At 34.1% G+C, this 72089-nt stretch overlaps 3 protein-coding genes across 3 annotated transcripts in view; 1 reads left to right on the top strand and 2 right to left on the bottom strand.

Annotated features, from left to right (window-relative positions):
- The window catches only part of LOC110457096 (neurogenic locus notch homolog protein 2-like), a 6640-nt gene extending 470 nt beyond the window's left edge, over positions 1–6170 (bottom strand). The window contains exons 1-5 of the mRNA XM_021508196.1: positions 6094–6170; positions 4206–4430; positions 3436–3540; positions 991–1095; positions 1–38 (exon numbers count right to left, since the gene is read on the bottom strand). The exon at positions 1–38 is cut by the window's left edge and continues 195 nt beyond it. Of these exons, the coding sequence (XP_021363871.1) occupies positions 1–38; positions 991–1095; positions 3436–3540; positions 4206–4430; positions 6094–6157 (537 nt within the window). The 5' untranslated portion in view covers positions 6158–6170. The remainder of the gene's footprint in view (positions 39–990; positions 1096–3435; positions 3541–4205; positions 4431–6093) is intronic.
- Positions 6171–17704: 11534 nt separating this feature from the next.
- On the bottom strand, positions 17705–55834 carry LOC110457095. Its single transcript, XM_021508195.1, has 51 exons — positions 55753–55834; positions 53270–53701; positions 52495–52599; positions 50352–50456; positions 49498–49730; positions 48904–49009; positions 48471–48575; positions 48047–48154; positions 47650–47754; positions 46924–47028; positions 46460–46564; positions 46036–46137; positions 44761–44865; positions 44120–44352; positions 43452–43557; positions 43218–43319; positions 42546–42647; positions 42287–42388; positions 42065–42166; positions 41674–41775; positions 40768–40869; positions 39335–39442; positions 38889–39121; positions 38606–38720; positions 38209–38313; positions 37411–37512; positions 35955–36056; positions 34530–34631; positions 33722–33823; positions 32526–32627; positions 32042–32149; positions 31602–31834; positions 31324–31435; positions 31013–31117; positions 30421–30522; positions 29144–29245; positions 28073–28174; positions 27314–27415; positions 26898–27005; positions 26466–26698; positions 26191–26302; positions 25880–25984; positions 24973–25074; positions 23079–23180; positions 22579–22686; positions 22152–22384; positions 21843–21960; positions 21488–21589; positions 20933–21034; positions 18968–19072; positions 17705–18112 (listed from the first exon to the last, which is right to left on the bottom strand). Exons 1-51 carry the CDS (start codon positions 55814–55816, stop codon positions 17790–17792), a joined length of 6621 nt encoding a protein of 2206 aa, XP_021363870.1. The 5' UTR covers positions 55817–55834; the 3' UTR covers positions 17705–17789.
- A 13473-nt stretch (positions 55835–69307) lies between these two features.
- Positions 69308–71964, top strand: LOC110457117 (protein yellow-like). Its single transcript, XM_021508221.1, has one exon. It carries the CDS (start codon positions 69388–69390, stop codon positions 70642–70644), a length of 1257 nt encoding a protein of 418 aa, XP_021363896.1. The 5' UTR covers positions 69308–69387; the 3' UTR covers positions 70645–71964.
- The last annotated feature ends 125 nt before the right edge of the window (positions 71965–72089 follow it).

The raw sequence follows: 72089 nt of genomic DNA, 5'->3' as shown, positions 1-72089 counted from the left end.
TGTGTAGCTAGACTGTGCAAATACGATGACACTTGGGCCTGACAAAAATAAAATCATACACATTTATGCATATATATTTCGAGTCAACCTTGACAGTCACAATAAGTATTGCAATATCAATGAGAGCATATTACCATTAACTAACAGTTACACTTTGCGGCAAAATCACGAACAAATGTGCATTCAAAATTTGTCATTTCTTTAATACCGCCACATTTGTGAACTCTTTTCCAAATAAAATTTCAAGATTATATGATATCAAATATTTGTATTGTTTTTTTCTCACAAAATATCTTTCATATGTTTTTGTTAAAATTCAAACCAATGAGCATATTTTTTTATTTTTGTTATCAAGGAACTAAAATAAATCATTCTAAGCGGGAGGTGTCAATAAGCTATAGGATTTTCCAAAATAAATATTTGTCAGAACAGCCGCGAGATGGATTACTTGCATGAAGGAATGCGATGTTTATGTTGGTTTATTATATTTGTTATAGGTGGCTTCACTCACTTCTAAAAATCCTTTAATCATTAGCTAGATATATGGGTAAATCAGAATCATTATGCATTCATTGATATATTGTGTTTGATAAGCGAGTCGCATATCTGTAGTCTGTATACGAAACTATCTTACAATATCAATATAAATATATATCCGTAAACATGTAGGACTCATTCAGTTGTCTAACGATACTACGATATAAATTATACCATTAAATCTCAATCATTAGCCATAATAAGCGCGTATTATGTTCATTTCAGTAAGTTATCCAAGGCTTATTTTTGATTCCGCCCTATTTTTCAAGCAGTCTTATTTTCGAGATCAATTTGACATTATGTCTTAATTGACTAATTCTCAAGTCCTATTTTCAGATGGAAAATGTCATGACATTTGAATTGAAGTTGTTTATCTATATATATTTTTAAAATGAAATGCATATCTTTTAGGCCCTCCTTTTTTAACGGCGGTTTATTTAAACATATACTTACTGAAACATTTCTTTGTGGCATCACCAATAAGACCAGTGTTACAGCGACAGGTGTTGGTAACACTGTCACAGTAAGCATTTGAGGCACACTTTCCTCCACATGGCACTAAAACAGAGCTTTTTATACTATACAGGTATTTAATGCTTTACATACACTGGAAGATATGCCTCAAAAAACTGTCATTCACTTTAATGATTATGTCATATACATTTTTTTGAGGGTTAAGTTTGACAAACGAAACATGTACATGATATAAATTTATTTAAAGATTTAATCTTGCTTTGTTGATGTGAATGGGATATACATGAGGTCCTTAGATGAATTGTATGTTCATGTTATTCCAAATTTGTTTTTGCACTCTGTTAAAGGTTCTGTAATTGGCTAATAGTAGCACATGTGATCCAAAAAACAGCTGTTGATATTATTATGAACGGCTGTTTTAGCATGTGACTACTTTTATAGTTGTCTAAATTCCTATTTTCAGTACTAAGCAAATGAATTGTCGTTCGAGTTGTCTCCCATTGCAAAAACACTCACCGTGAAAATTATCTACTGTTTATCTCGTTTTTTTATTGTATCTTTGTCTTAGTTTTCATTAGTTTAGGTATTAGAATTTTTTAAAGAAATAACTTTCATCTACTGTTGACCATACATACAACAGAATCAAGTTCTGTCGTTTGACCCAAATCATATCAGTATCGGATCACTTTTTGAAAAAAAAATTTGAAATCAATAAAAGTGTCAACAGATCATTTATAGCAATGACGTAGTCTTATAATAGATAGCCATGCACCATGTTTTGGCTACAGATTGTTAATTTTGAAGTTCAAATATCACCAGAAATTCAAACTCAAAAGTCAGTGTTTTGCTTACGTTTTTAAGAAAATGGCGCGTGCTACTACTATGTATTCAGTTTTGGACAATAGGAATAAATTCACACGTTAGAAATACTTGTTTTTTTATATAAATTCAAAAGGTTATCACAAAATGTTAATATGCTGACAAAAGAATATTCATTTGAAGTGTACGATACTGCAAAATGCACGCCTTGATCTGATTTGAATCATGACATTCGCAAAAACTGGAAACGAATGATTGGTGAAGTAAGAGCGTACTATAAATATCTCGCGTGAGCCCCGGGTGCTAAGTTCGTTTGTAACAACACCCAATTCATTTTCTTTCTTTGATACAATTATAAATGAATATAATTCATCCTCAGAATTTCATATGTAAGAATAAAATGATGGTTTGGTGATCCGATTTCTCTTTAGATGGTATCAATTTGACGAAGCTCAAACTGACTATATTTCGGTGTCATATATGATCACATTAGTGGCAATATAATGAATTGATCTGGATGTTTCCAACATTTACACACGCCGCACATAGCGCGGGCGAAACTACAAAGAACCGAACCCCGAGGGACGCAGGGTTGGAAATACGACACGTTATGTTCTTCCTACGACAAACAAATTAAAATTCTTTCATATTTGATATCCATGAATGATCCATGAAACAAATAAAAACCTGACAAGTGTTGCTAATGCAATGCACGTCATAATAAACGCCTATTTCCTCAAACCTGGTGTCACCCTGGCCTGTCCGTCCTCCAGAAACATCATCCCTCGACTTTACCGTACACAAGGCTACACTGTTGTAAACTTTCTCTATGTTTAATTAGCTAAGTTAAATTACAGCTCATTCGCAAATTAAAACAAAGTTTTTCTCAACAAGGTTGCTCAAGTCGGATGAAGCGGCCGTGGAATATTTTCATGTGAATTAATTTTGAGATCCCCGAAATGACGGGGCGAGTTTACGTTATACTACTACACTTCATTTATGAATGAATGAAAAGAGCTTGTAATTCAAATGATGTTTTGGTTTTCCTTTCTATTGGTAGTGTTTGACCTATGGACTTTACTCCGCTACAGCCGCTCATATTGTGTGTAGCTAGATTTTCCCCCGTTCATACTTGCATGGACACTAGAAAATTCCAGATTCAATCACTATATCAATGTGAAATCAAGAACCATTATAACATATACACCTAAGGAGACCACGATTCAATTCTTGTATTCCTGCTTAACGCTCAGCAAATTAGGAGTGGGACGACTGGTTCGCCCGTTGTCAGTATAATGTGACCGGGTGGGGCGTCCTGCTGGGTGTCTTCGGCAGTATGTTTCAGTGAGGTAGCACTATAAAGTCGGCATCAGTTCCGCGCTATCACAAGGAGACAAACACGAACATATCGCAGCCTCCCAAAATACACACACATACACTACACGCATGCATCTTGCACACAGGGGGCCGTCCTTAAATGACCTTAGCTGTTAATAGCACGTTAAACAAAATCAAACAAACAAACAAACTTGTATTCAGTCTAATATCTATTAACTGCGATAAACGAAATAATCATATCAATGCATTTCCACTTTAAGTACTTACAGTCACATTCGTAGTAGGGATCACCGATGTAACTTTCCTTACAGTAACATTTAAATTCCTGTACGTTACAGTACGAATTGGTTCCACATTTGTCCCAGCAAGGTTCTTAAATACAGCAAAGATACGATAATTCATATTTAATTCCAATGTTTTAATATATCTGTGATAAATATTCTTGTTTTTTTTGATCTGGTTAATTCCTATTCACTATTTAGAATAGGTGGTTGAAATTCAAGCGAAATTAAATCAAGCAAAATTGAAAAAGAAAATGATGAATTGATCTATACTTTCGGAATTTGTGTCACCCTCCCGAATTGTTCTCGTCAGAGGAAATGACGTTCATCGCAATATTCTGACTTCACAAAAAAAAAAAGCAAAAAAATGAAAACAGTGTTTTTCTGTTAATGAAATCATAATATGGTGTCGTGTAAAAGGGATTCATACTTTTCGATTTGGTCCCAATAATATCTGACAAGTAACAGTTTAATATAGTAATTGAAGAAGAATGTCTTTCGTTATGTTTTTTCTAGTGCGGAAAAAATGGTATTAACAGATAACCATAACGAATAGGGAGATACTTTATAAAAATGACATTATGATGTTCTATTTGACCTGTCAAAATGCATAATTTCAAATATTAAAGGTAGTAGACCACATGCTATGTTTATGTAAATGAATCAATTTGAGTTTGACAACAACTAGCTATCGCTACTATAACAACAATCATCAGTAGGTAGCGAATATTACCTTTAACAACGATTAATACTTACTGTCACAGGGATGAGTGCTATGTCCTCGGTAATTGGCTTTACACACACATCTGCCGTTTATCAGGTCAGCGTTGTCACAGCAATGCGTTTTGCCTCCTCCAGAACCACCATGTGAGTGATCATCATATCCGCCGACAACAACATGTGAGGGACCACCGTAGCCTCCTCCTGTGCCGCCATCAATAAAACCTCCTCCACCGCCGTAGTCTTGGATGTGATCGGCATCTATTAAAACAGAAAACGTCATTATTATTGGCTGTGAACACAGTAAAAACGTGTTCTTTTACATCTAATATAAACATATATATATGGATATATATATATAATAACCTCACATGAACCTGTTTCATTTCATAAATTCATAAATATCTGAATATCCTATTGATCGGAGAACATAAACAATATTTAGCTACTTATGATAATGTAAACCTCAATAATACTGTTTATATTATGTGTGACAAGCCTTTCATTTACAGCCACGTTATACCAGAACGTCACAAAAAAGAGGTTATTTAATTTAATGTCGCAAAAACATTAACGTTAAAACTTTATTGTTTTCAAAGTTTTTGATACGTATCAATTTTGATCTGCAATTTAAACAATGAATGTATGGGTTTTCTCCTAGTAACCCGATTGTCTCCCACATTAAGACCTCCTCCCGAGTTCTTCCATTCGGGCAAACAAGAGTGATTTATATTAGTTGCAATAAATTGTCTCATAAATGTTGTTAAAAATAAAGTTCATATTTAAACACTAAAATTTCTTTCGATGTGTTACATATATCTATATTATTACTATTTATATTCATATATCTAACAAACAGTTTGGCTATTTATCTAATGATTCAGAAGAGATGAAATCATTTTATTATTAAACAACAACAAATTGAGTTATTTCACATTGATGAAAAACCTAGAGCTTTCTTAAAAAGTGTGCAATAATGTGTTTTACAGGCTATGAACATGTTGCAATTCTCAACAGTATCTCAAACAGGGGTCTGTACTTAATTGTCTTTCTGTTTCAATTTGTCTTTCATTAACTCTGGGGACTTTTAAAGGTTTTAGCATTAATAGGGTAACAACGAACGAGTTTGACTAAGGTCAACCTGAGTTATTTGTGAACAAACCTTCCGGTGTAGGGTGAAACATAAACACAGGACTGTCCGTGACTCCCTCTATCTACAATGTCTTGACACAATTGTCTTTTCCTGTTTTCGGCACTACTTAGGTCAACCGGTATTCATAAAATACACACCTGCCGGTGAATGGTTGCATATAAACCCCATGTTATCAATGACTACCTCTATTTACCTTTGTTTGGCACAAATTACTTGAATAATGTTAAAGAAAACGATTAATTTTGTAAGAGTGTCATCGAGGAGATAATTACAAAAATGCTAGATATAGAGGGTTAAATAACGTCGTGAGCATAAAACAAGACGTCCCTATTGTAAATATAGTTATAATAATAATAAAAATATGGGTCTTCTGTATTAACGACGACATCCACCGTGTAAATGGAAGTCAAATACAAAGTAATGGCAAGCTTTAGAAACCGAGCAAGAACAAAACCACATGGCCCACTGATGAGAATGATCTAAATCATCTTCATTTCGTACATATAAAATATTCTCAATGTCATTATGATAAGAATCAGAAAACCTGCTAATAGGTTTCACAAACCCACTTCTCTGTCCGAAGTTGACATCTATCAAAGAAAGTGATATTTGAAGCTACCCGGAATTTTACTTGAGTCAGAGGTTTGACAGGTAAAATTATTTTTAATATATTTAAATATTCCCAAAAGGTTTCCAGTGAAATACATAATTGTGTATTACTTTATATATCAAGACTATAAAAAGACAAGTTAAACTAAAAGGAGTACTTACATGTAGCAGCAAGCAGCACACATATCCAAAGGCCGTAGCACTGCGTAAATTTTCGGTTGGCCATTTCCCTGAAATGTTTGGAGTAAACTCGATTTTGTGGGGAAAAGTTTCTTCTTTTATAACAAATATAGAGACAGGTAAGCCAATCGTAGGCTGGCAACCGTAACATATGGCAGGGAACGGTATAATATTTGATATGGTCAGCTATTTTGTAGTGATGCGTACATACAGAATAAGGCGATTAGTTGACTAAAATGTAATATGCTAAACAGATATTAACAAATGACCTAACCATATACCAAACATGTGAAATCGGCTTAGAAGTCTTTTAAGTATACCAGATGGGATATTTGTTGCCTGGATAATACCCCTTAAATTAAGAATATGATCTGCAAATGCATTTGCCGATATATATCTCGAGAATTGTGCTTAGACGGCAAAATGATAAGGTAATGATGCATTACGTCAAAGATTTACATTTTATAATAAACACTCCTTACACGAAGAAAAACACCATATCGATTGTTCTTAACGCTTTTCTCATATATACCAAAAGGTGTTTATGCAACCTAGATATTAAATTTGTAACTACTGACTATTGTTTCAAACTTGATCACACAAACACACAAACAAATATGTATAGAGTCATTTTCTTTTGTAGATGAGTTTTTTTAGAAAAAGAAAAAGCAAAAATGGGCGAGGGAGCATTTTTGGGAAAAAGGAATAATGGTGTTTTGTCATAATGAACAGTAATGTTAAAATCCTGCGAAATTAAAATGTATTTAATACCAACCAGTTTATTTTTTTTTTGTAAAAAAATCGAATTGAAAAATCCTAATAAGTATCATTTTTCCTCTCAGAAAAATAACAAGAAAACTGGGGGATACAATAGAATAATAGAAATAGTATATTGTCATCAATTCTTGTATTGTTGATACACTTTGTTAATTATTCAATTCCCAATGCATTTCATGTTTTTAACAGTGAACCAATCATTATTCAAAACACGTGGAATCAAAAAAGCAATTCTATATCTCTACAATTATAGAAACAAAGCTCTCTTCGGAAAACCCTGAAATCAATTAAAGAATAAAACAAATCAAACTAGAACCCTCCAGAATGGGAAAGAGTTTCCTTGACAGATATGACTTCTGTTTAACCTCCCTTAAAATGTAATACAGATTGTAACTCATTCTCGATACGTTTATAAGTCACAACGACTTTTCCCGAAACTTTAAAAACAAACCTTTTTTATGTTTAAATGCCCTATTACAAGCTGTTTTTTCTGCAAATATCGCATGAATCTTAACTTGTTTGCATCAGTTGTGTATATCCACACTAGCTAATTCTGGTTCTAGGCTCTTCTAGTGGATTATCAGACACTGTGGCTGGTAAGTACCTCGAGCTTTAATTATGGCAAAGTTTACTAGTTATTCTTGTTAAGGGATTGATTTTCTATGTTGCAGCTTAAAATGTCACCTTTCAACAATGGTTTAAATAAAATTGTCCTAGTTTCAGAACACCTGAAGGAATTAGAATCCGTTCCTTAGGCTTTAGTGCCAATAATGGTTCTTTAATGAACAAAGCTGTCATATATTGTAGTATAGAGATTTTTCCAGTAAAAGCAGAGCCAAAAAGCGAATGAACATCTTTAAATCGTTTACCAATACCTTATCCTATTATTTCTAATTTCACCGTTTTTCTCGGCAGTTGTGCTACACGTGTAGAATTTTGTTAACGTTGTTTTCATTTTTTTTTTGTGTGTTATCATGTCATCATGTTTTTATCGAAGAGATTTTTATGACAATATAGTGTATGAGTTTTTTTGTAATGTAAATTTACACATAACATTTTGTATAAAATCATTCTATTTTTTCCAAAAAAAGTCACAAAGCAATTCAAAATGTACTGATGATCATTGGATTGTTTACAGGATAGCTATTGACACTCAGATTTCCGTCTGATTTGCCAAATTCCAGGCATTTGGCAGGTTGCTAGGGGAGTCTTGAAACGTTTTTTGGTATATTTCGAAGGTGAATAAATTTTATTTAATTGTAATGATAGTCAAGCAAACAAAAGAACGGGTCATGCGATATATTTCGAACCTTATTTTTTTACATCTTCAATTATAAAAAAACCCACCACAATATAGAACTTTTAAAGTTGTATCATCGGACATTTACATGCAAAACCTGCTCTGTATTATGTTGTCTATTCTTAGTATTTCGCGGAATGCTAGGATTCACAAAGGAAGCAATGTACAGCAGAAATTGCCTGATCCTTAAAATAGAGGGCATGTCTCAGATACACATGGAAAGTGTATTCATCCTGCATAATTTACCTACATATCTATAAACTACATTTCAAATACATCTGTTTTCAAGAAAAATTGTGAAAAGCATGGTTATCACATCTACAAAACCGAAAATGCAAAAAACAAATCATGGTTTTAACCCAACATTTGACTACCGCAATTGGGAACTATTTCCTTAAAGATCGTCTTCTATTAAATATATCCTACTCCGTAAAAGAATTACTCACGTTTTAGCATACATGTTCAGATCATTTTGATGGATTTTTGACAGTATCAATATATGTGCTGAATATGTACATACATGTATATAGACTACATGCAAAACTTGCTTTTGTGATGTAGACACAAATTTATAAATGGCAAAATCCGTAGTCTCAAACCAAATGCATCTTTTTGTCGTTAAAATTTATAAAGCCCACATAGTCTACTTCACCATGTTTATGTCAATTTTAAAGCTGAGATTTCTGGATTTTGTTTTCATTTTAATACTTATTTTATTACAGGGGTTATTCAGTGTATATTAATATAACCCATGGTCACTGTTCACTACTTCCGGTGTCGAAGGTATCGATTAATATTTATGTCACATATCTAAGTAAAACAAATGACTTCAAGTTAAAGCTACATATACTTGAAATTTAAAAAAGATCCTGGTAATTGTTGCCTAAACTAGTGTATATGTAACTGTGGCAAATCCCTTGCTGATCTCTTTGATAGCCCTGGCACAGTTTCAGCTTAAGCGGAATAATGTAAATACAAGTTTGCTTGCATTGGTGCATACTTACTTACAATGTGAATGCAGTCTCTGTTAACATACTAGTAGCCTGTTGGAATTTTATGCAATTTTATCAAATTCAACAGAAATATAAATTAAAATGCATTCATTGTGCATTTTGTCTTTTTATAAAAAACGGAAATCGTTGTTTATGCGTTTGTTAGTTATCACATTTTGTCTCCTGATATGTTACGATTCTGTAACAGTATTGCCTTTCCATAGGATCGTTAGCGTGTAAAATGTTTCGCTGGTATCTATAATATGATATGAAAGGAAAAAACAAGAAAAACACTCTGCCTTGTCAACAAAAACATCAGACACATCGAACCTGATCTCAATGACCTACTACTGAGAGCTAATATGTAGTTGTGAGATAAATAGTATGCTTTCTCCAAATATGGCTGTCGTATTGATTAAAGTGTTTAGAAGGAACTAAAACGTTGTTTTGAGTACTTATACTGGTGATAAAAAAAATGATAAATCTTGCAACCAATTGGTCTTGATTAAAACCAAACATTTCATGTTTAATTGTAAACACGACAAACTAACCTCTAAATAGCAGTCATAATGTTTTTTTTATAAATAATGTCATGAACGATGTAATTACTCTTAGACGCTTTCCTGTTTATACTGTTTCAAAGCAGCACATGTTATACTTACTTGCAATAATCATGAGAGATGTTATTGTAATATCTTTTTTTTACAACAAAGATGGCGTCCAACACGGACAAGTGTTGGAGATTTGCCACTCATTCAGAGGATGATATAGCCTACAAGAAATCTAAATCGTACTTTTGCAGACAAAATAATAAAAGATTGCCATGGTGACACATTTGTTATCTCTGGGTAAGGAGAGATCTACTGTCTCATCGACCCCATTTGGTCTTGATAGACAAGACGGAGTTTATGAGCCTGTAGACCCCTCTTAACCCAGATATAGCTCACCTCATAATGTGGCATCATATTTAATGTACCAATTTAATTATGATTAAAATAGAAGTCCTGTACTTTCAGATTAATTTTAAAAGAACAATGCAGGTACTGAGGGTTGTCAGTCAAATAATCCTTAGGTATATGTCACCCGTGTTGTCAGCCAAACGGACTATTGACTTAATATCGCCTGATAACGCTGCTCAAACTGATCCAAAACAGCTACTGCCATATGAGTCCCCTCCTGATGGCCAGTCTCAGCACCAACTACACCAGGCCTCGGACCGTGTGTGCGAACTTTCCGACGCAATTTATGAAGCGATGTCCAAACCATCCTTTGTAAATCATCTGGTCCAGTTACTGGGCAAGCCGGTCTCCGATGCTCTCTCTACAGTTATTTCAAAATCTGTAGCACATGAAATAAATTCCCAATAAGAGCCAAAAATCAAACATTTCCTAGAAGAAGATGTCGAAATTAAAAACGTTGTACATGAATGTGTTGATAACCTAGTGTCAGACAGTATGAAATATGTGACCTCGTCAGTGGGTAAGCTGGAGCGACACGTTGCAATCCTCCATGAAACCATCACCTGATTGGAGAAAGTCCATCGAGACCAGGAAGCTCAACTCGAGAAATCGGCCAAATACTCTCGACGGACATGTTTGAAATTGTTAAATGTCCCGGTGACCGAAAATTTTGACGCGCTAGAAACCGTTCTCGAGCTTTGTCGCACAAAACTTAGTGTTAAGCTGTCGCCAAAAGACATATCTCGCAGCCACCTCTTAGGCCCCGTCAAATATGGAAAAACCACGCTGATCGCTCGTTTTGTCAGATAATATGATCGGTAATCCTTGAGGGGTAACAAGGATGGAACGATAGTCGTTGAGGCTCACTAAATTCCGCCAGCTTCTGGTGAACGATCTAAACAAACTTCGTTATAAGCGCCACATTAGCTCATTCTGGACACGAGACGACTCTCTGATTCCCGGCTACATTGACCTGATAAGCCAGGAATGATAGTTGTTTAGCTTGGAGATGAACTTGACAAGCGTTCACACTGACATGCAGGAGTTGTCAACCAAAGTGGTTTATGTTTTGTCAAGAAAAAATAGTATATATGTTGTTGTTTTTTTGTTATAACACAAGTATGTTCAATTGTATGTCTCTGACGTGTAATCGCATGTTTTAAATTTGATAATTGGCTAACACGTGCTATATCTTGAAGTCATGAAAAAGGTTAAACCGAGATAACAGTGTTCTGTTAAATAACATCGTTGAATAAATACCAAAATGTGATACCTAATGTTTTATTGCATAAAAAAACCCCACAGATGTCTGTTATATTGTCATACATGTAGCTGGTGTTTGCTTTTGTTAAAAAATTATGAAATGTCAACACTACTCAATATTTATTTTCAAGCTATAAGAACTGTATCATTCTGTCGTCGTTAAGAACTGATACATTTGTCAAATATTGATGCATTATCATAAGTCGGCGTTATTGTCTATACAACTATGAAATGTCTACACTACTCAATAATTATTTTCAAACTATAAGAACTGTATCATTCTGTCGTCGTTAAAACTGATGCATTTGTCAAATATTGATGCATTATCATAAGTCGGCGTCTTTGTCTACAAAATGATGAAATGTCTACACTACTCAATATTTATTTTCAAGTTATAAGAACTGTATCATTCTGTCGTCGTTAAGAACTGATACATTTGTCAAATATTTATGCACTATCATATGTCGGCGTTATTGTCTATAAAATTAAGAAATGTCTACACTACTCAATATTTATTTTCAAGCTATAAGAACTGTATTATTCTGCCGTCGTTAAGAACTGATACATTTGTCGAATATTTATGCACTATCATATGTCGGCGTTATTGTCTACAAAATGATGAAATGTCTACACTACTCAATAATTAATTTCAAGCTATAAGAACTGTATTATTCTGCCGTCGTTAAGAACTGATACATTTGTTGAATATTGATGCATTATCATATGTCGGCGTTTTTGTCTACAAAATGATGAAATGTCAACACTACTCAATATTCATTCTGTCGTCGTTAAGAACTGATACATTTGTCAAATATTGATGCATTATCATATGTCGGCGTATTGTCTACAAAATGATGAAATGTCAACATTACTCAACATTCATTCTCTCGTCGTTAAGTACTGATACAATGGTCGTCGTTAAGTACAGATTCATTTGTCAGAAAGTGCACGTGATGCATTATCATATGTCGACGTTATTGTCTACGAAATTATAAAATGTCAACACTCCTCAATATTTATGCTCAAGTAATAAGAACTGTACAATTCTGTCGTCGTACAGTATTGATACATTTGTCAGTTATGGATGAATTATCATATGTATGTGCTTAGTAATATTTGCATATTCATTATAAAAACTATGCAGTAATTTAATCTTAAACTTAAGCTTGTAAAATCACAAAGTGTGGGTTGAGACCTTGTTGTTACAAGTGTAATTTTAAAAAGTTTAACATCTGGTAATAAGTTCAACCTATTTTTACGTAATCTATGTTTTGTATGAAGTACTTTTCCGTTCAATGGTTTCCTATTTCAAGCTTCAATGAAAGTCAGGTTTTTGCTCTGTATCATTATCATATAAAATGTCTATTTTATATCATGTTTACAGATTTGCTAAAAGAAAATTATGCATCAAAGTCATTTTTTAAAAATCAAAGCCACTGTTTTTTTGGTTTGTTTTTTTGTGTTTGTTTTTCTTTTGACTTTGAATCAAATATGTATGCAAAGCGTTTGCTACTTTGTTGTATCTGTATTGTAGCGATTGCATATAGACCATTTCTAGATTTCATATGTTACTGGATTGCACGATGTTCTGATGCTAAATTGTATCGCCATTCTGTGACCTCGAGGTATTCATTTCTCGACAATGGGTGATGACTACATGGGTCACAGAATGGCGATAGGAATTTTCTATTCCAAGGTCTACGGCAGATGTTTTAAGAGATCATTTACTTTGCATATAGGTTCAATATTTCGTTTAGTACTTTTACTACATGGCTGGTTCACTAATTTGATCACACTATTAAATCATGTTATGTTAACCAATATTCGGAACTTATATGATACTTTTATTATTACTTCTGCTTCAGCACATGGATGTTGAATCCAATCCCGGCCCAGCACTTTGGGAACTTTCGATTTTTCATTTACATATTAGAGGTTTTCGCAATAAGTTAGATTATATAGAGAGCATAGCTAGTGAGTATGACATTATATGCCTGACTGAGACACACTTGGATGACAAAGTATCTACTGACGAATTACATATAGCCGATTTTCATGAACCTTTTCGACAAGACAGAAACTTTGCGAGGGGTGGTTCATTAGTCTATGTAAATAATTTACTGAAAGTATGTCGCTTACAAGCTAATATAATACCCTGGTGATTAAGTGATAGGGATACAAATTACATTGCCCAGATCAAATCTAATAATTGGTACAGTTTATAGGCCTGAATACTATGTCAAAATGTTGTGGACAAATTTAAAAGCATCGATTGATAGTCCATTAGATACATCTCACAATGTAGTTATTGTAGGCGATCTAAACGTTGATTTACTAACTGTTTCAAATAACCATGTCCTTATTGATTTTATTAACAAGTTTTCCTTGAAAATCGTTACAAATGAACCTACAAGAATTGGTCCATCTATATCTAGTTTACTTTACCCCATTTTATTATCAGATTCACTTACTTGTAAATAGTCTTCAGTTTTACCTATTGATAGAGCAGTAAGTGATCATGAAGGTTGTATTGTAGTTATTGTATTTACCTGTTTTACCAAACCTCTTTCCAACGGAAAGTTTGGTTATACAAACGAGCCGACTTTGACATGCTATATGACCTTATTGACGAATATGACTGGACTGTTTTGTTTTCTGTAAGTGGCTCGGTTGATACTGCGTGTGACAATTTTACTGGCGTTTTTTTCGAATTTATGAATAGATGTATACCCTCAAAAGAACGTTACAGTTCGACCTAACGACAAGCCCTGGATGACATCTGAACTTAGAAAACATTTGAGAATCCGTGATCGAGTGCATAAAATTGCCAGGGCAACACTTTACTTTTCACTCCACTTTTTAGACATTGACAAATCTAAAGCTCAGCGAAACTAGATAAATAATAAGAAAAAAATGCCCGTCTCCTTTTTTACGAAAAACTACATGGACTTATTGACGATTACGCTTCTTCTGATCCAAAATCTTATTCGAAACTATTGAAACGACTTATGCAATCTGGTGGACATTATCACAACATTCCTACAATGAAGGACCCAGCAACAAATAGTTCTTTTTCAAACGATAACGATAAAAGCCCGTTTACTTAATAGTTATTTTTGTAGCATAACCCGTGTTAATGATGTTGATATTCCAGTTCCGATGATTAAATCCAAAGCAGATTAACGTTTTGTATCTTTGCGGTTAAATCATTCAGAAATAAAAGATGTTTTACAAATTTAAAGCTTAGGAAAGCTTCGAGAGGGGATGGAATGAGTCATCATCTGCTGAAGTATACTGCTAACTATATCTGAAACCACTTGAAAATCTTTTTAACATGTCACTTTCTTCGTGTGTATATCCAAATAAATGGAAACTTGCAACTGTAATGCCGCTTTTCACAAAGGATGATCGTCATACGCCGTTTAACTATAGACCAATATCCCTACTATCTACAGTTGGTAAAGTGTTTCAGCGTGTAGTTTACAAACACTTATCTATACCGGCACAAACAGAAAGTTTTAATTGGAAATTCATTGTTAGAACTAGGTAATATTGACGCATGTGTACCTCAAGGGTCAATACTTTGGCCGCTTCCCTTTTTGATATATATAAATGATATTACTGATGTACTTGATTCGGCCTCCAGGTTATTTGCAGATGATACATCCTTACTTTATTCTGCTTTTCCATGCTATGAAATACAGACTGGTTTCTTTAAATCCTCAAAAAACCGACGTTCTTTTTCAAATGCAAACGATATTGACGATGACTTGGATTTGATGTTTGATGGGGAAAATTAAAATTCTACAGACGTACATAGACATTTAGGAGTACATTTCAATTCAAATGGAAAATGGGGGACTCATGTTGAGGCAGTTTATAGTTCGGTTATGAAAAAGATGAATGTTTTACGAAAACTCAAATACTTGTTGAAAAGAGATTCGCTTTAAAAAAAAAAAAACTTTCATTTTACCAGTTTTTGAATATTCCTGTGAATTATAAGATGGTTTCACTGCTTTTGAATCCGAGAAATCAGAGAAAGCTCAAAGAGAGGCAGCTCGAGTTATAACAGGACTGCCTTCTTATACAAGTAATGATTCACTATAATTTGAAACGGGTTTAGAAACATTATCAGAGAGGAGAAAAAGGCGAAAATTGAATATTTAATATGAATTGAAAAACAATTTAACTCCCAGCTATTTATCGGCCCTTTTGCCAAACACAGTGGGTAACAACAATCGGTACAATTTACGGAACCAATATGATTACAATATATCTTCTTTCAGACTCTCCTCAAGCAACTCTTCTTTTTTTCCCATCGAGTCTACGTCTTCGGAATTCGTTTGACAATACAATAAGAACATTGCCATCTTTAAATACTTTTAAATCTGCTATATCCAGTGGTGCAAATTCGTCTCCACCATCTTATTATAATTTTGGCGAACGCAATTTAAATATATTACATACGAAGCTCGGGCATCAGTGCAGATGTTTGAAAAATGATTTGTTCCGTGTTAAGATTGTTGATTATCCATTATGCGCTTGTGGACATTCCTGTGAGAATTTTGGTCATTTTTTCTATATTTCTATTTGGGAATGAAAATCTGTCCGTAGATATCAATACAGAAGTATTCAGACACGTGCAACTTTTCATCAAATCCAGCAACTGATTTTAAGTAAAATATAATAATTGTAAAATATAGTTTGTATGCCTTGTTAAATGCTATCATGTAAATATCAATATGTACTGTATTAGAGGAAAAGGCGTTGATAAGTTGATACAATTTGTGTCTAATCCTCTGCTCAAATTCGGGGCAATAAATATGTTCAAATCAAGTATATGTCATAATATTTAGTACCCTACAGAAATAATTATATGTCACGCTTTAAGGTTTCATTCGTTCTGTTATGTTAGCTGATGCGGCTGTATGTGCTTTTATATATTTATCAACTGTGTTGCTACGTAATACTTGTATACAGGAATGGTCTGTCAGGCGTATACAATGTATGTAATATGATATAGCTAATTTAGTGAACTCTCATTGGTTGTCCAATCATAAGCCTTATCACCAGACACTGGACCAATCGCCTAGGGTATTGATTCTGCTTTGTCTTTAGTGGTGTTACCAAGCGGTGTTGATAGTGTAGACTATTGATTACAATTTGCGAAAAACTTTATTTTGTTGTTATTGATTTTCCTGCCTAATTTTTCCCTCCCAAAAAGGATACTGTTAAGTGACATATTTTATTGTCTGTATTTTATAAATATTACTTTTTAACATCATGTCAATGCTTTTCTTGTGTTCTTATTAAAAATGTGAAAGGATCATTTATTTTTTCTAAGGATTTTTTTTTCTGTACTTCATGTTAGTTTATAAGTTTATGAAATATTTGATGGTCTATTTTACCACTTTCTTTGCTGGTGTAACTGCATGCTATGTGCCTGATACATAATGTTTTTTTCATTTCATGTTTGGTTTATCTGTTGACTAGAAAGTTAAGAAGTATAGGTTTAGGCTGATTCTCAGAAATGCTCCATTATTTGAAAGATATCAAAACATTATACCATATATCGGCATATTTTTATGGAGGTTAATATTTGCAAATTTCTCGAAAACTATATATTTTTTATATTTACTGGTCTTTGTTTTTGGCAAAAATGGATAATGTGTAAAATTATAACTTGACTACTGTGAAAATATCATAATTACGAGTAACATTTCCGAAATCGTAACGGGTATGAGGGTGGGGTAGGTGGGGGGTGGGACGGGTGATAGGGGGAGGGGAGTTAGTTTTAATATTTGTTTGCTTTTGTTGGGAGTATGCTTTATCTTAGTGATCAAACAGCATTATAGTTGTTAGGGCTTTATGAATGTATTGATGAATTATATTATCATGTACAGGCAGAAATACTAATGATTTGTTTTCTTAATAAGAAGTAAGTGACAACAATTCCTCCATTGCATTTAATTGAGAGTATTTTCATACGCTATTTGTTGCAAACTGTTTATTAGGTTGAAACATAGAATTATAAGTCATATAAATCATTTGATGATTTAATAAGATGATGTTTGAGAGACTGAAACACAAAACTTTGTTTCTGGAATTCAACACATTCTTTATAAAAAAATCCATTATGCAAACAAATTTGACTCGAAGTGAAATTTTTAAAAAGGTGCATTCACGGCTTGTAATTTAGAAAATAATAATATCATGCATATACTTCAGAAAATCAATTTGTTTCATATTGTCAATGTTTTCAGAAAGTGAACACATAAACTCAAATATAACAAAAACAAGAGTTTTGATGCATGCTAAGATATATTTATTAAATAAAAGTAATATTGGTCATCAAGCTGAGCGATCGGTCATTAACGTATTAAATTATTAATAGTCTCCAACATGTGCGGGTTGGTAACCACCCCCACTACTGCTTCCGTGGAAACTACCCCCACTACTGCTTCCTGTGTAACTATCACCAGTACTGCTTCCGGCGTAACTACCACCAGTACTGCCTCCATGGAAACTACCACCACTACTTCCTCCGACGTAACTATCACCGCCTCCTCCTCCTCCGCTGTGTCCGCCATTACATACACATCCGACACTTCCGTACGGGTTTCCGGCGTATCCTGTATCACATGCGCACCTGTTTGTGCTGTGGTCACAGTGGGAGTGAGGGAAAGATCCACATCGTCCATCACATGGAACTGTAATTAAAAGGATTACACAAATGACCTCATTTACGATAGAAATCTAATGCTTGCCAATCAGATATAAAAACAATGTATAGGTTTCCTGTTGAATACTATAGGAATAGATCGTTTTAACAAAATAACTAATTACCGATATTTTTCAAAATTGCTAAACACGAATGGCATATATTCTGCCCTACGTGTGAAATATATATGGCGTTTTAATGGTAAACATTATACTTTTTCTGTTTATTTCATTTTTGTAGTCCCGTCTACTCCTAAAAAAAACGTATCATGGAAAAAGTGATGGAATTCGAGACACATAATCTAATGACATCACGCTTAGCAACAAGGCTGTGTAACGTTTATAACGGGCTACTTAACACAATTCTGTAGTATTCTGCTATTATTCTGTAAGATTTGCTTAAAATGTAATCAATTACGTATCTAAGTAAATACCACAGTTGTACATATATTATTGTAAAAGTCTACTAACGCAATTACTAATTGTATCGTCTTGTTTTTTCATCTGCAACTGAACTGAACATTTACGGCGTCAATTGAAATGAATGGAAAGTAGCATATAATTGGCCAATACTAAAACTGAATACCTTTCCACTGTGACAAATATCACATTTGATATCTGCCACAGTATGAAAATAACAGTTTTATCAATTTGATAATGTCAAATCCAGTCAATAAAGTAAATACGGCGAAAACATAACAAAACAACTTTTAATAAATCTGCCAATCTTTCTACTAATTAAATGTCATCTTCATTGAATCCAACAAACGACTTTTGTACTTAAAATAAACAGGTTTTCGAATAAATACAACACAATACGTTTAACATAAATGTTGTATACTTACTTCCGCATTTCTTTGTAGGGTCTCCTACGAGTCCGTGGTTACATTTACACGTGTTGGAACCTTTGTCACAGTAGGCATTGTAGACGCAAGCTCCATTACAAGGCACTGTAATGTAAGTACAATTGGAATATGTAATGGACAGATAAAGTAAACAATTGGTTAACATCAACAAAAACGTACACACCAATAAATGATGTCTACTAATCTAAACTCTGTTAAATGTATTCATTATGTACATATTTAAGACACGGTTGTCTATTGGTATGACACCGGGCTCGTGACCGAAAGGGTTGTGGGTTCCAATCATGTCTCTGTGCTATTTCCTTGAGCAAGATACTTTACTCCGCTTCTTCCAGTCTACTTCTCTTTAGATGAGTACGTGGTTGGGCAGTGCTAGAATTGTTGAATGCTAGCTGTGAGCGTCTAAATGGCAGCATCGGCTGTTTGCTCCCTAGTGAGTTACAAAAGGTATTGGCTGGTTGTAAAGGCCCTATACCCACGGATAATAATTTGTGAACCACTTTGAGACGACCTACGAACAAAGTTGTGATAAGGCGGTATATAAGAACCTCAAATAATCATAATTATTAGTATTAGTAATTTTTTTAAGTAGACGTCCAGTGGGGAAACAGGAAGTGTATCCTTGAAGCAAAGACAATTGTGTTTCAACCTATACATGAACATCTTCATATAGTGAAAACAATACCTATTTATTTAGGTAAAATCTAATATACATTCTGAGTGAAAAAAATCTATCACATAATTTTGGTACTAGCAGGCATGAAACGTCGTTCAGAGATTATCATACTATGACGTCACAAGCACGTCACAATCCATCGGCCTTCATCGGTTATTTCTGGAAGGATGAAAAATAACCGGAAAATCTTGGAACTTATAGCCGTTGCATTTATCTCTTTGTCGGTGCTTCATGATTTTTAATTTCAGTTTTTGCCACAGGCACACAAAAAAACGCGGATGTTTTCTGAAGATCCTTTTTGTCATCAACCATGTTCTGTTAAAATTTCTACCGGAGATATTTTCAAAAAGAGCCGCATTAAACCAATAGGTCAACGTGTACATTTCTTTTTCATCGTCTAAAATTTCATCAGCTTTTGATTTCGATTTGTTGAGAATATGAACGAAATGATTAACATTTTTGAAAGTCTGGTTATAGTCTTTACATAATTTATGTATGCATCACCACTCATTACAGAAACAATGGATAATTCATTTCTGTCGAAATCAACAATAATTGTCCAGACAACGAACCCGAGTTCAACGCAATTTTTCAGCAACGTATACTTTTTTCACAACGCATGCCGATTTATAACTAGATACAGACAGAAACTGATTAATTTCATTAGGCATCATTACTTGTCAAACCTCAGTGACAGTTACAAAACTTGAAATTCAATCCAGTGTTTCAGGATTTAAAAGGAATTCAGACTATATATCGATATAACGAAAATTTCAGTTACATCAAAGTATCACAATGTTGTTGTTTTTTAATTTCATTTTTTTAACTAACATCTCTTTAGATTTACTTTTATAGTCTTATCGTCAAATATGTAATATGCACTTATTTCTATAGCAATTACTAAACAGTTTTTCCCCAACTTATTTCAATCATTCTTTTTGTGACCTGACGGAAACACGCGGAGGATTTAATTCTTTATGTGGGAGGAAGCCGGAGTATCCGGGGAAAACCCGCGTGATCGGGCAGTTAACCGGGATTGAATCCGGCCATCTTGGTGAAGACGAGCGCGCTATCCACCGCGCCACCCGACCCATCATATACCTTAAGCACAAGAAAAATATCTATTTTAGCTTTGAAAATGGCGTCATTGATGCAAAAATTATATTGCGAATACATTTTTACCAATCATCAATGATACAAAAAATCTACATACTGGAGACCAGGGCAAGTCATATCGGACAAAAATATAAACTTCAATATATACTTACAGGCACATGATCCATGGTAGAGGAAGTATCCTGTATTACAGACACACTGGTTTGTTGCTTGGTTACAGTAGGCGTTCTGTCCACATGGTCCTCCGCATGGTACTGGAGTGAAACAGAATGGCATTTTATAAAAATGAAGTAATTGATTATGTAGGGCAGATAAATATCAAGATGCATTCTGCAAATAATAATGATATTCTGTACACATAAGATCTTGAAACAAACTTTGCATGACAAAAAAAAAATATGGAAATTTGTTTTCTAATATTATCAGACGTATATGTCTGTCCCTGTTTACAGGGAAATATCTAGGTTTACATTGTGTACATTGAAACATAACATCCAGGTTGTCATTTACTAAGATCTACAGTCGGTTCCTATTTTTGAAAGGACCATGTTAATATATTTTCTTTCGAGAACGAGAACCATGAAGCATTTTTCACAGCAATTTACACTTTGTCAAACTATATAGACCTTGATTTGGTTTTACCTTTTATTCATGTAAGTCGTTTAAATTTATTGTATCCAAAGATACACTACACTTTTAATACGTACATTGACACGACCCGTCGTACAAGGTGTAGCCTTCTATACAGACACATTTCTGCGAATGCACGTCACATCGAGCGTTTAATCCGCAAGGGCCACCACATGGTGCTGTAAGTAGTGACAATAGTTACATCATATGTGGCTTTCACTTAAGCCGAAAAAGCATGTAATTATGCAATGAACGGTATGGTATGCGTTACATATGTTTACTTTTAAAACTAAACATTTACTTACTGTTCACCACTTGTTAGATATTTTTGTAATTAATTAGTTTTATTTATTTATTAACAGATGATCACGATTAATTTCTCGCAATGTGCACTGAAGAAAATTGTAAATGAATAATCAAAATCTTACGTACGGTCATCACTTATGATGGTGACTGTGGCCACTCTTCGTTCTCCGATTACTACAATGTTCGTATTTGAACCTTGCGAAACTGACAAAGTTACTTTGAAAGCTTCTGGTGACTCATATGTCTGTAAATTTAAATAATAAAGAGTTCATGTTACGATTCATCTTACTTTACTATCAAAATCAAAACGTTAACGTAAAAGCATACAAACTAAATCAACCAGAAAACAAACTGTGTTAAATATTTCATTATTCATTGCAATAATACGATAACAAAAAAATGACAATATCCCTTATTACTACCAAATTAGGTTACCTGATCGTTTACAATTCCAATAGTAAATGTCGTTGTACTCTGACCATTTCCGAATGTAGCTACTCCGCTGTTGTCGGAAAAGTCGCTTGGGTAATTAGCATTTCCATTTTGGGTAGACCAAGACACCGTCACGGAGCCAAACAACCCACCGGTTCTTCTTAGTTGTAGCGATAGTGTTCCAGCACTTTCACTCACTGTGTAGATTAGTTGACCAAACTCTACAACGCTTCGGACTGAAACAGAGTAGAACATCTGAAGTATCAAATCAACAATGGTGGATATTGAAACAAACTAGATGTATTAAAATGAAAGCTCCAAATGGTTAATGATTAATTCTTAACTGTACCTTTTTATGATACATTTTCCCATTAAAAGTAAGCCATAGTCAAACATTGATCGCCAATCTCATCATATACATTATACATACGATGACATCCATCGTGGTATGGATCTCCCTGGAATCCGTGATTACAGTGGCATCTGTTGTCAGAACTGCTACATACTGAGTTTGATGGACATTTCCCCCCGCATGGAACTGAAAATGTATCTTATAATAAAAAACCATGTATCGTCCTTAATATTACGATATGTCTTCTTACTGTTTCGTTTCATAATAATCATGATCGGCATTTGATAAAACTGCGACGAACGACAAGAGCATGAGATTACCAAAGAGCAGTTCTTAAAGATTTGTTAACCGTAGCATGTTATTTTTCATGAATCTTCTGATTACATGTCATAAAAAATGATGTACAGTAAGATAGCGCCTAGTGCTATATGAAAGCATAAATTGACCAGTGTTAGACTATCTTTATCAAACAGCTTTTTGAATCAAACTAAATTTATATTGATATATGACGAAGTCAATGAACAGGAAAATATTCCCTAATCTTTATTTGATGACATTTGTTTCTGTGATTTACTTACGAGTACATGCTCGTTGGAATCGGATGTAGCCTGTATTACAGACACATTGGTTGCTGACTCTGTCGCATTGTGCGTTAGGTCCACAGGGTCCTCCGCATGGTACTGTTACATACATAATGTGATTTTATAGATTGGATGTTTGGCACCATTTCAACTTATCGTTAATACTTTTTCAGTGACTTATTCTGTTTAAATGTTGAATAAATATATTATGAACTGAAATTAACATAAGAGGCCACGAATTTCAGCAATCAAACATGATCCTTTATATTGGTTTTATTGAACAGAAAAAAAAGAACAACAAGAAATTTAACCTTTATTTGAAAATGGAAAAACCTCATAGTAGCTCAGGACGGTAAAAAAAAACACGTTGTAATACATTATTCTTGTTTTTATTTGTACAAAGCGACTGGCTAATTTAGTCCATGTTGATTTCGAAATACATGCTTGTTAATGTTTCAGTTTTCTGGACATATTCTACAAAATTTCTGCATTCACCTTATAAATTACATTAACTATTTCTACAATGACAAAGAGTTGTACGGAACTACACACAGTTGTGTGACCGCACAACGCACCAAAAATAGCGTGCGCACACCGTGCATACATCGTCCAAACACCGTCCGCACATCGTCCACACATGGTGCGCACAACTGTGCGATTTAATAATCGTTAGCCCCGTTGTGCGCTTCTCTCCGCACAACTGTACGATTTGGTATAACTTGTAGATCAAAATTACGGAATGACAAAAATACGGAAGGCTCGTATGCGATAATGTACACTTTGAATATATCTGTAATTTCTCATCACAATAATCAAGATGATACAATTTCACAATGCGTGTTACACAGTATTACAGCGACCGTAAGGCTGTCTAGAATGGGTTTGACTCCAAGGTAGCCGAACAGGTAAATAACAATTTAATGAGTGTCCGGAGTTTTACCTGACCAGTACCTGACACACAGAGCTGATATGCGATACCGTATGACCGTAATGGATAGTATTTGTTATTTGCATTCGTTTGCCTATAGCTCCCATTCAACTGGATTTCACACCCCGGCCTAACCCGACGAATTACGTAAGTGCCCCAGGCGAGGGGAAAACTAAGGACTAGGTACATGTACAAAGTGGTTATGTTTACCTGTATACGGGATTGTGTTGTAATTTTACATGTGTCGATTAAGTTTGTTAAAAAACACCGAAACCCAATTTCTAAATATAAAAATGTATAGACAGAAAAATAAGTTTATAGATGTAGCTAGAATATAGAAACATACGTAAAAATCAAGTTTATATGTTTAAACACGAAACCGTATAAATTGTTAAGGCATTCCTCAATTTACACAAACCACGATTGTTATCGCACAAAGTTCGTCCATCGTGCGCACAAATGTGCGCAAGCAATGATCGTCCAGCTTTTTATCGTTCGCCCATCGTGCACACACCGTTCACACACCGTGCACACTTCGTGCGCACACCGCACATCGTGTAACGTTGTGCGATCCCACAACTGTATTAAGTCACTTCTATAACACGCTTAAAGGTCAAACTCAACTGACAGTGTTTCCCTAAACAGAACCCACTACTGTCATCAGTTTTACGGTCGAAGACAGTCAACTGTCCTGGAACAATGAAATATCAGGTAAGGTTTTCACCTTTTTTTTCAGACACTAAATTTTGTGTTTGAAACTATCAATTGTAAAATTTAAATCCTTTCATGAGCTATTCCATTACATCGGAGAGTAACCATCTAAAAAAATCAGTTTGCTAAAAGTTGTAAATTAAAAAAAAAAAAGCATACGGTTTGACTGCATTGCTGTGAACCACGAATCTAAGAATATCTAGAAAGTATATAACGATAGGTAAAATCAATACAGATTATATTTGTACTTACTGACACAAGATCCGCGGAATTTGAAGTATCGCTCGATACAGACACATTGGTTAGTGACACTGTCACATCTTTCATTGGGTCCACATGGTCCTCCGCATGGCACTACAAATGTGTTAAATTAAGGAGCTACCGAGATTGTTGTTGGGGTTTTACGGTATTTATCAAAGAAAACTGTACATTTGCATTATCCTGCGAATCTGTGTTATTTATATTATAAACGTACATCTGAACTTTTTGATATTTCATTTGAAATAATGTTCATTGAATTTAAATATATTAATAAACGCCGAAATATTAATTGGCATTAATGGTACAGCGGGAGTAAGGTGGACATTGCCAATCATCAAAATCAGATATTTTTCGAAACCTGGCATTTTTCGAAACCTGGCACTTTACGTTTTTATTTGGATATCAATCAAGAAGGTGTGAATATAGAAAAAGAGCACTTTGCAAAACTGTACTATAGTCATTTTCTCAAAACATTTATCGTTTTTATGATAAATATTTGACAAAAAATACCAATCATGAAGATATTATTGAGTAATATTTTATAAACAAAGAAAATGTATATGGGACATATTGCTAACGCGTTGTAGCGTGCTTTCTAATACTTCTGATCATTGACTCAGTGATTGTTGGTTTATTGACAAATCTTATGTATACGGTAACTGAACATTTAAATAATTTTGTCCCACCTTATTGTCGTATGTTTGCCCATTTTAGAAGAGCAAAATATTCAACATAATGTTAAAATTATAACTTGTTTCGTAATTACTGTACGGGATTTATCCTGTATCAGGGTTAATTCATTATTGAGATTATGCTTCTAAAGTTTAACTGAGGCAAATTAAAAGGTTTAAGGGACAACGGATTATAGTAAGAAACTGACTCAGACATCGTTACTTACATTGACACGTGCTGCCGTGGAAACGGCGGTAACCTTGGTTACATATACACGTCTGCGTAGTCAGGTCACAACGCGCGTTTGGTCCACATTTGCCACCACACGGTGCTGTAAGTAGTGATGTTTGGCATATCAAATACGGTGTTTCCTTTATGTGAACAAAAATATACTGTGCAATGTATCCATGATACACAAGCAATGTATACTTCTAAAAATTAAACCTTTACTTTCCATATAATATCTGATAAAACAAGTCTTATTCCCTTTGTATTTCACTGAAGAAATTTTAACTGAATAATCAAAACCTTACGTACCGTCATCATTCGTGATGGTGACTGTGGCCTCTCTTCGAGTTCCGATTACAACGTTGGTTGAGGATACCGCTACTGACAACGTAACTGTGAAACTTTCATTGGACTCATATACCTAAAAAAGGACAAAACAGGGAGTGTAGCTTCATTTCGATTTCAAAATCTGGCGTAAACGTGCAAACAAATATATTTGGTCAGGAAGGAAATAATATTTGAATATTCATTGCAGTATTACGTTATCAACGATATCCCTTATGACAACGCATACTAGACTTTACCTGGTCGTTGACAACTCCAATAGAAAATGTCGTTGTGCTCTGACCATTTCCGAAAGTAGCTACTCCGCTGTTTCGGGAGAAGTCGCTTGGGTAGCGAGCAGTTCCATCATGGGTAGACCATGACACCGTCACTGAGCCGAACAATCCACCGGTTCTTGATAGTTGAAACGATACCGTTCCGGCACTTTCACTCACAGAGTAGGTCATTGTGACAAACTGTACAACACTGCGAACTGAAATACATTTCAAATCATAATTAACATATATCAGGACATCAATAATATGTATTCAAGGGACATTGTAAAAACAAAAAATGAAATCTAGGAAACAATTGATGCATACAAAATTAATAAACAAGTGTATGCTTCATTACTCCAACCGAAAATCGTAAATAAACTATAAGCTGCAAATCCATCATGTTCAAATACGTACGATGACATCCGCCGTGATAAGGATCTCCTAAGAAACCTGGTTTACAATGGCATCTGTTGTCTGAACTGCTACATACGGAATTGGATGGACAACTTCCTCCACATGGAACTGAAAACATGTATCGTATTTTAAGAAAAATATATTTGGGGCCGCGGGATCATAAGATAAACTTACATCAAATTGTTAACACTTTCTAGACGAAATCAATATTTTTTTCATTTATCTTATGCCTACAGATGTCAATCAGCGAGAGAAGGTTACGATATTGCATAATGGGTACGTTGACCATTGTTATTCTATCTTCATCTAACAGGTGATTTAAGTGGACATTATTTGAATCGCAGATGGCTGAAGTTACAGTACAGGAAAGTATTCCATATGCTTTATTTTGACATCTGTTTTTGTGATTTACTTACGAGTACATGATTCATGGAATTGGATGTATCCTGTTTTACAGACACACTGGTTCCTGACTCTGTCGCATTGTGCGTTGGGTCCACACGGTCCGCCGCATGGTACTGTTACATAAAAAAGCAATTAAGAAGAACATAGTGTTTGAACTGCTCTAATGTCATCGTAGAAACCTTTCTTTATATTCCTCTTTGTGAAATACATTCTCAATATTGAATTCAACACTTGATAGCTAGAATGTTTAAAGAACCGAAAGAAACGATCAAACATATCATCACATATCTTCGGATTTAAAAGATCATATGTTATTTCAATCTTAAATAACAAAGATAACGATTAAATGCTATATCGATCATATACTATAATAATCGCTTATGTATAGTTCCAAGGACGGAACCATACAACAACAAAGACAATTGCAATTAACTGCAGGTTCATTCATTTCAAGGACGCAACAACTAAACGAATTGTTTCCGAAAATTGTTTTGTTCGAAGACAGTCGACCGCAAAGACCCGTCATTATCACTTAAGGTTTTTACTATATTTAAAACACGTAATTTTGGGTTTGAAACAATGAGTAAAAGAATTGAAATCCTTTAATGAGTTTTACATCGGAGGGTTATCAAAATCATCAAACAGGTAGTTTTGATTAAATTATATCACAAAAGGAAACGAAATACGGTTTGATTGAATTGTGGTGTATACTGTTTGCAAGGGTATCTAAAAGGTACACAATGACAGGTAATTTCAATACATCTACTTACTGACACATGATCCGTGGAATTTAAAGTAATGCTCGATACAGACACATTGGTTACTGCCTTTGTCACATCTTTCATTGGGTCCACATTGTCCTCCACATGGCACTACAAATGTGTTGAAATAAGGAATAGTCAGGATTTTTGGGGGGTTGTTTTCTGTACAATTTGCATTAATCTGCGTATCCGTGTTGTATTTGTTAAAGAATGTATATCTAAACTTTTTGATATCTTATTTGAAATAATTTCCATTCATATCTGTCGGCATTATGGGCAAAGCAGGAATTTAGGTAGACATATACAAATATCTTACATTTTCATTTTGATATAAAAAAAATGATATCATAAAGAAATAAACCTGTTTACGGTCAGATTACGTTTACATTTGTTACAGCTTGATTATCTCCTTGAACGGGATCTATCAAACTGCGACGAACGACAATATGATCTGATATGTAGGATCTCACACGAGTTTCAATATCATATTAAATGAAACATTCGTGACGAGTTTCATCAAATTTCATATGAAATGAAGCGAGTTTAATATCCTCTTATCACATAATTAAAGTTGGGGCATTTATTCGTGTTAAACGACAATTTGTATGCAACCTTGAAATGTAAAACACCGCCATTTTGACTCCAGTGCGTTAGTCTGTGACGTCCTGTACTTGTCCTAAGTGTGACGTCACAATTGAAACAATGGAAACTTACAACGAATCACAGGGCTAAAAGGTATATTACATTGGCTAATACGCAAACTATATGGCATGGGATGATCACTGGATAACACAGTGCATGATGTAATAAAAAGTTATATCAATTTTATCGACATCTTTAATATGAAATTCAAGTTTCCAATTATCATATGATTACATAAGTATGTCAATGAAATGGATTTACCGCTAGACATTGTCTATTGCTAGATGGAAGCACAAATTGACAATTATGAGACCATCTTTGTCAGACAGTTGATTCAAGAGAATTTATCTTAATTTGATGAATGACGAAGTCTATAGAGGTACAGGAACACATTCCTTATACTCCATTATATGACATCTGATTCTGTGATATACTTACGAGTACATGATCCGTGGAATCGGATGTAGCCTGTATTACAGACACACTGGTTGCTGACTCTATCGCATCGTGCGTTGAGTCCACACGGTCCTCCGCATGGTACTGTAACATGAACATGTAATTTTAAAGAATCGTATGTTTGCCACGCTTTCAACCTATCATAAATACCTTTTCAGTAAATTTTGAACATTTAACTGGATAGATAGTATGTTCAAAGTACCAAGATGTCCACATTTATTGTATTTCGAAAACAATATATCAATACAATCTTAATAGTAATAGCTTTGTCTGTTCAAATGTTAATATAACTAAACAATATGAACTGATATAATAATACGAGGCAAGGGATTTCATCAATCAAGTATGCTCCATTTATAAGTTATATCTAACAGAAAGAAACGAACAACAAGGAATCGAATCCGTATGTCGAAATGGAAAAAAATCATATAAACTGAGGATGAAATAAAACACAATGGAAAACTAGTTTTCATTTTTTACTTGAACACAGCGATTTAATAAAATGAATGTTATGCAAAAGACGATGATCACTCCGAAAAATATGGTTTGAATTTCCAGATTTTTTTATCTTCACATTTTGCCTTATCTATTCAATCTTAATTCGAATAACATGTTTGTTAATGTTTCACTATCCTTTATATATTCTACAAACATCCTGCATTTTAGTTTGTTTAAAATCAAAAACATATCACATAACATTTTACAAGAAAATTTGATACAATAACCGAGAGTTGTACAGAGCAAAATATTCAGTTATTTCAAGACACTTAATTTTTTCGTACACCAGAGTTTAACCGTTTTCAAACATGGAGTTATATTTCAGGTCAAAATACAAAAGCAAACCGATTACAACACAGAGAGCTCCACAAAACAGCATGTTCAGTTACTTCAAGACCGCATTTAAAGGTCAACCACAAATAACAGTATTTTCACAAATCAAAAGCATTACTGTCATCATATTTATTTGAGAAGACTGTCAACCGTTTTGGAACTATGACCTATCAGGTTAGGCTTGTACTATATTTCGCAGAATCTAAATTTTGCGTTTGAAGCTATAAATGGTAGAGTTGAAATTCGTTCATGGGTTTTTGCCTTTCATTGGATAGTTCAATCTTTAAATATACATTTTTTATTAAATTATATATAAAAAAGCAAACACAATACGGTTTGATTGCATTGTAGTGTAATAGGTTTGTATGGGTATCTAACAGGTTTACAAAGATAGGTAACATTAATATAGGTTATGTATATATACTTACTGACACATGATCCGTGGTATTTATAGTATCGCTCGATACAGACACATTGGTTAGTGACACTGTCACATCTTTCATTGGGTCCACATGATCCTCCGCATGGCACTACAAACGTCACATATGCAGAAAACAAGCATAACATAGTCGCTGATTCATTTAGCAAATATAGAAATAATCAAGACTGTTGTTGGGGTTGAACTATATTTTCCGAAAGAAATACTGTGGACTTTACATTTATCTGCGAATTCGTGTTCTATGTGTCATAGAATGTAACTCTGATCCTTTTGACATTTTCATTTGAAACATTGTCTATTTGATCGAAATATTAATAAACGCAGACATGTTCATTGGCATTACCGGTACCGTGGGTGAAAGGTGGGCATGGCCAATCATCAAAATCAGATATTTTTAGAAACTTGAAATTCACAAATTTTCATTTGTCAATCCTAAGGTATGAACTTAGAAAAACTTTGTAAAAATGAAGTACTTGATTCACCACTTGAGATTACAGTTTCGAAAGTAAAACTAAGGAAAATTAACGGGCTCACTGGAGAACGCTTTATAGTAAAAAATTAAATCCATATGCAATACTTACATTGACACGTGTTGCCGTGGAAACGGATGTAACCTTGGTTACATATACATTTCTGCGTAGTCAGGTCACAACGGGCATTAGGTCCACATGGGCCACCACATGGTTCTGTACGTAGAGATTCCATGCATATCAAGCACGGGTTTCATTTTAGCTGCTTAAACATGCTACTATGTCATGATAAATCCATCGTACGCAAACAATGTTTTATTGAAATTAAACCTTTATTATCGTGAAACATCTGATTTAACCTGTTTGATTAACTGAATGTTTCACTCAAAAAATAGTAACTGAATAATCAAAATCCTACTTACTGTCATCATTCGTGATGGTGACTGTTGCCTCTCTTCGTGATCCGATTACCACGATGGTTGAGGATGCAGCAACTGACAAAATTACTGTGAAACTTTCACTGGACTCGTATATCTGAAAGTTCAACAAAAACGGGTTTTGTTTCATTTCAATGCAAAACCAACACACAAATATATATGGTCTATAAGGACACAATATTTGTTATGTTATTAATATTCATCGCAAATTAACGTTAACGACAAATTACTACATCCTTATCACAAACAATGATATACGTTACCTGGTCGTTGACAACTCCAATAGAAAATGTCGTCGTGCTCTGACCATTTCCGAAGGTAGCTACTCCGCTGTTTCGGGAGAAGTCACTTGGGTAACGAGCAGTTCCATCATGGGTAGACCAAGACACCGTCACTGAGCCAAACAACCCTCCTGTTCTTGACAGTTGTAGCGATACCGTTCCAGCACTTTCACTCACAGAGTAGGTTATTTGGACAAACTGTACAACACTGCGAACTGAAATACACTTTCAAATCTCAATCAACATGTCGGGACATCACTAACATTAATTCCAAGAATACTGTGAGAACTAAATAGGAAGTTTACTACTAGATTTAGGAACTAATCTATGCATGAATAAACATGTGTACGCTTTTTTACCCAAGCCAAAATAAATAGTATCTAAACTATGAGCTACAAATCACTGATGTTAAAAATACGTACGATGACATCCACCCTGGTATGGATCTCCTAAGAAACCTGGCTTGCAATGACATCTGTTGTCTGAACTGCTACATACAGCATTGGGTGGACATTTTCCTCCACATGGGACTGTAACATGTATTGTACTTTTGAAATTCATTTGTGGCCGTTACATTAAATTGCATTTTCTTACAGTTTGCTAATCCTCATGAATGGGATTTGATCAAACTGTGACGAATAACAAGAAAATTAGATTAACTAACAACAATTTAAAGTACCAGTTAGCCGTTATATATCATTTTTAAATAATCTTATGATAATATATGTCAAAAAAGGATGAACAGAAAGATATTACATAATGCTTTATGAATGCATATATTTTCCATTGTCGGACTATCTTTGTCAAACAGCGGGTTCAAGTCAATTTATTTGATTTCGATAATTGATGAAATCCATAGAGGTACAGGAACATGTCATAACAATTTTTTCTGAGTGATTTACTTACGAGTACATAATCCGTGGAATCGGATGTAGCCTGTATTACATACACACTGGTTGCTGACTCTATCGCATTGTGCGTTGGGTCCACACGGTCCTCCGCATGGTACTGTTACATGAACATGTATTTTTAAAGAATTTGATGATCGACATGCTTTCGTCTTATCGTAGATACCTTTACACTTTCACTTTTTAAAGTGCATTCCTAATATTGAACATTGCACTTGATAGCTCGAATATTCAAAGTGTCCAGTTTAACACACACCATAGCTTTCAAAAGAAGTTATGTTGAGATTCAATAATATATCGATCATTAATAATAACAATAGTTTATGTGTGTATATACAAACAAGTATTGACATTAAATAATAGGAATGTAACATGCAGAGCGAATACAATTGTGGTAAGAATTTCTGTTTAAATATTAAATACAATGAAAACTGGAAAAAAGGTATGAAACAGCATGGTTGGGATTTCAGCAATAATTCCAACAAGCGCGTTTTATTGATAGTATTGAGCAGAAAAGAAGCGTACAACAAGGAATCGAAACTAAAAACAACTTCGTATACACTAAGGACGGGAAAACAACAACATCGTTTTCGATTTGAACTTAACAGTTTAATAGAAAGTTGCTGAACCAGAGAACGAATACCATTCCTGAAAACCTGGCCATATTTCTCTGGTATTTTTGTTCATAATTTGCCAAAGTCGAATCATTTTCTGGTCGAATTACATAATTGTTAAAGCTTCAGTATTCTAGTAATCCTACAAATCCTCTAAAATATAAATTTGTTTCAGCTGCACAAACATATCACATTATACACGACCTTTTTACACAACTATAGAGGACTGCACAGAATCACTTGTTCAGTGATTCCAAGAACGTGATTAAAATCAAACATTAATGTCCTTATTTATGAACATCGAACCCACTACTGTCACCACATTTAAGATGAAGGTATTCAAACGCTCTAGACCATATTGCCGATAACGACAGAATTTTACTAATTTTCACTTTTGTTTGTAGAATTGAAATCTTTTATGTTTTTTTGACTTACATCGGATAATAACTGTCTTCAAAAATTCAGTTTTGGTGAAAGTTTAAAATATGATTTGATTGCATTTCAGTGTATCCTGTATGTAACGATATCTAAAAAGAATATAACGATAGGCAAGATCAATACAGGTTATGTATGTACTTACTGACACAAGATCCGTGGTATTTATAGTATCGCTCGATACAGACACATTGGTTAGTGACTCTGTCACATCTTTCATTAGGTCCACATGGTCCCCCGCATGGCACTGCAAATATGTTAGATTAAGAAGTGACCGGGATTGTTGGGGTTTTATGGTATTTTCCAAAGAAAGCTGTGTACTTTGCACGAATCTGCGAATCTGTGTTCTATATGTTATAGAACGTATATTTGATTTTTTTGATATTTTATTTGAAACAAGTTTCGTTAAATTGAAATACTAAGAAAATCAGAAATATCAATTGGCATAATGGTTCCAGCGAGAGTAAGGTGGACATTGCCAATTATCAAAATCAAGTATTTGCGAAACCTGACACTTTATATTTCTATTTGAATATCAACCCTGAAGGTATGAGTTAAGAAGAAGAGCCCTTTGTAAAATTGAGCTATTATAATGTCCCCCTACACTATTAAAAGATGTCATGATAAATATTGGACATAAATACAAACCATGCAGGCATTTTTGAGCTAACTCATAATATGATTAACAAACAAAGATTGTTTGTATGAGACAAAACTGCTAACGCCTTGTAGCGTGGTTTCCTTATACTTTTTACACTTATTAATTTTTGCCTGATAACTGTACCAGAAGTATCCTATATCAGGGTTGACTTACGACTTGAAATTATGGTTTCTCAAGTCTTACTGAGGCAAACGAAAGGGTAAATGGGAGAATGGATTATTGTAAGAAGTTAAATCCACCTTTGTTTCCTATATTGACACTGAATATGAATATAGTTTCTGTTTGTACTTACAGGCACATGCTCCGTGGTATTTAAAGTATCGCTCGATACAGACACATTGGTTACTGCCTTTGTCACATCTTTCATTGGGCCCACATGGTCCTCCGCATGGCACTACAAATGTGTTAAATTAAGGTGTATTCGGGATTGTTGTTGAGGTGTTACGGTATATACCAAAAACATTCTGCACTTGCATTAATCTGCGTTTCTACGTTTTGATTTTTTGATTTGAAACAATGCCCATTAAACTGAAACATTGATAATCCTAGACATATTTTGTTAGCATATACGTACGGCGGGAGTGAGTTTTACGTGGCCCAGTATCAACATTTTCAACGCGAAAATATTACTATTTCATTTTGATACCACTCCTGAAGGTGTCAATATAGAAAACAAGTACTTTCGTAGAATGTCATCCTTTTCCCCCACAATTAATAGATTTTCTAATAAATGTCAGAGAGAAATACCAGTGATGAAAGTAATATTTAATTCTCCATTAATATCATTGATTAACAAAGGACATTTGCATAAGACATACAGAATAAAATTAATTGCCAACACCTTTTAGCGTGCTATCCTTTTCTTTATGATAATCTTAGTGATTGTTGGTATAGTGACACCCCCAATGTTCTTCTTCTCTGAATATTTAATACTTTTTTATCTGCACTTACTGTTGCATGCTTGTCTATTTCAGGAATGGCGAATGATTTAACAGAATTATAACTTGTTACCTCATTACTGTTCGGGAATTATCCTATACCAGGGTTAATTCATCACTTGAGATTATAGTTTCTTAAGTCTAACTGAGGCAACTTTACGAGTTAAAGACAATAAGGCTCATAGTAAGAAATTCAACTTCTGTTAGTACATTGATACGTGCCGTGGTAGCGAAAGTAACATTGGTTACTTACTTGACGGGATTAACTGAGATCTGAATTAATTGTTGGATTACAAACATCAATAAAAATAACATTTTAATTTTTCAATGACGTTGTGAGAACAACAAACTAAATTTAATACTTAGCATAGTAAATTGTTTATGCAGAAATGAAAATATATATGCGACACTACCCATGTAAAATGAAAATCATTTTAAACCCACGGACAAAATGATGATGTAAATAAAGACGTACGTTGACATCCGCCGTGGTATGGATCTCCTATGAAATCTGTCTGACAATAACATATGTTGTCTGAGCTGCTACATACGGAATTGGGTGGACATTTTTTTGATAAAATCATCCTTTTTGCGGCCAGAAAATTACGTAAGCTTGTTAACCGTTTGATAAAATAAAGCTTAAATTGACCATTGTTAGAACAGTTTTGTCAAACAGATGGTTAAATCAGATACTGATGAATGACGAAGTCAATGCAGGAACAAGTACCTATTCCTTAATCTACATTCGATGACGACATATTTTTCTGTGATTTACTTACGAGTACATGATCCACGGAAAAAGATGTAGCCTGTGTTACAGACACATTGGTTGCTGACTCTATCGCATTGTGCGTTTGATCCACATGGTCCCCCGCATGGTACTGTTACATAAAAATGTAATTTAGAAGAATTTGTTGTTTGACAGGTTTTAGTCTTATCGAAGATACCTTTATATATTTTGTTGTCGAAATGCCCTCTCAATATTGACAAGTGTACTTGACAGTTAGAATCAGCAAATAAGCACATGCTATCGGATTTAAAACACTGTTTCTTAATTCAATCTTAAATAACAAATACAATGCAGGTAAAAAAGAAGAGCAAATGAAATGTCTGGTTAAATGTTAAAAACAATAAAATATGAAACAAACTATAACATAAGAGGATAAGGTTTTCAGCAATCAACTTGACATCCGCCATTTCATTGATTATATTGACGGGAAAAGAAATGAAAAGAAGGAATCGAAACGGTAAGTCGAAAAGGAAATAAAACGAGGAGGGGTTTCGATTTGTACATAGCGGCTCAATAGATATTTGCTGCATCGGATTTTTTTTGTTTGTTTGATTTTGTTTAACGTCCTATTAACAGCTAAGGTCATTTAAGGACGGCCTCCCCTGTGTGCAAGATGCATGCGTGTAGTGTATGTGTGTGTATTTTGGGAGGCTGCGATATGTTCGTGTTTGTCTCCTTGTGATAGCGCGAACTGATGCTGACTTTATAGTGCTACCTCACTGAAACATACTGCCGAAGACACCCAGCAGGACGCCCCACCCGGTCACATTATACTGACAACGGGCGAACCAGTCGTCCCACTCCTAATTTGCTGAGCGTTAAGCAGGAGTATAAACTACCATTTTTAAAGACTTTGGTATGTCTCGGCCAGGGGACAGAACCCAAAGCCTTCCTCACAGGGGCGAACGCTCAACAAATGGCCAAAAGTGAGGCATTGTCAAGGGAGACATTAGGAAGAAGAAAGTTATTTAGAAAGGAGAGAAGAGATAAGGTCCCAAATTTAGTCGCTGCATCGGAAGACGATAACATATTCCGGTAAACCTGGTCTTAATTCCCTGGCATTTTTTGTTCATATTTTGCCTAATCTATTCTATGCTGAGTTCGAACTTCACGTTTCAGTTTTTTTCATGATTATTCAAAACCACCTTCATTTTAGTTTGTTTCAAATAAAAAAATAATCAGATTATTTTTAAAAACTTTCAACAATAATTAGACACTAAAGTTTGCGATTTAAACTATTGATGATAAAATGAAAAAAACCTTTTCATGATTTTTTGTCTTGCATCGGAGAGTTACAATCTTCAAAAGTGCAGTTTTGGTAAAATTGTATATCCCAAAAGCAAAAACATTCTGTTTGATTGCATTGAAGTGTAATAGGTTAGTAGGGATATGTAAGGAAATAAACAATTATAGGTAGTGTAAATACAGGTTATGTATGTACTTACTGACACATGATCCGTGGTATTTATAGTATCGATCGATACAGACACATTGGTTAGTGACACTGTCACATCTTTCATTGGGTCCACATGATCCTCCGCATGGCACTGCAAATATGTTAAGAAAGGAAATAACCAGGATTGCTGTTGGAATGTTACGGTATATACCGAAAAAATATATGCATTTTGCAGTAATCTGCGAATCTACATTTTATATGTTATAGAACGTATCTGTAAGCGTTGTAATATTTTTATTTGAGTAAAATGTCCATTAAACTATAATATTATCAATACCAGATATTTTTCATCACAAATATATTTAATATTTTCATTTTGATATCACTGGATATGAAAGAATAGAACACAAGTATTTGTAAAATTGAACAATTATCCTTTCCCCCCAAACACGAATAGATTTTATGATAAATATAAGACACAAATATCGATCATGCAGGTTCTATGCAATTCTCACATGATATGATTAATAAACAACGAGCATTTATAAGAGACATATATGAAAAAATCGGATTGCCAACGGGTTGTAGCGTGTTATCTTAGAATTTTTGATAACTGATTGTTAGTTTATTAACACATCTCATGTTCATGGTCATTGAACATTGGAAGTTTGTTTTTCCTACCTCATGGTTGCATGTTTGCCGATTTCGGGCAGGGCGAATTATTAAGCAGAATGAAAAAGTATAACATGTTGCAATATTACTCTGCGGTAATTAACCTATATCCGGGTTACTTCAGTAAAATGAGCATGGTTGATTGTTAGAAATGAAATCAACCTTTATTACTTACATTGACAACTACCGCCTTGGAAACGGACGTAACGTGGGTTACATTTACATTTCTGCGTTGTCAGGTCACAGCGGGCGTTTGGTCCACATGGGCCACCACACGGTGCTGAAAGAAGTGATTTCAAGCATAACAAATATGGATTTCCCTTTAGCTGTCTAAACATGCAACTTTACGATGAACGATCGCGTATAATCTGTCAATTGTAAATGTTTACCTACGTAAACAACATATTCCTTTTTTGTATTTACATAATCGTATTTATCTAAATTATATGCTTGTATTTGATCTCCTGTAATGCTCATACGTTTTAAAATATACATGTTTGATTAAAGACGTTGTATTACCCCGAGTAATTCATTCAAGAAAATTGTGACTGAATAATCAAAATCTGACGTACCGTCATCATTCGTGATAGTGACTGTGGCCACTCTTCGTTCTCCGATTACTACAACGCTGGACGAGGACGCCGCCACTGACAAAGTTACTGTAAAACTCTCACTTGACTCATATGTCTGGAATTTATAGGGAAAGGGTTCATGCTATGATTCTTTTCACCATCAATATCTGGAGTAAACGTATGAACATATAAAGTATATCAACAGGAAGAATGTGTGAAATGTTTAAATATGCATTGCTACAAATTAACAAAATCCATAATGACCACCCATGGTATACTTTACCTGATCGTTGACAATTCCAATAGAAAATGTCGTCGAACTCTGACCATTTCCGAAGGTAGCCACTCCGCTGTTTTTAGAGAAGTCGCTTGGGTAACGAGCAGTTCCATCACGGGTAGACCAAGACCCCGTCACTGAGCCAAACAGCCCAACGGTTCTTGACAGTTGTAGCGATACCGTTCCAGCACTTTCACTCACTGAGTAGGTTGTTATGGCGAACTGTACAACGCCTCGACCTGAAAAAAATTCTATAATCTTCATCACCGTATATCGAGACAACAATTATATGAATTGAGAGAAGAATGAAATATCAAATGCATTACTGTATGAAATAACTAATTGATGCATAACGTATATCTATATATATATATATATAGTACATTCACCAATGCTATTCGTAAATTACATTAAATCTTTGATCGCAAGCTCATGATGTCAAAACTACATACGATGACATCCGCCTTTGTAAGGATCTCCTAGAAATCCTTGGGTACAGTGACATCTGTTGTCTGAGCTGATGCATTCAGAATTTGATGGACAACTTCCTCCACATGGAACTGAAAGCATTATCATTGTGTATTATATAGCAATTCTTTCTCGAAAAGAAACTTAAATTATCTTTCCTGTCCGTTAGATTAGTTTTCCTATCATCAATTATATTACAACAACCAACAAGCTGAATAGGATTGAAAAGCAATTAATTCATCAATCTTTCATTATTTCATCGACCTAATATCAAATGTTTCATTGCATCTTATAATTACAATATCTCAAAAAAGGATCATTAGCAATGAATTGTCTTTATCTATTAGTAAATTTGTATCGACCACTGTGAAAAGCAATATTGTCAACAATCGGTTTTAGTTGGATATAGTTAATTTCCAGGATGAAAAAACGTACAGTAATACAAGCATTTTACAGTACATGCTACATGATATGAAGCATATTTCTATGATTTCATTACGAGTCCATGATGCTTGGAATCGGATGTACAGTACAAGGTAAAGGAAGTTTATACAAAAACAAAGCATGTACGTATAGACACATTATATTTGCTATATGAAGTATCCAATGATACAGACGCATTGGTCACTGACTTTGTCAAAACGTTGGTGAGGTCAACATGGTCCTCCATATGGCACTTACAACGCCATTGTTTAAAGTAGATAACCATTTCATTAAACAGTCAACAACCGATATACATCGCTTGATTTGAAAAATCTTGTAAGAACGATACAAATAAATATTTTTAATATATATTTTTCAATACTTATCCAATGTCTGATGTTAAAACAGGCAAACGGAGGGACAGGCGGACGGTGGACAGACATACGGATGGACAGTATGATCACTAATTGCAATTGCAGACCCCCTAGTAATCTGACCAACTTTGCTTCATAATGTTATCACCAAGTGTTTACCTGTTGCGATTTATATAATGAGCCTGGACATTTGACCCCATGACTTTGACATTTGGCAAGTTTACTTCCTATTTGATATTGACCATTTGTTCTTCATAATGGCATACCAAATATGTTTACCGAAATCTGGCATTTTTTGGGTCATACAATGTATTTTGACATTATACCCCGACTGTTCATTTTTCAAGTTTCAACGACCTTGACTTTAACCTGATAAAATTGTGAAATCCCCTTTGTTCATCTACACATCAAAGAGTAACACCATGTGAAGATTCCGAAATTTAGACCTTTGGAATCTGAGATAATCTCTGGAAACGAAAGTGCTGACAGACGTACAGCAGGACACCGTGATTACTATGGGGCATCACACATCTTTGATGCGGGGCCCAAATTACAACAGACAGGTTGTCAGAAAGTTAGTTATTTCTTGTAAAACAATAAGAAGTTGATTCTATACTCACGTGAACATGATCCACGGAACAGGATGTATCCTGTGTTACAGACACATTGGTTTTTGACTTTGTCACAATGTTCGTAGAGTTTACATGGTCCTCCGCATGGCACTAAAACGCATTGATTCGAGTTATTATAACATAACCTCCAGAAAATAACCCTTATAGGAAGATACCTTCATATTGGATTTTTTTTTTTATAGAAATGACTAAATACTGGTTGTCAGGAGGTTATTTATCGGTAGTTTTTTCTTCGATGTTCATGTATAAATAATGTTAAGTAGTAAAAATCGATTTCTGTCCTCACGAGTACATAGTCCATGGTAAAGGAAATATCCTTTGTCACAGACACAGTGGTTTCTGACTTTGTCACAATGTTCATTGTGCTTTCATGGTCCTCCGCATGGCACTAAAACGCATTGATTCGAGTTCATTTATAAGGTTTTAGTTAAGAAATTAAACTACTTACATATCTATAAAAAGGTGTAAGATTAGAACATTCAATCACTTAGTAAGACAAACATTTGTCAATCAATCGATGGTATCCGTGCTTAAGCATTAAAATCACTTGCATTGATATGAACTATTTGTGCAGACAATATCGTCTTTTTTTGGAATGAGTAGGCAGAAACATTCAGCATTCTTCTATCTGAATACAACCGAAACCGTCTCCAAAGGAACAGTTTTAATGTTAAATCCAAAATGACAATTCGATTAAACTACAGATAATATATAAAAAAAAATATCATTAATCATTTCACGTCAGTAAACAGCATATCTGATATATTATGTTTGTTTTAACGATCACTAGTATAACACTACAGGATGGGTATTTTCATTACGCTGTGAGTTGCTGTGGCTTTAAAAGGCGGATACAGTTGTGGTATACAGTATGAAGTCAATTCATGTACTCACAGGAACATGATCCTTGGTAACGGAAGTATCCTGGATTACAGACACATTGGTTAGTTGAACTGTCGCAACGTTCGTTCGGGCCACAAGGTCCTCCACATGGTACTGTAAAATTCAAGCCGAATACAGACACAATGCAATAGTAAAACATAACCTTCATTTGACGTGAACACTCGGTAGTTTCAACAATGTTAATCCAAAAAGTACAATATCTGTACATTTGTTTTCAGAGCATGTAAAGAGAATATAAACCCCGTTCACATATTGGCAGCACTATAATGTATGGACCCTATACATGAATAGAATATAAGATTTCTTAGACATGTAATTCTACAAAACGATCATTGCTCACGCTTATATAAAATTTATTGAATTGACATTTGTGTATACTTACGGACGCAACTGCCGTGGTGTAACACGAATCCTGATTTACAAACACATTTGTTTAAGTCAAAGTCACATCGTTCAGTTGGACTACATGGTCCTCCACATGGCACTGTAATACATTAATACTCGAAAGTATAAAGATAGTATCATTTTCGTGCTTCGTCACTTTCTGCATGATTCTCAATCGTTTTGTTATATAATTCATCAATGCCTCATTCTGAATACTTACAAACACAACTTCCGTGGAATAACCTATATCCTTGGATACAAACACATTTGTTGGAGTTACGGTCACATCTCTCGTTTGGTCTGCATGGTCCTCCGCATGGGCCTGTAATTCATTTAAAGTCAAAGGTATATAAAGGGTTTGTTTCGCATTCTTTCAGTACTCTCAATTTAGTTGTGCTAGGTTAGAATCATAAAGTTACATATTCATAAGACCAAGTAACGCTTTTGCAATCTGATAATTCAATGAAACTCGAACTTACGACTGCACGATCCTTGTATCAAAAAGTATCCAGTAGTGCATACACATTTGTTAGTTGTTTCATCACAGCGGGCATTAGATCCACATGGTCCTCCACAAGGCCCTATGATTAACGAGTGAGAGTGTGAACACAGAAATGATGAAATAATTTCATATAAACAATAACAAATGAATAGAAGTCTTTCTCTTCTCCATTATGCAAGTGTACAGCAATGGTCTAGTTACATATTGTAAAAAAGGACAGCACGACCGTTGATCATACAGAAGTTCTCCACTTTGGGTGTGTTTAACTTGTTCCTGTATTTGTTCCTATGGAAACACACAAATTAGCTAGATATTTCAATACATCTGCAATGTGGTAGTTTGTAAAATATTTGCTTTAAAGATTGAAGATTAGTGGGACTTACATTCTCACAAAATAATGTATTTCTTTGGTTAAGGTGTAAAATCACTCAGCCGTCGTGATTTTGTATCAAGAACGGACAACGTTGTGTGACATTGACACGCATGAAGAAAAAAGTCGCAAACAGCAAAAAGAAATTCAGACATGTATTTACATTTCTGAAGGGTCTAATTACTTTTATAACTTGAAATAATAAAAACAAATATTGATCTCCAGTTTGAAGTAAAAAATCCTTTGATAAACATAGGATATGTGTATAATTAAACATACGGGAACAAGATCCACGGAATAGGATGAATCCGACGTTACAGATACACTTTTGTGAAGGGGAATCACAATGGGCGTTAACTCCACAAGGGCCACCACATTCCGCTGTTAATTTAAAAGTGAATGCATTTGAATATCAATAAATGACGAACTGTGTTAGTGTTATATTTAAGAAAAGAAAATTATTATTTTAGAAGCAATCAAATTATCATCGGCTAAATATGTGAATGAACTCACGATCGTCGTTGGTGATGGTGACTGTTACTACGATCAATGAGCCAAGTGCTCCATTAGAGCTCACGGCTGTCAAGGTAACTGTGAATGACTCTGTTGGCTCGTAAACCTTAATACAAAGGTAAATATATATGCATTATCAGTGATGAATAAAAGAACCACTTTGAGAAAATAAAATTATCAGGATGAAATGCAAAAATAAATCTAATCCGTTTTGAAAAACATTATATAAAGAAATATATGTTTAAAGGGACATTTGAAAAAACTACTCTGCTTTGCAAGATACAGATCGATTATCCTTTTCAATCATTCGCTAAATTGTCTCACGTTATACATGTTTAATATTTCTCTGTCATTTTTAGGTTATAAATCTGCTGTCATTCTCTAGGGGATCGGAAGAGTAATAAAAAACACGATGACATCAGGCGAACAATACACTATGAGGTCACATTGACCAGTTGCAGTCTATGGTACATTAGGCTAAAACTTAAATTACAAATTCTGATAACAATGGTTTTTAAGTGTTTTGTTCAAAGGATGGAGATAAAATCGCCGGCTTTGTGGATTTCTTTTTTCCAGAGAAATCCCATCCCTTGAATTCAGAATATCTGGGCCTCGGGTCGGAGCAAGCCTAAGGTCATACAACCAGGCATATCAATCCCATTTCTTACCTGATCGTTAACGATTTTAATAGTAATTTTTTCTGTTTTCTCGTTCGTCTTAAAGTTGACTGTTCCTTGTCCATTAACATAGTCTGATGGTTGTCTAGCAGATCCATCATTGGCCTCCCAGGAAACTGTATAGGATCCTTCAGATCCACTTGTTCTTGCTACTTCGATATCGACCGATCCGGCACTTTCCGAAACAGTGTAAGCACGCCTTACAAATTGGAATACACTTGGTTCTGTTAAAGTCCAAAGAATATATCACCGTAAGTAATTAATTTCAGTAAAGAATATCCAACGTTTATTTTATGTGCGGATCAATCAATGTATAGGTTCAAACAATCTCATTTAAAGACTATGAAACACAATTGTCTGGAATGTATTGCTGCTGATTAAACAAGAAAAACAAAACAATGGTTAAAGAGAAACACTGTTAAACAGAACATTGCATTTAGGTATTTTTTTTTCTCTGGAAATGGTCATTGGAATGAACACATCAGTTATTTCATATATTAGATTTCACCTAAAATAAATATCTAACGTAAATTTGAATTCTCTTTGGACAGGTATAGTATCCAAACTATGTACTACACTCTTATTCGACCTTTTAATTTTCGACGAAAAGTATGCAATTCTAGTGACCTTACCGAAACATTTTTTCAGTGGGTCACCGATATATCCTTTGTTACACTTGCAAGTGTTGGTGTGTTCATCACAGTATGCATTGGTCTTGCATTTACCTCCACATGGACCTACAACACATACATAAATATAGGTTTTCGATAGAACCGGTTAAGTTTGTTTTTATTCATTGTGTCATTTGACGTATACAGTATATGCTAAGCTGTTTTAGGATCTTTTCACAAAATCGTTTCTGCAAAATGCAAATTCGTTTCAGACACGAAATGGATGTAATCTTCGCATGTTTGCACCTCTCGTTAGAAATCGAATAGGCATATCGCCATCATGTCTTATCTATTCCATATCACAGAAGGACTCAATGAGCTTAAGCTGCCACAAGATAACGATGTCAAATACCTATCCGATATTCCAATCAATTTATTTCAAAATGCACATGATTGTTATTGACATTTGATAATTTAAAAAGGTTATACACACACTTACGAGTTTTCTTCCACTGAACGACCGACATGTCTTTTTTTTTCATAATATATCATAAAAAATGAGTTACCCGTTCAATATTAGTGCAAACAAAAATGCATTGCTTTTATAGAGAACAGCACCAATGGGCATTAAATCAAAACCGTTTATCTTTTAAAATACATTGCCTTATAACATTAACCTTCAATTGAAGCATTGACCGAAAAGGAATAAAATCAAATACATTATTAACGGTGCATGCTTAATTGGAAGTTGAAAGGTCCCGGAAATTAAATATGTATAACACCTTTTACTTCTCAAATATCAAATACATTTCTATCAGCGGTTTTCTATTTTTCTGTTTAAAGTCTGATATCAATTGTATCTAGCATTTACACATACCATGCTTTTCCCCATTTAGGAATGATCTTTATAGAAAATAAACATATATGATGGCATACTAAAGTCACTACAATATTTGAAGATACAAAATATATCATTATCATTTTGAAATAGATAATAATGATAATTTCAGAAGGGTTTCAAAATTCGTGTACTTTAAATTCAAAAGACAAATATATAGATAGCGCTGTATAATGCAGAAAGTATTATATTCGTAGGTCTATCTCATAGCGAGTACAGATTTTTTCACGACATTTTGTTTCTTTTGCCATCCGTGGTACCTGATAATGGCTTTTCGTACCGTCTTTGTTTTTCGAAATTACCTTTTGTGATGATATTTTTGCTTTTGTATTTTAATTGACTTTACCCTACTTGAATGAATGGACAGATGATAAATAAAATGCAAAACTGTAACTTACGATCACAGCCCTCATATGGATCCCCGACGAATCCTGGATTGCATTGGCACTTGTTGTTGCCGTTGCAGAACGCGTTCTTTCTACATTTGTTGTCGCATGGTTCTGAAAATTAAGCACAAAAAGCATTTTATGTTTAATCTAATGGAATCGCTAAACTCAAAATCGAACAAAAGTGGGATCATTTCATGTGTGGATTTTAACATTATGCCTTTCTTTTATCCAAATCTCATCTTTTAGTTTTGTTATGCCTACAACACATTTATACATTACATTACATGAAAACAATAAAGCTTGATTAAGACCAATCAGTCACCTGTTAAGGAAGGAACAACCCTGTCACATATCCTACAATAGCAGAAATATCAATACAGTGTTACACTCCTTGGCTTAAGAAGCTCATGTCTGTAACGAAAATTGTACTTACTGCCACATCTAACATGAGGGTCACCAACAAGTCCCTTCTTGCATTTACACGTGTTGGAAGCACTGTCGCAATATGCAGTGGACGCACATTTTCCTCCACAAGGAACTGTTAAACACAATACCAGTGTGCTATTTTTTCATCAACAAAACATCAAATGATTCAGCTGTGGAATATATACCTATGGAATTGAGACCAATGCAATCTCTTGATTCATCATGTGCATTTTCACAGAACAAATTATCAAATGGTGTTAAATCTTTGTTAAAAGACAAGTACGATTTCTATCAACAATTATTGAGTTAAATTTTATTCTATTTTCCGCAGATGTTTACGTTGTTAAAATTCTAACACTTCCTTACAATTGAAGCCATATTTTCCCGCTTTATATTTTTCTTTTAACAATGTACTTGTTCTTTCTTCTTTTATATCAATAGCTTCAGTACGGCTGAGAAATCAATACTTACGTTCACAGCCGACCTTTGGATCACCAATGTATCCTTTGTTACAATAACATGTGTCGTCTCTCTTGTTGCAGTAAGCATTATGACGACATGCATCATCACAAGGCTCTGAAAACGTGTATATTTTGAAACATTTTAATATAAAATTTCTTTGATTCATTGATTATATGATCAAAAGTATTCTACATCCGCTTAAGAAACAACAATAATGATATGTTCATTGCAAAAAAAAAGTGTTTGTTCAATGAAAGAAAAATATTTTTTCCGGTCAATGTTCCTTGTAAAAGAACCAGACAATACTAATATCGGGAAGCAGTGTCGTACTATATTCATAATGAAACTTAAGGAAAATTAATTGAAAAAAACAGAATTCACTGTAGTTTAATTTAACAACGCGAAGTACAATATATGGAATCAGAAATATATGATTCATATTTTGTTGTTGTTGTAAAAGTTACTTTTATGAAATTGTCCAAATTTACATGTACATATATGTGACGAATACTATGCTTTTCGTCATAATAACTAAACCACATGCTTGTATATCTAATAGAAGCAATCCGTATAGTCATGATAATGACTTCACAATTGACGATTGGATATCTAATCAACAGCTATTAATGATGGGTTATACCGGTGCTTTATCGCATATGTTATATTTAACGACAACAACAACTAATTTGTAGGCTTATTCTCCCCAAAAAACATCCATAGCCTCAAATTACTTACTGGCACATCGGACATATCCGTCGCCGACATATCCCTCGTTACAGTAACACTTGTTATCACGTTCTCTGCAGAAGCTATTTAGAACACATTTTCCTCCACAAGGAACTGAAAACAAGACATACATAACATATACATCAAATAGCGACATGGACTTCAACATGAGCTATTTTTGTGATGAACAGATAATTGCAGTAGCTAATTGGAAAGTTAATAAAAAATAGTTACTTTTTTAAAGCTAGACAGATTTCATCTTGTGCTTTTGTAATCATCTTTTCCTCCGATATTGACTTTAAACAGTAAAATGAATAAAAAAAATGCAGACAATTATTTTCGCTATTTATGTTTGTAACATAATAACAATAATTTTAAAAAGAATAAAGAAGAAAAGTCTGAATACCATCGCATCCTTCCTTATATGGATTTCCAACTAATCCCTTATTACAGTAGCATCTATTGTCATGGGGAGCGCAGTAGGAGTTCTTCTTACATTTATCATCACAAGGTCCTGTGGAAATAATACATATAAACATATATTTTGGAATTATATATGTGTATGTAAATGAAATCGACAGGTTTCTTTCTGTTAGTATGAATGGGGCTGTTTTATGACCCATTACATCTTTCCTTAACTTAAGGTATCTTCGTATTAGCCCATGTTGATACGGTCTTATTGTTAAAATGTCATCTGTTATGTTGGTGATGTTATATATTTGCTTTATATCAATGGTTTATTTTAATATCTATAACGGATCCTCAATTACAATGTCAGCTTTAATATCTGTTTTGTAAATAATTGATAAAAAGCTGAACGAATAACTTACTTTTGCATCCTCTTAATGGATCTCCAATGTAGCCTGTATTACAAACACATGTGTTGTCCGACTCTCTACAGTAGGAATTGGCTTTACACTTCCCTCCGCATGGTTCTGAGAATTCCGAGAAAAAACATATCATTAACAATATGCACTAAAGTGAATATTCTGATGATTATAGCAACAGACATATTTTTTCCTGAAAATCAGCACCTCAATACTTTTTAACGTGCGTTTAATTATATGTGCAACTATCAATTTTTTAGAATTGAAACGTAAATTCACTTAAGTCAATTTATATCTGTAAACATTTTTTGACAAATTTGGCATTGATATGACCTTTTTTTTTTTTTTTAAATCGCTTTCGGCCGAAAATTTAATGCGTAAATTTTACAAAACAAAATAAGATAAATATTTAAAGAAATCAAATGTTATTCCTTACTGTCATCATTAGTGATTGTCACAGTGGTGACGTCAGGAGATCCAATGGTTCCGCCAGAGGTGACAGAGGTCAGGGTGACAGTAAAACTCTCATCTGGCTCAAAAGCCTGGAAAAAGTACACGTTATTTAAAAAGTCGAATTTGTTTTTAAAAATTAATATTTTTTTACAACAAATATATCCACTACATGTAACTATATAAAATCGATTTTTATATTTCTTATTATTTTAGTACTTAATATACTAAACTATACAGGTGCAGTTTAAGAATGAGGCTAATAATGTCAATGATAATCCTACTGGTAAGACAGATACACGTTCTGCTAGTTGGTTACGTTAATTGAACAGTTGATATTATGCTTTTTTTTCACTTATAAACCCTATTATTGTTAAATGAAACAAAAGTTCTATACATGAGAAAATCATTCCCAACAATTGTTTTCTAATATGCCTTTAAATCTACCGAAATAGGTATCTTTGTAATTATACATTTTAGTAATTAACTATCTGATTCTATCCTATTTATGTACCTGTATAATGGCATTATTTGGAACGTTTATGGAAATTGGAGGCCTATGACACAGAAGAATTCTTACCTGATCATTGACAATTTTGACAGATATAAATTCCACAGAGTCTCCATTACCAAATTGAAGTGAACCTAAGGCAAATGTGAAATCAGACGGGCTGGTGGCAGTGCCGCCGGACACGGTCCATCCCACAGTGATAGAACCGAATGTTCCTCCTTGCCTGGTAACTTTAATCTTTAAGACTCCAACGCTTTCTCTCACTGTGTAGCTAGACTGTGCAAATGCGATGACACTTGGGCCTGATAAAGATGAAATCATATACATGTATGCATATATATTTCGAGTCAACCTTGACAGTCGCAATAATTATTGCAATAATAATGAGAGCATATTACCATTTACTTACAGTTACACTTTGCGGCAAAATCACGCACATATTTGAATTTAAAAATTGTTATTTCTTTAATACCGCCACATTTGTGAACTCTTTTCCAAATAAAGTTTCAAGATAATATGATATTAAATATTTGTAGGACACATTCAGTTGTCTAACGATACTATGATATAAATTATACCATTAAATCTGAATCATTAGCCATACTAAGCCGCGTATTATTTTCATTTCAGTAAGTTATCCAAGGCTTATTTTCGATTCAGCCCTATTTTCGAGATCAATTTGACGTTATGTCATAATTGACTAATTCTCAAGTCCTATTTTCAGATGGAAAATGTCATGACATTTGAATTAAAGTTGTGTATCTATATATATTTTTAAAACCAAATGCATTTTAGGCTCTCCTTTTTTCAACGGCGGTTTATTTAAAAATGTGCTTGGAATTCAAAGCTTACTATTTTTAAATCTGGCCTATTTTCAAATCTGGCTTATGATCGGGATTTTTGGGTATTAAACATATACTTACTGAAACATTTCTGTGTGGCATCACCGATAAGACCAGTGTTACAGCGACAGGTGTTGGTAACACTGTCACAGTAAGCATTTGAGGCACACTTTCCTCCACATGGCACTAAAACAGAGCTTTGTATACTATACAGGTATTTAATGCTTGGCATTCCCTGGAATATATGCCTCAAAATACTATAATTCACTTACATGAGTATGTCATATACATTTTTTTGAGGGTAAAGTTTGACAAACGAAACATGTACATGATATAAATTTATTTAAAGATTTAATCTTGCTTTGTTGATGTGAATGGGATATAAATGAGGTCCTTAGATGAATTGTATGTTCATGTTATTCCAAATTTGATTTTGCACTCTGTTACAGGATCTGTGATTGGCTAATAGTAGCACATGTGATCAAAAAAACAACTGTTGATATTATTATGAACGGCTGTTTTAGCATGTGACTACTTTTACAATTGTCTAAATTTCTATTTTCAGTACTAAGCAATTGAATTGTCGTTCGAGTTGTCTCCCATTGCGAAAACTAAACTCACCATGAAAAAGATCTACTGTTTGTTTTATTTTTTTATTGTATCTTTGTCTTAGTTTTCATTAGTTTAGGTATTAGAATTTTTTAAAGAAATAACTTTCATCTACTGTTGACCATACTCACAACAGAAACAAGTTCTGTCGTTTGACCCAAATCAGATCAGTATCGGATCACTTTTTGCAAAAAATATTTGAAATCAATAAAAGAGTCAACAGATCTTTTTATAACAATGACGTAGTCTTATAATAGATAGCCATGCACCATTTTTTGGCTACAGATTGTTAATTTTGAAGTACAAATAGCACCAGAAAACGTAATTCAAACTCAAAAGTCAGTGTCTTGTTTACGTTTTTAAGAAAATGGCGCGTGCTACGACTATGTATTCTGTTTTGGTCTATAGGAATAAATTCACACTTTAGAAATACTTGTTGTTATATAAATTCCAAAGGTCATCACAGAATGTTAATACGCTGACAAAAGAATATTCATTTGAAGTGTAAGATACTGCAAAATTCACGCCTTGATCCGATTTGGATCATGACATTCGCATAAACTGGAAACGAATGATTGGTGAAGTAAGAGCGTTCTATAAATATCTCGCGTGAGCCCCGGGTGCTAATTTCGTTTGTAAGAACACCCAATTAATTTTCTTCCTTTGATACAACTATTAATAAATATAATTCATCCTCAGAATTTCCAATGAAAGCATAAACTGATGGTTTGGTTATCCGATTTCTCTTTAGACGGTTTGAATCTGACAAAGCTCAAACTGACTATATTTCGATGTCAAATATGATCACATTCGTGACGATATAATGAATTAATCTGGATGGTTCCAAGATTTGAAAGTATCAACTGAGGTGAATTTACTTACATCCACGAAGTTCCAAGAACTTGACGAACGCGCCATTTTAACACTACAGTAGGACTATCGTTACACACGCCGCACAAAGCGCGGGCGAGACTACAAAGAACCGAACCCCGAGGGACGCAGGGTCGGAATTACGACACGCCATGTTCCTCCCACGACAAACAAATTAAAGTTCTTTCATATTTGATAACCATGAATGATCCATGAAACAAAGAAAAACGTGACAAGTGTAGCTAATGCAATTCCCGTCAAAATAAACGTCTATTTCCTCAAACCTGGTATCACCCTGGTCTTTCTGTCCCCTAGAAACATCATCCCTCGACTTCACCGTACACAAGGCTACACTGTTGTAAACTTTCGCTATGTTCAATTGGCTAAGTTAAATTATAGCTCATTCGCAAATAAAACCAAAGATTTTTCTCAACAAGGTTGCTCAAGTCGGATGAAGCGGCCGTGGAATATTTTCCTTGAATTAATTTCGAGATCCCCGAAATGACGTTGCAAGTTTACGTCATATCACTACACTTCATTTATGAATGAATGAAAACAGTTCGCAATTTAAATGATGTTTTGGTTTTCCTTTCTATTGGTAGTGTTGACCTATAGACCTCACATGAACGGCCTTTGATTCGCTACAGCCGCTTGTGTGTAACTAGATTTCCCCCCGATCATACTTGCATGGACACTAGAATAATTCAGATTCAATCACTATATCAATGTGTAATCAAGTACTTACAATCACATTCGTTGTAGGGATCACCGATGTAACCTTCCTTACAGTAACATTTAAATTCCTGCACGTTACAGTACGTATTGGTTCCACATTTGTCCCAGCAAGGTTCTTAAATACAGCAAAGATACGATAATTCACATTTCAATCCAATATTTTAATATATCTGTTAAAAATATTCTTGTTTTCTTGGATCTGGTTCATTCCTATTCATTATTTAGAATAGGTGGTTGAAATTCAAGCGAAATTAAATCAAGCAAAATTGAAAAAGAAAATGATGAATTGATCTATACTTTCGGAATTTGTGTTACCCTCCCGAATTGTTCTCGTCATAGGAAATGACGTTCATCGCAATATTCTGACTTCACCAAAAAAAAAGCAAACAAATGTTAAGAATGTTTTTCTGTTAATGAAATCAGAACTAATATGGTGTCGTGTAAAAGGGATTCATACTTTTCGATTTGGTCCCAATAATATATGACAAGTAACAGTTTAATATAGCAATTGAAGAAGAATGTCTTTCGTAATGTCTTTTCTAATGCGGAAAAAAATATGGTATTAACAGATCACCATAACGAATAGGGAGATACTGTTTAATAATGACATTATGATGTTCTATTTGACCTGTCAAAATGCATAATTTCAAATATTAAAGGTAGTAGACCACATGCTATGTTTATGTAAATGAATCAATTTGAGTTTGACAAAACTAGCTATTGCTACTATAACAACAATCATCAGTAGGAAGCGGGTATGACCTTTAACAACGATTAATACTTACTGTCACAGGGATGAGTGCTATGTCCTCTGTAATTGGCTTTACACACACATCTGCCGTTTATCAGGTCAGCGTTGTCACAGCAATGCGTTTTGCCTCCTCCAGAACCACCATGTGAGTGATCATCATACCCGCCGCCGCCGCCATGTGAGTGGTCAACAAATACTTCGCCGCCACCTCCATGTGAGGCACCGCCATATCCGCCCCCACCGACATATGAGTGGTCGTCATAAACAACGCCGCCACCGCCATGTGAGGCATCTCCATATCCGCCACCGCCGACATTTGAGTGATCGTCATATACAACGCCGCCACCGCCATGTGAGTGATCGTCATATCCGCCGACAACAACATGTGAGGGACCACCATACCCTCCTCCTGCGCCGCCATCAACAAAACCTCCTCCACCGCCGTAGTCTTGGATGTGATCGGCATCTATTAAAACAGAAAACGTCATTATTATTGGCTGTGAACACAGTAGAGACGTCTTCTTTTACATCTAATATAAACATATATATATATATAATAACCTCACATGAACCTGTTTCATTTCATAAATATCTGAGTATCCTATTGTTTGGAGAACACAAAAAATATTTAGTTACTTATGATAATGTAAACCTCAATAATACTGTTTATATTATGTGTGACAAGCCTTTCAATTACAGCCACATTATACAAGAACGTCACAAAAAAGAGGGTATTCAATATAACGTCGTCAAAACATTAACGTTAAAACTGTATTGTTTTCAAAGTTTATGATACGTATCAATTTTGATCTGTAAATTAAACAATGAATATATGGGTTTTCTCCTAGTAACCCGATTGTCTCCAACATTAAGACCCTCTGAGTTCTTCCATTCGGGTGATTTATATTAGATGCAATAAATTGGCTCCTAAATGTTGTTAAAAATAAAGTTCATATTTAAACACTGAAATTTCTTTCGATGTGTTACATATATCTATATTATTTTTATTTATATTCATATATCTAACTAACAGTTATCTAATGATCAGAAGAGATAAAATCATCTTATTATTAAAAAAGAACAAATTGAGTTATTTCACATTGATGAAAAATCTAGAGCTTTCTGAAAATGTTTTCAATAATGTATTGTATTGGCTATGAACATGTTTCAATTCTCACCAGTAACTTAAACAGGTGTCCGTACTTAATTGTCTTGCTGTTTCAATTTGTCTTTCATAAACAATGGGGACTTTTTAAGGTTATAGCATCAATAGGGTGGCAACGAACGAGTTTGACTGGAGTTCAGTATAAACAAACCTACCGGTGTAGGGTGAAACATAAATACAGTACTGTCCGTGACTTTCGCGTTCTACAATGTTTTGACACAATTGTCTTTTCTTGTTTTTGGCACCACTTATATCAACCGGTATTCATAAAATACACACCTGCCGGTGAACGGTTGAATATAAACTCTATGTTTTCCGTTGCTACCTCTACATCTACCTTTGTTTGGCACAAATTACTTGAATAAACATTGAATAAAACTATCAGTTCTGTAACAAGTAAAAAAAGTCATCGAGGAGATAACTATAGAAGTGCTAGATATAGAGTTAGTAAAAAGATGGTTTAACGACTCACATAAATGTAAATACCTAACTTTTACATTGTATATGTATGTCACAGAAACAAGTATGTCTTGTTATTGTTTAGCATAACATTTGCCTTAGCAAACTATTTCTATCATTTATTTCAAATTTTAAACAGACACGTTTGATGAACATTAAAACATATTTTGAAAACATAAATATCACCCAAACTGAATCATAAAACAATGCGTAAATGTCGAAAATACATTTACATCTTATTATATTAAATTGTTTTAAGAACAACAACCATAACTAAGTATTGAAACACATTGCATGTTTATAGTGAAACAAGTATCTTATGACAATTAGTGTCTAAGTTTGTTCGACGCCTGCCGATATAACGTCGTGAGCGGAAAACAAGACGTACCTATTGTAAATATATTTATGAATATATAGAAATAGCTGGAAAATTTAAGCAAAGTGTTTCGGAAAAATATGGGTCTTCTGTATTAACGACGACAACCATCATGTAAATGGAAGTCAAATACAAGTAATGTGAAGCATTAAAACCTGAGAGTAGGAACATTACCACAAGATGAGTATGATCTAAATCATCGATCTTCATTTCGTATAAGGAAATACAATATTCTCATTGGCATTTTAATAAGATTAAGAAAACCGGCCAATAGGTTTCACAACCCTACTTCACCGTCCGAAGTTGACATCTATCAAAGGAAGTGTGATATTTGAAGCAACCTGGAATTCTCCTTGAGTCAGAGGTTTGACAGGTGAAATTTATTATGAATACAATGAATATATAAATTGCCCCTCAAACATTAGTTTCAAGGGAAAGTGTAATACATACTGATGTATAACTTTTTTTTATATCAAGACTATAAAAAGGCAAAGTTTAAACTAAAAGGTGTACTCACATGTTGCAGCAAGCAGCACACATATCCAAAGGCCGTAGCCCTGCGACAATTTTCGGATGGCCATTTCTCTAAAATGTTTGGAGCCAACTCGATTTGTGTTTGAAACGTTCTTCTTTTATACAAGAAATAGAAAGAGATTTGACCAATCATAGGCCAGCACCAGTAACATATGGTAGGGAACGGTATCAACATTTTATATGGTCAGTTGTTTTGTAGTGAAGCGTACATACAGAATAAAGCGATTAGTTGACTAAAATGTAAATATGCTAAACAGATATTAACAAATAACCTAACCATATACAAAACACGTTTTATTGGCTTAACAGTCTTTGAAGAATACCAGATGGGGCATTTGTTGTCGTGTTACTACGCCTAATATTAAGAGTATGGTTTGCAAATGCATTTGCCGATATTCATCACGAGGATTTTGCTTAGACGGCAAAATGACAAAGTAATGATGCATTTCAATAAAGGTTTACATTGTATACTAAAGACCCCCTAGACGAAGAAAAAATGTCTATACCGAATGTTCGTAAGTCTTCTTGCAGATATACCGAAATCAGTAAATGCAATAAAGAGAACACATTTGTTACTTGTGTTTATTGTTTCATAGGAAATAACACAACATAACTTCACAAGATATTTGAAGTACTGCTACGTGTATCAAATGTTATGCTGTAGTGTACAAACATAATAATAGCAAGTCATAAGATATTGAGCTATTTCCTGTGTGGATGAATTTTCAGAAATAAAACATGACCGGGCGAGGGAGCTTTTTTTTTGGGGGGGGGGGGGGGGGGAGAGAAACTTGTTGTTGTGAACAAAAACATATGCCTTCCCTTATTAGCCAATAGACAAACTTCGGTATAAAAATTAACAAAGGGTCATATCTCTTTATATAGTGGGGCACAAAACTCGAATTTAAAATGCGATACTCCTACTTCCCAAGATACATAAATATGGTAAGATTGGTCAACATTGGTGAAATAACATGTATCTTATGCTCCGGACAAACTTCGATATTAGAAATAAACAGAGAGCAATACCTTTGTATAAATTGTGGCACGAGACAAAATGCTAGTGCACAACACACCTGCTGTAAGTGATGCTGGTGTACTGCAAGTTTTATTAAGATATCTTTAACGGTTTAGAAGTTATGCTGTGGACAAACTACGATATAATAAAAAGGTCATAACTCTGTATATAGTGGGGCACAAAACCCGATTTCAGGGCAAGAGATTCCGCCTTCCTAAGATACAAAAATAAGATAAATTTGGTCAACGTAGGTGAAATAACTTGGAACGTATTTTCCGGACAAACTTCGGTATTGAAAATAAACAAAGGGTCATAACCCTGGCACAAAACCCCATTTCAGTGCAGGGGATTCCGCCTTCCCAAGATGCATAAATAAGGTAAGTTTGGACAACGTACACTGTAGGTGAAATAACATGGAACTCATGCCCCGGACAAACTTTGATATTAAAAAAATAAAGGGCCATTACTCTGTATATAGTGGGGAACGATACCTAATTCCAGTGCACTGAACACCTTATGTTGGTGATGCAGGTTTACTTCAAGTTTGATAAAGATATCTTTAATGATTTAAAATGTACGGGCCGGACAATAATTTATTGAAAATGTTGCACTTATTTCACCTTTGACCTGGAGGTGAAATAAGAGCAACATTTTCAATAATTTATTCAAAACTTCTAATTTCCTGTGCACCGTCTGTGGGTGATGCATGCATACCTCAAGTTTCATCCAGATATCTTTAACGGTGTAAAAGTTATGGCCCGGACAAATTGCGATTAGAAAAAAAAAACACTAGAAGAAAAAGAACCAGGACTAATACAATATGCATCACTTCATTCGAAGGGGAAACATAACAACAAGACAAGAAAGAGAATTTAAGAAAAATAAAATTATAAACTACATTTTCATCAACAATAATACCAATCATCATTAAAAAATGTGTACCTAGTGGAATTGATAAAGATATGATATACTACTTTGTGTATTAACAATGAAAAAACGAAGCTCCAAAAAGAAGAACATTAACCTTATATTCGTCAAAGAAATTTCAAATGTTATGAAAAATATTTCCCTCAGCGAAAACAAAGACATCAAACAAGGTTCAAATAAGTTAAACTTGGTTCCCCTGGAATGGTAAGGAGTTCACTTTGCCATGTATGACTTCTGTTTGAACTTTCCTAAATTGCAATACATTTAAAGCGAATTTTTTTCGAAAGTTTTCTTTGTTTCTTGATAACAAGTTACTGGTTACTGCTATTCTATTGTTCTAACATGTACAGTGTATTTATGCACAAAATGTATTTTTTACAATTGTTGTCCTTACTATTTCATCAATATGCTTTGCTGTGAACTTGTTCTATGTCTAGCATGGGGCAAAATCAAGACGATAGCAAATGCATCATACAAATAACACAGCAGACTGAACACTATTCACCAAGACACATTTCTAAATATATATTGATTGAAGATAATAATAAACCAAATCATTCTGGTCATGTATTACACTTGCAAATGACGTAAAATGGTAATTTTTGCGCCATGGAAAAGTGTGCGTTTTTTGGCTTCTAGTAAATCGGAGCAAAACTATCCCTCCGCGAAATTTTATTCATCAACTTAACTGATAACTACAATATATTTAGAGAGAAAAATACATGCCTTTTTCCACATCACACCCAGTATCAACCCGAGACTGCAATATCAGCACAAGGGCAGAAGGCCCGAGGGCTGATATTGGTCGAGGGTTGATACTGGGTGTGATATGGAAAGAAGACATGCTTTATTCTGTTAATTACATGCTTACTAATAAAACATACTATCATATAATCTATTTTTCTTTTGAATTATTGAAAAAAGAAAAAAATCCAAAAGGGGTGTGATACGGGATTTGCGGTCTGATACGGGTTTTGGTGTGTAATACGGTTTTGCGGGCTGATACGGGTTTTGGGGTGTGATACGGCGGAGGCTGATACGGCTTTTGGTAGTGATACGGCGAATATAAGTAAGAGCAATTACATATAATTTGCACAAAATAGCATGTTATATCTGTATTCAGATGTTTTGTAATCTATGTGGAGGAAAGTTATGGTTTAGTTTTATATTGTTTTACGTCCTATTAACAACTAGCCTCAATGTGTGTGGTATACGCGTGAATTTGTGTATGTGTGCCGGAGACAGGGTATGTTGGCATACTTGCTTCCTTCTGATGGCGTGTATCTGGTGCCGACTTTATAGTGATAGCTCACTGGAATACCATGCCGAAGGCATCCAGCACTGCATTTCGCCCAAAATGATACATCCAAAGTTATTGTAATGTTTCATATACAAAAAAAAATCAGCTACCAGGGTTTCATTACAAACGAAAATAATCCACCACTGGTCAACTTCTCGTCTCTAGAAAGAAAGTGTCAATTAGGTGTAAGGAGTATAACTAACACTGTCTAGTCTTTACGAAGGTGTGTAATAATACAATGGTGAAATGAGACAAGGTTAAAGAGATATAAAAGGAGTTAATACGCTATCATCAGCAGTGTCAAGTTTAACAGACCTTCAAACTGCAAACCACAGATTTTGTTGTTGTCTTTTTTTGTTTCTGGTTCATTGTACACAAAAATGCACGATTATCGTTCATTTCTAAATGTGTGTCTTTTAATAAAAGATACCCTTTCACTGCCACTTATGTTAACTAGCAAAAATAGTTTCGAATTTCATGTCAAGTGCTTTAATAGGTCTTTCCTGAAAAGAAACATATCTTACGGAGATTTGTACGAGAAAATAAAGATGAAATGAAACAAAGTGTTATGAGAGGAACAGACTGTATCTGGCCGGGATTCGAACCCGGGATTTCAAACTACAATAAGGTCGACCTAACCAATAAAGCTACTTAGATTGAGGTAGTTCCCTTAATAAACCCAACAGCAGTAACATTCAAACATAATTAAGGGGGATAACTCTATGAATGGGGAAAAAGTACAGCGGAATTCCCCTTGTTTTGTCTTCTATGAAACAGATATTGTTATATAAGATTTCCTTTCCATATTTAAATGAACTTGAAATACATGTTACACAGAAAAGAAGCAACAACTATTCCGCTAATTTAGGTGCTTGGTTTGTTTGCGTTATAATTAGTTTAAGATAGCACATAAGAATAAAATTCAGTGTCACAACACAGTTATTTTTTTTTACTGTATGGTGACCTTGTTAAGTCTGGTATAGTTAGATAGATCTAAATTTTGGAAGACTGAACATAAAATTTTAAATAAGGAAGTAGGTTTTATACGGTTATTATCCTTGATTAAACTCTGTAGAGAATGTGTATCAGAAATGGTATGTACAATATGTAAATGCATGAATAATCAGGATACGTATAGGTATAGAGACTGTAAGATGTTGCACTTCCTTTGCTTGCAGTTTTCTTAATACATATTATGTTGTGTTCGCTGTTGTCTTTTTTGTACAGGTTAATGTAAAAACTTTGGGTACCTTTGGTTTCTCACAATAAGAACATTTTGTTGGTTGATGTTCATAACACTTAAGTGTTCATGAGCATGAACAAAGTCCGAAAGACAATAATATATACATGTCCATGTAAATATATCTAATTGTCTCTAGATATATCGATAACACGTTTTTCGATAATCTTTTTAAATTGTAATGATCTTCGTAGTTTAGGTTGTTTACGTATACTTTTTTCACTTTATTGTTTTTTCGCTGTATATTTGATATTTTTCTGTGTCTCTTCGCTGATGTTAACTCCCTCAGTCTTATTTCGTAAACATAGCTTTATATCTCTTCCCGCTTCGTCTAACTTTTTGTTTCACATCGGATGTTAAAACTGCTTGCTAGTTGTCAAATATATCAATATGGCCACCGGATATGATCAAAGGAGTAGAAAACTATGCATCTCTGTTTATCTAAGTGGGTAAATTTCAAGTGCAAATCAAGTGTTATTCAAGATTATGTCTTCAGAATATATCTCTGCATACAAATAAAACTACACAAACATTGTCCGCTACTGACATGTTTTTCACTTATTCTATTACGTTTAATCGAAATTATACTTGGTTGTAACAAACTAATATTTCGGGGTATTTTTTAATATTGTTTCGCTTTTTTCGAAATATTTTTTCGTTTCAGCAAATCATTTTATCGTTTCAGCGAGCTATCATTTCATTATTGAAACATGTTGTTTCTTTTTTTGGAAAAATAAAACAAAAAATTGCGTTTAAATTAACTCGTCTGTTTAGAAAACAACAAAAGCTATTACAACTTGCATGCTAACCGAGGGTCAGGTCAAAGGCGTTTGCAGGTAAAGTTGAGGAAGAACAAACGAAACAATATTATGATTAAACAGCATACACTAAGTGTGTCAAACATCAGTTTAGAGACTCCGAAGACTCATAATTTAAAATCTTTGTTTTTATAATTAAAAATATTCTTGTAAGTCGTTTAGTTCTTTTCATACGACACAGTTACGTTTATTTACATAACTGTTGAAATCATTGTAAAAAAAAAAAAAAGTGTCATTCTAATTTTTGTTGTTGTAATATGCGATTTGCACAGTGACTGAAGTAGAAAAATGATACCAATACACATTGCAAGATGTCGTTAAGCTTTTTCAGTCTATTGCCTCGAGTTTTGTTAAATTAGATACGGTTAGAACGTGCGATTTCCTGCCCTATAAAATATCATATAATCGATAAATACTTGAGGATTGGCTACATACTTTACCCAAAGATCATGTTCACATCAGTAAATATAAAATGGGACTACTACGCCGGTTATTAGTTTTTTCCGATTTTATTGCAGTCTTTTTTTTTATTCATTTAACGTTTGCAACGTATTTAATAATGTTTCTCTGATCATATTGATGTTTCAGTCATACAGACATACATATATGTCCGGTCCCCGCCTTATACATGGTATCCAAACTGAGTAGATAACATATAACCATGTATCACAGACACACTGATAGAATTCGAAAAAAACAAAAAACAGAGCGAGGGCAGTATTATCGTACTTCTGCTTTGTGAAGGGGGGTTTATTTCTATACGTAACAGAAGTGACCCATACGTGGAGGACGAGGATATTTTTTCCGTTGCGTCTTCCATTATATCACATATTTCCGGCTGTTGAAATCGCTAGTCTCTTAATGTATACCACTGTTACTACATGTAAGTGAATGTATATTACTAAAACTTTTGTATCTCGACAATGGACGAGATGGCATTATTTTCTGATAAAGAGATTTTGTATGATAATTTGCATTGCTTATTTTGTGACGAGGAATACCGATGATAGTATGTTAGTCCTCAACGATTCTTGTGTGATATACAAGTATTTATTCACTATTAACTATGTCTTTTATTGACTTATTCTGAATACTTTTTATCTGTGATCACATTTAATGTTTTTCATATATTAACACTATTTTTTACATATTTATTGTTTCAAAAGGGTCACATCCTGCGTGCCATTGTTGGTAGGGGACTCCAACTCACAAATAAACCTGGGAATATGGATACTTTCTTTTACTGTGATAATTATTATTACTGCTTTTCATTAATATATGTGGTTATCTCCCTTTACTTTTAATATAATATGTTATTGTTATTTTACATATGTTTGTCGCAATAATAGCTCTCAAGAGCTAATGTTCCTTGTTTACCTGTATGCGACGTTATTGTATCGTGTATCTTGTATCGTGTACGACACGCACATGGTGTGACCTCATACCAACCTTCATCTAGTATTTCATGAGGCTATATTGTAATTTGATCATGATTTACCTTAGCCCCTTCTGTATTTTTCTATATGTTTTAATCTATTACGTCACCATTATTTATTTGTTGGGGGGGGGGGGGGGGGGGGGGGGGGGTGTTATGACGGGCCTCTGGCAAATTGAATTAGGAACCACGTGACTAAATACAAAACATAATGTAATTGGGTTTTTTCTGTACCGTTATTTCATTTCATTTTTTTAATGCTAATTACAGGTACAAACAATCTGTATAGAGCGTGATTTGTGTGCTAGAAATAAATAGTTTCATTATGATTTTGTCGAACAATTATATACTGTTAATCAACATTAATAAATCAAGTACTTAGTCTGTTATGGGTTTGCCTTTCAGCTAACTTGAGTTTTCATCAAGGAAAATATGTGTCATGCTATTCACTGGTGCAAAACACTAAAAAAGTGGATAAAAACACCACATAGTTAGATGTATAAGGTACAGCAAACCTTCGTCACTCATGTAAGTGTTTGTATAGGTTTTTCCTCGTGAGTTGATGTTATGACGTATTTATTTCAGTTTGGTGCATTATACAGACAAACCCATTAGATACGTTGAACATTGGAATTTGCTGTATATATATAAATAATCTTCAACGTAGTGTTAAGAATTCGTATATTACTATAATTTTACATGTGCTTCCATTCTTTTATAGTTTCGAAAAGTTGCCTCAGATTTTGTTCTTGTCTTTCATGTATTTCATGCATCATGTAAAGTTAAAAGAAACGATATAATTATTTTTATATATAATGCAGTTTTGTTAATCAATATACTACTTCGAAAAAGCACACCTTCCAGGTTTCTTCTGTTGAATATTTTATTTTCAATTAGATAATTTGATGCTGCATACAATCAAATACATACATATATAAATATACTGTCATCTTCTGAGTAACACGCGACTGTTCAGTTCGAACACTGTTAATCATTCGTTAACAATAAATGTATGATCTATAACGTACACTACAGGTTGTGTGGACATTGTGTATATAACATCATAGAGCAACTGTGTGCAAGGCTGTATCAGTGCCCATTTACGGTTCTTTTTATCAGATAATAGTTAAGCTCTTCATTGCAGCCTTTAAGGATACCCGGTTTGGATACCTTTATTGATATTCCTTTATCGTTTCATGTACTAGTTTATCAATCTTTACCACGTCCCTATTGATAAACTATACAATAAATCTATAATAGTCATTATTAATTCTACTGGGAGGGTTTACTAATAAAAACAAATACAAATGAACATTAAGGACATCAAACAAGCTAGAAATAATTGTTATAATGCAACGACCTAACACATAAAAATCAATAAAGACAAGCAGCACAATAGTCACGTTTGGTTAATCTTTTGATTTCACGTATTTCTTCCTAAACTTTACCATACCTTACAAATTATCAGCAATGTATTGCTATTTTAGTTATACTAAGTTGATGTCTGTAGAATAATTATAATTATACTTTAAATGATATTACATCATACATCGTAAAATTTATACGGATTTTCTAAATCGAATAGCTTTGATGAAATATTATTCCGGAAACATCCAGTATTTAAAAAAACCCAGTATATTATATATGTTCTTACAACTTGTATAACAAATCGGGATAATAATAAATATACAGGTATTCTTTGCCAAAAATGTACTGGGCTAGCTTAAGATACACACACACTAATGAATGACATAATACATTCCACACGCGCTAATGAATGACACAATACATTCCACATGCGCTAGTGAATGACATAATACATTCCACACGCGCTAATGAATGACATAATACATTCCACACGCACTAATGAATGACATTATGCATGTCACACACGCTGATACATGACATAATACATTCAACACGCGCTAATGAATGACATAATACATTCCACACGCGCTAATGAAGGCATACTACCTTCCACACACGCTAATGATAATTCAAATAAGATAAATACAACAGTCTTATTCTTGAAATCAACCTCATAAGTATGCTAGTCTGCTAATCCTAGCTGCATCATATTTAACGTCAATTTTATACATGTATCTATCGTATCATTTTTATGTTCATCTTAAACACGTTTAATTGAGAAATACATCATTGACTTTGTATCAATTTTTATAAGACATTTTTGAGTTGTTTCGAAAAAAAAGATTTACCAGGACGACCTTCTGTTTTGCTTAGATATCATTATAATTTTCTTCACCATGTCTTGATTACACTTGTTGTCTCTATGTTGGTTATCAATTAATTTCTGTAAATAAGTTAAAAATGTCAAACAAAAGCCCTCGATTGTTCCCTCAAGTATCATTAAGGGTTTGGAAAAGTATTGAACACTTAATAATTCGGACAAAATGACATTTCATATACATGTTTGCTACACTGTAAATACAATAAATCTGCTTCTATCTTTCAGACGGGCTCAAAGTTAAATTTTGAGAATGGCATATCGTTTGGCAAGAAGAGGATTTAAGTTATGATGATATGAAAATATTTAATACCATTGTCAACAGGTTTATGTGCATTAGGGTTGAATTATTGAATTTGACTGCTGACCTCAAAATAAAGGGTTGTGGTATTACATGCATGAAAACGAAACCATAAACACTATAACTCCCTATTTGTTGATTTAAAATGAAGCAGATAAGTGTTCTTTACTGTAAGCAAACTTAAAATACGATTTAATGAAGAATTACTTTTTAGTCCTCAGACATACTGACCTGTATTGTTATGACAGTGGATAGTGTTCATCTTGTCTGAATAAATTAGACTAAATCTAGATTATGACACTCTGGAAGGCATATTAATTTAATTAGCCTTCGTCTGTAGATACACTGTACCATCGTTCGTAAGCGTGGGCGCTTAGGGGAATGATTAACAAAATATACCATTTTGTTAGATCGTAAATACGGACTCAAACAATCACAAATAAACCTTTTTATGGACTATTAGTAGATAATTCGCTGAATTGTGTTTGTTAGTGTTTTATATAAATAGCCTTTTATGGTGAACCACAATACGTCATCAGCTTAGTAAGATGTAACCTCATCATCACTCACTAATGACCTTTAGTGAACTCATCCGCACCCACAGTTTCACCTCTCGCTGTGATGAAACCTTCAGTACGGCTGTTTACGTGGATAAACAGTGTCACTTGCATCCTGTTCATTTATCATTTTATGTTACCGGTCTGTTGTGAACGTGATGTCGCCCCAAGGGAAATACAATTTTAACGTACATTTTATAAGCCTATAATGTGACTACATGCCTTAAATTTATATTATTGTTAAAGTGTCATCCTTTACCCTATATCTACAGAGAAAGACATGATCACTGTGCATTGTGCGTATAGAAATTTGCACTTGAGATCCGTTGAATTATCTCACTGCAGACAAATCAACTATTATTTTGAACTTTATATATATGTTTCTATCCATACATTGTAAAACAACCAAGTACAAACTCTTTCTCATTAAATACACACACGCTTTCATGCTTGCAACATTTATATAAATATAGGTAGTGTAAACATGTGTTAATATAACATAACAAGAACAGAGGATAAAAGAATCGAAATAGAAGGGACCGTAAAAGGAAAAATACTTCAATTCCTGTTGGTAGATGCTCTTTTGTAAATTAAAATAAACGGGCGAGCAATATTGAAACATTCTAGTGTTAAACAGCTGTTGGCTTAGGACTCTCAGCGAACACATTTCCTCCTCAAAAATAGATATATTCAATAAATTGTCAAAGCATTTTCACAGATCTAACTATTTAATTTCTCAATTCAGCATTTTAAAATTTCTAAGAGATGAAACATTTTCACTGAATGCAATATATTCTTGTGCTGAATAATCTTAATCTTATTAAGTTATATAGTTTAGCTATTTTCTTCTGTCATCGTTTTCTGTTTTCCTGCTTCAAGAGATGTACCTTCCTGGGCTGAGTCTGCCTCTGAAAAAGGAATAAATGAAATAAAACGAATAATTACAGATAGACATACCACTACCATATTATGGTCATAAACAAAGTTCTTAATTACGATAAACAGGTGTAGTTGTGTGAATATTTCTAATTACCACGTGCAACAATAACAGACAAAAACATTTTGAAACAGACAGTATTCGCCTTCATGATGATCACATTTTTTTCGGTGACATTTCGAATACGCGTGTTAAAACGCACCAGGCTGTATTTTGCTTTCACTAAATTAAACAGCCATACATTGCATATTCCTGTCAGATATGATAAATAATCATGCAAGAAAACGATATGTAAAGTCTTGCTTTTGTTCTTATAAAACAAGATATAAAATTACAATTCATGTAAAATTTCGCTGCAAATATCTGAATGCATAAATAATCATGTAAATTACTCATACATTTTACGACCTTTGTAACTGTATATAAATCACCGAACGACCTATCATTGAGGTGTCCTGGTTATGGCATTCCACTAACACATCCTTCCAGAACATAAAAACAGGACAGTAAACTGTATCCTGTTCGTAGATTATTTTGTGGTAAGAATTGTGTGATTTTATACCTTAAAATATCTTAACCTTTTACATCTTATAATTTGTATGCGGAGACAAATATCTCAACTATCGTCTTGAAATGATGTATTCGGAATTCTTTATTAAGTAATGCAAAATTATATAAGTAATTGAGTGAATTGATATATATTACTATGATATATAAAGAATGGGATACGTGATTATATAAACTATTGAATATGAGTTTATAGAATGAGTGACACGAATTATATGGAATACGAAACTGTTTTGAAATATGGGATTCAGGTTGTTTACAATGCGCATAAAGAAATTTAGAAGAAAACTGAAAACATTAATTGTAATTGACGATCGAATCACGTTTAGCGTATATTTAAGTGCATTTTTTTCATGAATATTATGTTTTATCAACAAAATGGATAGGAAACTTTTTTTCATATTTAGAAGCGATTAATATTTGATTAAAAATTAATAGTCATCGTGATACTGGGACACATCGGTTGTAAAACCAAGCACTTTATTTCCTATATATAGTGAGTCACGTTCTTTTGCTTTTGTCAAAGTATAGGACGTGATATCTTAATATGAATGATTTCAATATCTTAGCACGTTATTCGACCAAAGACGTTGAAATGTTTACTTTTGAAATTACCGTGGGCATAGCTTGCATACCGTCGGCACATAGTGAGCACAACTGTGCTATTTAAAAATCGATCGCCTCGCTGTACGATAAAACGTACACGTATGTAAGGCTTGTGTGAAATAAGACACATCGTATACGTATTTAATAATCGATTGGTATATTTTGCTCTTTTTCCAATTACTTAATGAAAGTTACACACTATTGCAATGAATGAAAAGTGTCAGTTATGGAGTTGCATTGACAGGTATATTACTACATGTTGTACATAAACCAAGTGAATTGGCCGATTAGACTTCATTGATGAAGTGGTATTATCAAAATACAACTTTGTTTACATTTTATATGCGTGTACAGTACGTGCATGTATATGATTGTTTACTTAAACACTTGCCGGTTAAGGTCATTTCAATTTCAAAACAGTGTTGATATATGAAAAGTGCATTACTGATAAATAAATAGATTACCATGTAAATCTGACTGAAATATGGTATCATACTTCAATAAAAAAGACGCAATCTATAAACGAAAATGCATTTATTTATAAATACCACGATACCTTCATGTAACGAACAAGTGTGTGATATTTATTACACAGTTGTGTGCACGTTATCGTCGCACAGTTTTTCATCGTGCCCAAAACGCATATTGTTACACGTTGTTTGACCCAAAAAATGTAATATGAACGGACGTTATTATACACCCCCTGGACTATGATCTGGTTTTTGTTTCCCATTATTTCATAAATCATTCATTCAGTGAGACGACCATATTAGTATTTATTTTTTACGGGAATTGCCTTGTTTAAAACCTCGCCTATTTATTGATATAAAGTATGAAATGATAAATCATTCCCTTCACGCCTAAAACGTGTTAAAACAGGATAATTCCTACCCGTACCGGATAACCAGGCCGATCGTTTTTGTGATTCTTAATAAGGTGGTCTAGATGGTGTGTCTATAAATACCGTCACGGCTAATGAGTTCACCGGGGCATTCATAGTGTGACAAATCTCACCAAGGATAGGTTGATTTTCCATCCAGTCGTAGATCAAGAAATGTTCGGGGCCATGTTGTTTAAACGCTCGCTCAGCTTGACCGCAACCTAACGCAAAATTTTATTCGAGTGTATTCTTTAGGAAAAATAAATCAAATTATATTGGTATGCCACAAAACTCAAAATGATCACCTGGTAGCAACAAAAACACACAAAGTAATATTAAAAAGTATATATATATTTCAGTAGGTCCTCAACGAATAACATTTTAAAATTTGCGAAAATGCCACGTCAAGCTAACCAGACCTTGCACAACTTGAACCTGGTAATTACATTCCTACCTAGGCTTCATTTTTTCATTGACGTACTTTCCTGTAATGAGTAACCAATAACGGATGTAGGTATTTAACAAGCCAATTACACGAACGTTCATTATCCAATAACCGTCTATGCACAGCACGTTCTCATTGATAATGTGCTTTTATACATCGTAAACCTAAATAAACATTTACATCCGGCCGTCCCACTCACTTTAACATCAGTGTAATATAAATGATAACGGTGTTTACAAATAAAATAGAAAAGGAAGCATTTTCTCCTAGATACACGGATGTGTATATGTATAAAAGGATCATGTCAGAATTGATTAAGGTAGTCTGAACTGATACTCCAACATGGCGTTATTTGTGTTTTCACTGTTCCTTATAGTGCATTTGTCTTTCGCATATTATGCTAATCGAGATACATGCGATTCCAGAATAGAACATACATTCACTGTCATTGACTATGACTGGCCGAATGATACTGCTCGCGAGATGGCCATCAGAAATGAATCTTACATCCCGAACAACAATATCATCAGTGGAATGAACGTCTATAATGACGCTGTCTACGTCACCGTACCAAGATGGCGCCGCGGAGTCCCGTCAACGCTTAACAAGATTGTCATAAAGGATGGCATTTCGATTCTACAACCGTACCCTAATTGGGAGTCGCAAAGAGTCGGTGATTGTCATGCTCTGCAATTTGTTCAAAGCATAGCAATCGACCCGAATACAGGATGGATGTGGATTATTGATACAGGACGAATTAACTTTTTTGCAATTGATGGAACTCCAACAGAAAATCTCTGTCCAGCAAAGATCATCATATATGACATTGACAATAATATTGAAATCACCCGTCACGAATTTCCTGATAATGTCGCTAACCGTAAACGAACCTTTCTAAATGACATTGTCATTCAGTATAGAGGACAGAGGGCCCGCTATGCCTATATTACGGACGATTTTGATACACGTCTTATTGTTTTTGACAGAAAAAAGAACACTTCCCACTTTTACTCGCATCCAGAGTCGATGTTACCGGAATCAGGGAATGGAAATATCACTATTTTGGGTGAAACACTTGCGGTGTCGGATGGAATTAATGGGATTGCGTTATCGTCTGATATGAAATTTATTTACTATGGTCAACTTTCTGGATTCTCCATTTACCAGATACCTACAAAGGTTGTGAGGAAACCTGGTAAGGACTTCGACAGATTTGTTCGTAAGGTCGGAACCAAACCAGCGCATGCAGCTGGTATGGTGTACAGTAAAAACCACAGCTTGTATTTTGGCGGTCTTGACGATAACGCCGTTTATAAGTGGGATGTGGAGAAGGACAGAAGGAAACAGCGAACAACATTCCGAAAGGTACAAATGAAAACCGTACAAACGTTCTTAAAGGATGATTCATGTATCAACTTTGTAGATATATTGAATTTTGATCAAAATGATAACCTGTGGTTCTCTGTCAACAAGTTGCACAAATTTTTCCTTGGAACGATGGATTTTTCGGGGAATAGTGGACCGAACGTTTTAATAATGAGAGCAAAGGCAGGAACCACAGGGTACCTTGATCGTCGGCGCCGGTACAAGCCATACTAAAAGACAGTCATGAACAATATCATATTTCACATATATATGTATAATTATGAGTATTTTAGTCAGAAGACATTGATCTTTTTAGCATTGATAAATACTAGTGAATGCGAGTTTAAAAGCGATAATGACAATACAATTTAATGTTATATTGAAGCACAACTTAACTTATACAACAAACACGGACAATCGCAGAATCAGTATATCAGCGGAGAATGCATGCTGAAAAGTCTATCAACTGATGGTCGATCTACTTGTTATACTATTTCTGATTTCTGAAACGACAATGAAGCCTGTTGGTGCTATATGTTGGTGTTAACTAAATTGTTTTCATGACGAAGTTAAACACTTTCTATAAAATGTTTAACCTGACAATTTCAAGTAATATGGACAATTTAAACTTGTTTATAATAATGATTGAGAGCTATCATTGATGCATATTTTAAGGAGACTTCATAAAAAGAAATGAAGATAAAATGAAATATCAAATTTACAAAATATTTATCGTTTAAGGAGAATTATTCTGTATATCAAATAATCATTATTGACGATATAATTATTCGAGTTCATAAATCGATCAGAACAAGGCTCTAATCCCGCCACAGGCTGCTTCCTTTACATGTACAGTGCGTGTAGAGCTCATCGAACTGGTAAATAGCGCTTAGCTAGTCATTTACATAAACGGCGTAAGTGCATGCCTGATTAAGAACGTTAAGTTAGTTTCACGTGGATTTTAATGCGTTTAGGATAAGCCAGTCACGTGTACGTCCACGTTGACCGCCTCTTAGTATATAAAGGCAAGGCATCTCTGCTCTCCGAGTTTCTATCCTTATGGCTGGAACTCAACGCATCGTCAGATCCCTCCGTGTAAGGCAACATATTGAAGGGTGAGGGAACAAGTTTAAGGAGTTATCGCCCATGTAATTTACACGGCTACATTATGTTTGGGTGACAGGATGGGATCGTCGGTAGTATTACATTTTGCGTTTGTAAAGCGATACCGTCAAATTGCGTCAATAAAGGTTTTTCTTCTTCTTTTAAATAGCTTTCATAATTCTTGACTGTTTTCAGACTCATGTTGGAATATCTAGCAGTGTGTTAGATATAAAAACAATTGTCTAATGTTGATGTCATCGTGTTTCGTTTTTTAAATATAGAAGGTAGCATCGATGTAGGACCGTAGCTGTTGCGAACACCTTTAACAAAGAAACCATGTGTAACTTTTATAAGTTACAGAGTCTTACAACCTTTATAATGAATGCCAACCTTTATTATATGTTTGTAAAATTGTATATACCTTCTTCAACATATGTAAAATAAATTCGATATAATATATTTGTGTTGATGAATTCTTTATTGCATGATAGATGTGTTATACGATGTCTCCTGATGAAAAGAAAACCAACACTTATCACATTCATACAATGTAAAAGTTTAATCTTCTCATACTC

This window comes from Mizuhopecten yessoensis, unplaced genomic scaffold (genome assembly GCF_002113885.1).
Source record: "Mizuhopecten yessoensis strain PY_sf001 unplaced genomic scaffold, ASM211388v2 scaffold9023, whole genome shotgun sequence".
NCBI classification, from domain to species: Eukaryota; Metazoa; Mollusca; class Bivalvia; order Pectinida; family Pectinidae; genus Mizuhopecten; species Mizuhopecten yessoensis.
This window is presented reverse-complemented; position numbering and strand designations above follow the sequence as displayed.

What these genes read in the sequence shown, in the direction of transcription:
- LOC110457095 (XM_021508195.1), bottom strand. Translation starts at nt 55,816, where the DNA reads ATGGCCATCCGAAAATTGTCGCAGGGCTACGGCCTTTGGATATGTGTG. An exon ending in CACTATCACGAATGATGACG is followed by an intron (nt 38,314 to 38,605) that starts GTACGTCAGATT and finishes CACTTCTTTCAG; the next exon opens with CACCGTGTGGTGGCCCATGT. An exon ending in ATTCCACGGATCATGTACTC is followed by an intron (nt 28,175 to 29,143) that starts GTAAGTATATCA and finishes ACACATTTGTAG; the next exon opens with TGCCATGTGGAGGACAATGT.
- LOC110457117 (XM_021508221.1), top strand. Translation starts at nt 69,388, where the DNA reads ATGGCGTTATTTGTGTTTTCACTGTTCCTTATAGTGCATTTGTCTTTC.